Below are 72,089 nucleotides of genomic sequence, written 5' to 3'. Positions count from 1 at the left end.
CTGGGCTATTCCTGCTCAAGGCTAGTGTTCTACTTCTAGAGCCACACCTCACTTTTGACTTTTTGACACTAATCATAGACTAATCCAATGGTTCTGATTTTGAATGAGGATCTTCTGATCTGTCTCCTGAGTAACTGAGATTATAGATTTGAACCCTGGTGCCCACCTTCTTGCCATGTATTTTATTTTCATGTGTTCTTTTGGGTTTGTTCTTACTCCTTTTGCGAATAAAATCCTTTCTCTTTTTTTCCTTTTCTTCTGTTTGGATGCCATTTTGCATGATGTGTCAGTAATTACCAGGCAATACCATAGCTTCCAGGTACCATGGCAGCATTTATCTGATACTCTAGATCTCAGTCTCTAACCAGGATGTATTACCTTTCCTGAATACCTTGCTGGGGGCTGAGCCCTTGCAGAGCTGCTGGGTGCCATGCCTGTACAGAATGCTTCTGCCACTCTCTCCTGCCCTAACAACCACAACCGCGTCTCCCTGTCTAGTGTCACCCCAGGCACCTGGTACCATACAGCAGATACAGACGCACTGTTTACCTGCAGAACATTCTTTGCAGAAGTGGGAAGGAATTCTTGGCTGCCTTTTAGTGCCATTAAATTGGTTCTGAAATGGTACTGCTTGTATTAGAATGTTTTGAGAAACAGCCATTTTCATTTTTACTTATTTGATTACTTAGACTCTATTCCAAATAACCATTAAACTTGTAGATGGAGATGGAAGGGAGAAAGGGGAAAAGCAAAGGAAGGGATGACATTGTCCAAAAAAGAAATGTATTCATTACTTGACATACGAAATGGTAACACCTCTATACAACACCTCCACAATAACAAGTAAATTCTATTAAAAAATAATAATCAGACCTAAGTCCAAGGAGTTGGACCAAGAAGAAGATTTTGGAGCCAAACAAGTCCATCTCTTTTCTGAGGCACTGAATCCTAAATCTTATAAGATGCAGTCTACCTGCTCCTTTTTCTTTTAGCATCAGGTGTAGGTTTTGTGTGTGTGTGTGTGTGTGTGTGTGTGTGTGTGTGTGTGTGTGTGTGTGTGTGCGCGCATGCGTGCAGATCCTAGGGCTTGAACTCAGGGCTTGGGTGCTGTCTTGGAGTTTCTTTTGCTCAAGGCTAGTGCCCTACCTCTTGAGCCAGAGCTCCACTTTCCGCTTTTTGGTAACATATTGGAAATAAGAGTCTCAGGCTGACTAAGAATTGTGATCTTCAGATCTTAGCCTTCCGAAGAACTATGATTACAGGTAGAAGCCACTGGTGCGTGGCCTTAGATGCAACTTTTTCCTAATGTTTAAGATTCAACGTTGGCTGAGTCTAGGGATAGGGACCCAGACGGGGAGAGGATAATTGCGTTGGACGGTGAGAGTGTCCTAGGCCAGGACCCATTATTAAAGCCACTATATTTTTCTCTAAACTGCTAGAGTTTCACTGTTGAAAGTGCTAACTACAGAGTGAGATTCATGAGACAGTAATTTTTTTTCTTTTTGAGTTCTGATCTATTCTATTGAGAAACTGTGACCCAACAAAGCTTTGAAATAGCAAGCTTGTGGAAGCAAGGCAAACCCAAACCTCCATCTTTTGTCTCAGTCTATCAGTAGGTATGAATTCCCTCCTATGTGTCATATCTGCCTCATGGAGGTTGTTGGTGGAGGCCAAGGGTTTCCTCGTTCACAAGGATCCTGGAGAGAGAAAAAAAAACCTAGCCATGGAGTGATGGCAAAGTTCAATGTGTTAGAAGAGGAGAATACACCAGACTTTGAACAGAACTTGTTCTGAGTGCTTCCCTAGATCCTACAGTGGGGCCGAGTGACTCATGTGTTCTCTGTTGGGGCCAACACACTTCCTCTTCCTTTTTCGCCCCTGGGCTGCAGGTTTACTCACATCTACCAGGGCTCCTCTGCTGCCTCTGAATCACTGACCTCCACCTCCACCCAGGGGGGTTGTTACTCTGAAGCACTACATTGGGCAGACCCTACCTGATATCACCACCACGCCTGTAAAAGGCATGCTGGGTACCTGTTCATGGACCACTACCTGCTGCCAGCTCCCTTGTCACATGTACTGTCTGAGAGAAAGCACTCTTCCCTGGAACCTGGAGAGTAACACAAGAGACTTCAACCTGTTCCCAAGGAAGGCAGGGTTCCATAGAGCAGTGGGGGCAAAACTCACTCCTCCCCCAATCTGGGCACCAGGAAGGGAGCTCACCAGAGCCCTGTTTCAGCAGTGGGAACCTGTATCACCTGTATCTGTGTGGTAAGAGTGGGCTACTAAGCCCTCCTTCAGCCAGGCTGGGATGAGGCCCAGGAAGGCAAAAGGCAGTGGAAGGGTGTGGAAGAGATGGATGGAGGAGGTCTGTTTTTTATATCTATGGGTTAATTCTGAGTCCAGCACAGATATGAACATAGAGCCCTCAGAGGAGCAAGGGGAAGGGGCTAGTTGGGCACAAAGCCTGTAATGAAGTCTACTAATTCAGATAACATTTGGTCTCCAATTCATTGTGGATTCAGATGAGTCAATGGGTGACTTTGACATCCTTCCATTCCTTTCTTTCTTACATTAAACAGATTTAATAGTATTTCTGGCTATCACCCAAAAGAATATAGACAATACATAATCACTTAAGAAGTTACTGTTACATATATATATCTATATATATATATACACATATATACACATTAATAGAGGCAGAGAGAGAATTTTACAGAAGTTCAGTTATTCTAGAGCAAGACTAGGAAAAATCAGGTATGGAGAGAAAAACTACTCTTCTGGGTAAGGATTTCAAGCTCGAAGTTCTGCTTAGCAAGATGGAAAGACAGCTTTCCTTGAGGTAGCATTTAGGCAGGGCCAGGGACTCAAAGGAGAAATGAGGAACACTTCTGGGCAAACTTCCTGGATGTGGGAACTCTTTAGGTAGCCTTTCAGAAGTTGAAATGCCTCCCCACCCCCCAGCAGAAGGCAGAAATGAAGAGAAATCCAAAGAGGACAGCAAAAGAGTAATTTGAGATGCATAAAGAAGAAAGAACCAATGTCTAGGGTAGAGGGAAAATTAATGCTAAAGGAAGCCATGTGACCATCTTAAAACAGCCTTATCCTCCTGAAGAAAAGCCTTAGCTAGCTGCAGTGAATCTCAATAGATACATCAGAAGAACAGTAGTTAGAAGAACAGAATGGATACTCTCTTAATAATCATCACTGTTAATAGTATAGGGAGAGACTCATAATCACCCATATATTTAAATTATTTTCATTGTAAGTTAAAAGAACAGCTGCATCTAATCTGAGAAGTCCATCTGTACATCCCATGATTACTAAGACATGGCCCTTTGATTAACTACAAGCACGAGCTAGGCCAGCTCAGGTGTCACCAAAGACAGCCAAACCAGAGAAGTAGCATCAGACAAGTCTCTGTCTAGAGTTTACTATTGAGTCCTTTAGGCTGGAAGGACTTTCCTTTGAGCTTGGGTGTGGCTAATGTTCAGTAAATCATTAGGTCTAGTTCTTTTATGGTTGGGGTGAGCCAGTTGTTTGAGAAGTCCAATCTTACACACTGCCAGGTGTCTGTATGAAAAATCACAGTGGGTTAAAACTTGACAGGCAAAATAAATTCCTGAGCCGTAAGCTAAGCATTAAGGTAAGATGATGGGAAAGTAGTCAATATAAAGTTCTTTAACATCTGTGAGAGAGCAGAAACTTCACCACTGGAAAGAAAGGGGCAGAAGCAGTAGTCTTTCTTTTAGGGAAAATAGTCCTAGGAGAGCTATAAAACAGGAAAAGACATTAGCAACTGCCTTCTCATGTAACCCCTGGGCCAAATTCCCCCCTCCCTCCAAATTATAGAGGAGTGATTATTTCAAATCACTCTGTTCGTAAGTGATTATAAATAAGTGGCACTTGAGAGGCCGGGAAGTAAAAGCTGTAGATTTAATAGGGCTTTAAAGAGCTCGGAGTAAGCCTTATACTTGCCAAGACAAAAGACAAAAAGAAAACCCCCAAAACATGCAAACAGTTCATGATCTAGAAATCAGACCTGGATGCGTATCAGCATATCTTCTCATCTTTATCACAGTCTGCATTTCCTAGCTCTCTACTTTACCAGCTTCCTCTTACCTTGTGGACTGTATGTAGCCCTTAGAGGTCTTCCTGGAAGAGTTGGGGGTCACAATGGAGGTAGATATTGAGAACTCTCCCAAGGCTGGGCACATGCCTATAGTCCTGGCGCTTGGGACAACTAAAGCAGGAGAGCAGGAGGATCCTGAGTTTAAGGCCAGCCTGGGTTGCATAAATAAGACCTTGATTATTTTGGTTTCTTAATACCTCAAAGACTTCTCCATATACACTACCCCAACTGAAGAATGATACACCAGGTCTCTCAGTATAAGAATTCTGAGCTAGGTACTGGAGTTTCACACCTGTAAAGCCTAGCTACTCTGGAGGCTGAGATCTGAGGATCGTGGTTCAAAGCCAGCCTGGGGAAATAAAGTCCATGAGATTCTTATCTCCAATTAACCACCAGAAAACCAAAAATGGTGCTATGGCTGAGTGGTAGAGCACTAGCCTTAAGCGAAAGAGGTCAGAGACAAAGCCCAGGCCCTTTTAAAAAAAGGAATTCCTTTAAAAAAAAGGAATTCTAAGGGAAGCAAATTTTTAGGTGCAAAGGACAATAACATGAAACCTCTGTTAAGAGAGTAAATGAGTGCAGAAATATATATATATATATATATATATACATATGATATGGAACAAAGGATATGCTGTGTATGTTTGTGGGTATATGTGTATGTATCCCTTGTTCCATACCAATCATATACATATGTATATGAATAAAATTCTCATGTAATAGCTAGTGCATCTGATCATATAAAATAATATTATCAAAATGAAATCCAAGAAATGGAAACAGGAGGGTTTCTTTTCTCTGTTTCTGTTTTTGGTTGATTTTCCTTTTGTCTTGTTTATCCATCTTGGGGAGGGTAAAGGAGGCACAGAAAGGGTGGGAAAAAGGGTGAACAAATTCATCAGTGATACTGGACATGGTGTTGAAAATGAACTATACAACTTGGGGTGGGGGAGACTGGAAAAGAGTGAGGGAAAGGGTGACATTGTTCAGAAAGAAATGTACTCATTACCTGACTTATGTAACTGTAACCCCTTTTGTACATCACCTTTACAATAACAATAAAGATTTTTAAATTCTCAAATTACAACCATGATTCTCCCCCAAGCGAATTACCAGAAATTCACACCCCCTCCACATACCCAAATGTGTAAAATTAAAGGAATGGCCATATCAACTCACATGGAGGAACTCGGGCCCTCATAGCTATAGGTGAGTACATATCATGTTATAATCACTGGAAGTTAAACTAACGCCTTCGCTAGTCATTCCACTCCTATGTATTTGCACAGATGAAAGCATACTCTATCTAAAACTTGTGTATTCAAGCGTTCTTAGCAATTTCATTTATAGTAACTTCTAACTGGAAGCAACTCAGATACTCAACAAAAGACGGCTACTATGATTGCTATTATTATAGCTAGTAAATACATATTATTTTTATATCAAAACATTAGAAGAAAGGATTTCAAAGGCTTTACCATAAGAACTTGATGAACGAGGAGTTAGATGTCTATCTTTAACTTGATTTTGACACTGTGATACCACACTAATAGGTATCAAGTTTAAGGTTTTTTTTTTTTGGCAGTTCTGGGATTTGAACTCAGGGCCTTATACTTGCTAGGCAGGCATTCTACAACTAGGCCACATCTCCAGCTCTTGTTTTGCACCAGCTAGTTTTAAGATAGGTCTAGCTTTCTGCCTAGGTGTATGCCTGAACCACCATCCACTATTTTAGGCTTCCCATTGTAACTATATGACAAGTGTATTCCACCATACTTCTTTCTGTTTAGATGGAGAATAGTGTAGACTTTTCTGTACTGACTAGCCTGGAATTATGAACTTCCCAATCTTATCATCTCATGTGGGTAAGCTGACAGGTGCATATCACGTAGCCCAGCTGCAGGTTGAGGAAGTATCTCACAAACTTTGCTGCCTAGGTTGGTCTCAACCCACAATCCTCCCAATCTCAGCTTCTCAAGGAGCTGGGATTAAAGGCCTAAGCAATGGCTCCTAGATTCAAATGTTTTACATATCATGTGAATTTACACTTAACTATATGTACATATATATATATATATATATATATATATATCCTTGAAACAGCTGTTAAGTAAAATATTCTTTTCATGTCTAAATTGCAGATTTCTAATTATCCATCAAAATTCACTCTCAATGTTTCTCTGTTCTTAGGTCTTCTTCCCCACTATAAATAAGGCAAATTCATCTTATATTACTGTCCTTGCACCTTAGATCATATCTCCATTACAATTTATATCTATGTTTATGTTTGTATGCACGGCCTTCTAATCACATCTTTGTTGCCTTTTCTCTGTAGTTATAGTAGGAACCATTCCCATTGATATTTCAGTCAAAGTTAAGATGTTCAGAAAGGTTTATGATAGAAAGAACACGCTAGATTGCATGGCCAGCTCCTTGAGCACTCAAGTGGAAAGGTGTTACGGAGTCTTGCAGAGTAAATCATAGAAGCCAGTCATCCGGACATAAACTTATCCTGCCTGGGAGAAAGAAGAGGGAACCTTGGCAGTTCCATTAGCATCCTAATAAAGGGAAGGCCGAGAAGGAACGCTTGTCTTGGACTTAGTTTTTGTGTGATTAGCCTGGTTGCGAAACACTTTGTTTTCTTACCTAGGTCCAGTTTGAAAACTAAAGGCTTCTAGTTACTATCTAGGCCCTGAAGAAGGAATACTGTAATCCAAAATCTTTTCCTCCCCTGAAATGGAATCTTTTAAATCTCTCTGGAAAAGCCAATTAAATTATTTTAACCTTTCTCAATCATAACACTCACAAACTTTATAAAAGTCAAAACATAGGACAAAACCAATTTTTACTCCACAGGCAGGTCCACCTCATTGAGGTCAATTTCCTATTTTGAGGGGTAGGGTAGGACTTGAACTCAGGACCTAGGCACTGTCCTTGAGCTTTTCTGCTCAAGACCGGTACTCTACCATGTAAGCCACAGCTCCACTTTTGGCTTTTATGGTGGCTCATTGGAGATAAGAGTCTCATGGACTTTCCTGCCTGGAATGACTGAACTGGGTTCCTCAGATCTCAGCCTCCTGAGTTGCTATACGTGTGAGTCCAGGCTAGTTTCCTCATTTTTAAAATGGGAATAGCAAGATTTGCTTTCCATGAATCTCAGCATGAAAATACTTTTAAAACCCAAGGCATGACTCAGAAATTCCAGTCCTAGAGATGAAAACAGCAAGAGATGAAAACATATAACCACATAAATGCTCATATACGAATGTTCACAGATGTTTAAATCATGAGAATCAAACCCAACTGTCCATAAACTGATCGATGTGCATTTCTGTTACTAAAGATGCTGGACAGTTGGTACTCGACACAGTGGGAATCTTGTCTGGGTTTCAAAGGCATGTGGGAGATCTTGACCAACACTACAATTTCTACCAATGAAAAACACAGTGACTAAGCATACTACTTAGGAGACCGATTACAGCTCAGTGGTTGACAATGGACAAACGTGTTTTTTAACTGAGGATTTTAACTTGCGTCATTTGATGTAGCCAAATGTAGCCAAGTTTCCTGAGCAAGTCTCTGCATCCAAGAACTCCTTTATTACGGGGAAGGAGAGGTCCTTGAATGCAGGGCCTTACAATTCTGCTTAGCGTTTTTGCTAAAAGCTGTCTCTCTATCAGTTGAACCACATTTCTATTTCGTGCTTTTTGCTGGTTAATTGGAGATAAGAGTCCCATAGACTTTTCTTCCTTAGCTGTACTTGAAACTTGGTCCTCAGATCTCAGTCTGCTGAGTAGCTAGGATTGTCACTGGTACCCAACTTTGTGTGTGTGTGTGTGTGTGTGTGTGTGTGTGTGTGTGTGTGTGTGTGCGCGCGCGCGCGCCCGCACGCGCACACACACACACATGTATGTTGGTCCTGGGTTTGAACTCAGAGCCTGGGCTCTGTCCCTAAACTGTCTTGCTCAGAGCTAGCACTTTACCATTTGAGCCACAGCTCTACTTCTGGCTTTTTTTGGTGGTTAATTGGAGATAAAAGTTCTTATATGGGAATTTGATTCCAAGATACAGAGAAGCCACATTTTGAGAGGCTAAACTGGGAGTCTTTATTAGAAAGCTAGTGACTGAAAACAGACTTGTGTCCCCCCCAAAAAACTTACAGCCTCCAATGAACTTAATATTGTTAGGAAACTGAGCCATGAAGGTAGTATAGAAAGAGCAGAAAAAATCTCAGCAAACTAGATCAACTCTAATGGAGAGTTGAAGAGGGACACCGTAGTGACTGAAGGAAAGTCAGGAGACACAAGGCATGTTTCAATGGAGGCAAGGTTCAAGAGGCCTAAATAGGATCATGGTTAGGGGGCACTGTCACAGGAAGAGCTAAAAGTCACCCCAGTTCATGGTACAGATCTGGCAGGTCTGGGAAACTATTGTCTAAGTCCCCACCCCATCTGCTTCTAGCAATTCAGGTATCTATTACCTGGGGGTGAGGCGTGAGGAAGTGAAATTTCACCTCTAGAGTTTTCAGAAAATCCCCATCATCCACTAGGATGCCAAGATGGCACCACTTAGACCTACTATCTGTGTTTCAGAGTCTGACAGGCTTTCCTGCCCTGGCAGATTTAGAACCACAATCCTCAGATCTCAGCCTTTGGAATAGCTAGGTGTATAGCAGGTGTATGCCACTGGCACCCAATTTGGGTTAATTAAAAACAAAAACGACAATGTGATTTTAGCTTCCCTCAAGATCTCCGATTTTTCCAAGAATGGTATTATTAACTAACTTAACTTGAACCCTCTGAGGAGGTTTTAAGATCTGCATCTCATACCTGGGGGTCTCTGTGTGGGATTGGAGATGTCCAGTTCTTGTGGAAGGCTTAAGGAAGGCCAGTCTTACTGTCTTCGTTTCCCCCAGCCTTTCAGAAAGATATGTGTAGGGAAGATATAGCAGCCACAAATCTACCCCACTGCAGCCAGAGAAAGTTTGGTTCAGGCAGTCCCATCTCTACTCCCCCCCCCCCCACTCCGGATGCAGAGAAAATTGTCATTCTCTGCCAACATAAACACTTCCTCATCTGGGAGGCCTACTGAGTGACAAGTAGCTTTTGATGTAGACATCACTCCCCCAGAGAGCTATTTGTTTGGAAGCTGGGGACAAGGAAGAAGCTTGTCTGCCAAGATGCTGTGCTATCACATTCCTACTTCCTGCAATGTGATCTTTGGGGATCTGGGCAGAAAGCGATTACCCTGGCTCTTTCAAAGCTAACTTGCTTCAGAAACCAAATTCTTCCTGGCACAGCTCTGACATGCCTTTATTAGGCCTGATGAAACGATCTGCTTGGGGCTTAGCCTACTTTGACAAACCTACAAATCAGTAATGGCAGAGAAATCAGCCATCGGGTCTGAAATAGGCCAACCGTGTGCCCTTCATCCTGGAAAGACAGAAATTATTTTGGAAAACTGGATTTTTGCTGTAAACACAGAACAGTGGGAAGCAGCTTTAAAAGAAAGCACCCCATTGCCAAGAAATGGAAGTGGATCATTTAAACTGGATCCACATTGGGTAAACTCAGAGAACAGAATCTTTTATATATGGAACGTATCAATGGAATTGAGACAGTGGCTCCTTTAAAATCACTGACAAGGTTGAGATGGCTGACATCTGTCCAGCATGCCTTCTGCCTCCAAGTTCTATACCCTAAGCCCCATGTAGGAGGCTCTGTTGTATTGTGACAGTTGTAGTAAGGAGTGTTGGGACAGCTTCATAAGCCTGAGGTATTCCCAGGCTGACAGCTTGCCAGTGCTCAGATTTCAAAAGGAAGATCTTGCCGTGCAGAATGACAAAGAAACAACTCGGGAAACTGGAAACCTCTTGTTCTCTTTCTGCCCACATGTGAAGAAAATAAAGTTTTCTTTCCAGAGGTCTGATCAATGAATTGTATTTGCTCACTGTCTACTTGCCCTGTTTGGGGCTGGACATGTTGACAAGTCTGAGGGATGGAGGTACCTTGGGAAGGTGCCTGGTAGCATGGTGGTCTGAGTACAGACGACTGGGAGTTTGGTTTGACACCCAGAGGGGAAGAAGCCACGCCTAATTTGTAGCACAGAAGGGGCTGGGTTGGGCAGGTTCTATGAACATCTCCATTGTGTGCATCTGACAGGACCTCATGAAGGCTTCAGAACTGTGGGGCCAGCAGCTTGGCAGAGCACTGGCTTAGATGGAGCAGAGCATCTGAGAATGTTCTCACTCCAGTATGAGAGAACATTCTGGTAACTCCAGGTTACCAGAAAGGGGCCTCTACACTCTAGAAGTGCATTTAAAGAAAGTTCAACACGGGTCTAATAAAGATTAGTTACAAGTGTTACCTCTATTTACCTCATCATTACCCCATTAAAGAGAGTAGAATGCATTTTCCTGAAATGAATAAAAATGTCTGAAATGCTCTTCTAATTTTTCTGTGCTGGTACTGAGGTTTGAATTAAGGGCTTTGGTGCTGTCCCTTATCTTTGTTGATCAAGGTTGGCACTCTCTGCCACTTGATCCACACTTGCATTTCTAGCTTTTTGGTGGTTATTGGGAGAAAAGTCTCATAGATTTTCCTGCCTAGACTGGCTTTGGATAGAGATTCTCAGATCTATGTCCTGAGTAGCTGAAATTAGCCGCATGAGCCACAAGTGCCTGGCTCAAACTTAACTTTTGATGTTAACAAAAGAGCACTATGCACTGAACCTTGCAGCAGAAGTTTCTTAAGATGGGAAATACAAATGTCAGCATTATTTGTGAAGGGCAGAGAGGCCCCAATAGGGTCCATGCCTCGTTGCTTAGAAACAATGGTGAGAACATTGGGCCTGAATACAGAAAGCCTCAGTTCTAGTCTGAGTCTTGCCACTCACCAGTCACAAGGACTCTCTGGAATGTCTCTTAGTCTCTCTGAGGCATATTGTCAAGCTCTTATGAAGGTTTGTTGGACAACTTTTGAGGGCTATGGTAAAACATGTGGCCAGCCATGAAGCCTTGCATGGTTTGTGGGGTGTTATTTTTCCAAGCAGTTGTCACAGCCATCAACTGTAAACCATGAAGCATAGTCATAAATGCCATAAGTACAAAAATGATACAGAAAAGCAGTGAGTTGGGAACTGTGCTCTACACAACTTGCAGATGGCAGAATTAGCTGATAAATCCAAACCTGCCAAACTAAAAATGGAGGCAAGGGATTATAAAAGAACAAGGAAGTAAGAAGGACAAAAGAATGAGTTGTTTTTGGCATCACAATCTTACTGGAAACAGAAAGGAGACCCTGATCAGAAAGCTATTTTCAGTGACTCTAATTCTTACTATTTAACTCAAGATCCATCTCTGTAATGAGGAAGATGGCCCGAGATGGCTGAGCTAGGCTTAGGTATTGTCTTCTAATAGCCTATCTATGCCAGGTGCTGTCTTTCTTCACTGTATTTCTTCTGTACTAAAGAATTTTCTTAATTCTTCTCTTGTCAGACACAAGGACCGAGGTGAACTTTACTCACTCTAAATTTCTGGTAACATATTTGGTGCGCTGGATGGGAAATTAAAGATTAAGTATGTCTTTTCTGACAAATTCATAGAAAAGTATGAAGGAAAAACTGGGAGAGAATGAAGGAAGGAATGACATTTCCCCCAAAAGAAATATTACCTGCCTTATGAAATGTCAACTCCTGTGTACATCACCTTAATAATAACTAAAAATCTTCAATAGGAAAAAAATTAATGCTACTCTCTACAGCATAAGGGGATAAGAAATGGGGGAACCAAGTAGTTTAGGATATGATAGCTGTTTACCTGCAAGCAATCTACTTAACGAGAAAGAATTTGCTTATACAACAGAAAAAAAGGACATGCCTTCCAGGTCAAGAATGATTCAGAATGAGCAATTGCAGAAGAGGAAGCTACCTGAGTTTCCGTGAGGTAGGGTATGATTTGAGTTGACCCTGGATGGAGTGCCAAGATGTCAGTGGTTATTCAGTAAGCATTTGGTAATGCACATGGCACAGAGGCACATAGCAGTTTCTCAGAGAACAAAAGGTTTGTACCCCATATTCTAGTTTTAAATTTACCCTTCTCCAGCAATTTACCTTTCTAGATCTTCATTTTGTCTTAAATGGGAGCTTGTCTGTTTAGATTGCTGCATTTATCCAGATATGTTATAAGAAGGTAAAATGATATTTTAAATATGAAGAGTTCTGGAAAAGAGAAGCCAGGAGAACAAAGAGGTTATTTTCATCAGGTACCAACTAAAAGCTTCTGTTCATGCAACTCAGGGAATCTATGAATGGTAGATGGCCAGTATTAATGAATTCCTTTCTTGGTGCACAGATCACAAGGGTATGCTAGACACATTAACAAACGACCCGGATGTCATGCCTGTGTCTGTTTGCTAAGCCGAGTGGGGTCCATTTACAGACATGGTCAGCACCCGGAGCCCAGCTGTAGCCATTCTTTCTCTGGGCTTGCCGTATGTTCTTCACATCACTCCAGGAATATTAAGTGTCTTCACCCTCCATCCTTTCTTTCTCTTCATGGTAAGTTGAGAATTGCCACAAAGAAGAAATACCAGACCTCACAGGGCTTGTCCCCTGGAATGTGATCATTTCCCTACCCCCCCAGCAGAACAGCAACCCTAGGCCCAAACCCTGGTGAAAAGCTCTTTTATAGGAGCGCTTGTGAGGTGGGTGGTGTTTAGAAATGGTTATCCTCCTGAAAGAACACAAATGGCTGCCATCCCCACTTAACAATGCCCTTGATTTTCTTTCTTCCATTGCTGTCTCCAATGGGCCATTGCCTTTTCAAAGCTGAAACAAAGGGAACTGTCGGGTGATAAGCCAAGGCCAGGCTGGGCCTGTCAGCAGGCAGAATGAGGGCTTGTATCAAATGTGTGATTCATAGCTGTGATGCGGCTGCCAACTCCAGCTGCAGGGGCACAGTGGACACTGGCTGAGAAGCACTCTGCTCTGTTCCTTGAATATGCTCATTGCTAGGGGCACAGCTCCTGCCCCACTTCCCTCCCATAGGGAACTGTTCCACTGGCCAGCATCCAGCCAGCTCCTTCATTCTATCCACATGCAGTCAGGTTCTAGAAACAGCACATGACTCATGACAGATTCAGCCAAGACCAACAGCACCAGACTTCTTTGTTTAAGAGTTAACTCCCAGTTCCATAAATGATTTCAATGCATGGAGTTATTACTGCTTACATCGTAAATCTCTAAAGTCATAGAAAGACCATAGAGAAACCTCCAAAAACCCAGTACACAGAGTCACACAACCTCACTTGTCCTTAAACACTATCCTGGAAAACCATCTTGAAGTATTTTCCTCATAGTCACAAGGTTGAGTTGTATTGCAACAGATCAAAGCCAAGTTTATGCAGGAAGACTTGGATGTTCAAGAGCCGGCTCTAGCAATATCATTCCAGGCCTTTGCCTGAGGGTAAATTTTATCACTGAACTTAGGGGACTATGGCAGAGGCCAACTGTGGCTTACAGCAAACCTCACAATTTCCATATAAGAAGAAAGAAAATCTATCCTACAGTGGAAATAAAACGAGTTGTCCTGAGACCTAAACCAAGAGCAGTATCAGTACAGATTGGATGAGTTGGTGCTGTTTGAGCAGGACAAGAGACATCTATTTATCTGACTTAAGGCAAAAAGCAAGTCCTTTCCTCCCTTTCAAGACCATTCCTATTGAGATACTGGTAGGTGAGAAAAGCATAGTGCTCTTACCTATCTACGCTGCTAACTCTGAATGAGAGAGGAGAAATACACATTTCTCAGTATCTGTTGAGCATTGTTTTTGTCTGTCCATTAGAAAAAAATGGCAGAATATTTGCACGGCCTATGATACATCTTGCATGCTTTAACTCATCCTGAGGTTAGTTAGAATGCATGCTTTAACTCATCCTGAGGTTAGTTAGAATACCCAATACTATGTGAATGCTATGTCACAGTTGCATGGCTCTGTTTAGGGAACAATGACATGTATAAAAGACTCTACATATTCAAAATAGGTGCTGGCATTTCTTAGAATATTCATAAGTCCCGGTTGTTCGAATTTGATGATGCAGAGCCTCTTAGAGTTCACATGTACAAAAGGCTGACACTACTTATATCTGCTATTGTGGTTTTAGGCAACTCTAGCAGATGAGTAGGAGCAGGAGGAAGGAGGAGAACTAGGAACAGGATAGAAAGGAATGGGGAAGTGGTCTTACTTTTTGAATAGCTTTGTCTTTCTGTGTCACTTACATTTTGCACACTCAAAACATTATTTTTCAAACAACAGATACAAATCAACAATCCTGGTATTTTTAAAGGGAAATTGAAGCTTGTCTACATCATCATGGTCAGTGAAGAATCTAAAAGGAGGCATAGCTTTGGGCTGGGGTGTAGCTGGTGGTAGAGTGTGTGCTGAGCATATGCAAGTCTCTGAGTTCCATTCCTAGTACCCTCCCTCAACTAAGATGATGATGACGATGATATATATATATATATATATATAAATAGATAGATATGTAAATATATATATATATACATATATATATATATCTTTAAGTCTGCTACCAGTGTATCAACTAAGAACAGCATTACCATTGTATATCACAGTGTTATCTAAAGATGGTTTAAAACATACAGATTGTATCTAGGTTACAAATACTCTATTGTTTTCTATAAAGTACTTATACATCCAAGGACAGAATTTTGTAGATACTGAGGTTTTTTTTTTAATCTGCTCTTAAACTGAACTCTACACATTCTAGAAACAAACATAGTTTTCTCATTCATAGAGATCCTTGAGAATAGAAATACAACCGTGTTATCCCTATAAAGAACAGGGCTATAAGACATCAGGAGTTGGATCTAGGTAAAGCAGTGGCTTGCCTCTGAACATTGAGTTTTACATCCTGTCTCTCTTCCTTCCTTAGACCTCCACCTTCAATTTCTTTCACTTGTTTCTATGCCTGATTACTTCTGCTAAGCCAGAAAAGCAGAAGTAAAAAAGCTGAAGTCCAAAAAAAGTTTTTGACAGTTTAAACATATCTGGTGTCTGGGACAGTGTTTCTTCAGAATGACTGGAGTCCTCCCTGGAAAAGGAGCTGGAAAGCGTTGACTGCAGCATTTATCATATGTGATGAGTGTTTATGTTCAAAGCCCTAGTTGGGATAGATCAAGTTAGTCTATTGGCATGCAGAAAAATCCTGAGTCAATTTCAGTTTGCTTCTCCTTCTCCATGAAGTTGGAGGGCATATAGTACATCCTAGAAGGAAAGGCTGATACCAAAGAAGTCTGAGGACTAGTAAGGATTCAAAGTGATTATTAAGAGTTCTGGCTCAACCCCTAAATGGGCAGTAATTTCATGTTAATTTAGACTCATTTTCCAGGTCCTTGAAAACTCATCAGGCAGCCTCCTAATTCTTTTCCAGGGTTCCATTCCAGGGATATCACTTACACAAAGGCACCCATTCACCCCCATTAGCTTTGGAAAGGAGAAATAATAATTTGTCAAGACACCCCATTATCCTATGACACAACAATTCTAATCTATCTATCTATCTATCTATCTATCTATCTATCTATCTATCTATCTATCTATCTATCTATCTATCTATCTCTCTCTCATCTATAGCAATGACACCAGATGGGTTAAATTCCTGGTTTCCAATGAATCAGTTCCACTCATGTCATTCTCTATTAAAAGTATTTACATTTCACATTATTTTTAGTGAGATTTAGAAAGCTTATCTTTAAATCTCAAAGATTCTTAAATATTCAGTAGAGTGAAAAAAGCTAGCTCATTTATTGGTTGTGTCTTTAGAGCAAATTTCAAAGAAATCATTGAAGGAACATGTATCTTCTTTCTTCAAAATCACCACAATGTTTTGTGTACATCACAAAAGGGTTTTCTCCAGCCCTACGTGCTTGGAAACTAGTACATGTTATATATAAAGTGGTAACTACAGCTCCCTAGAGCCCAGTCTTTTAGAACAGAGCCATGTGTTATAATAAACAATTCCTGAAGTACCTATCTTGCTTTTGGCAAGCAAATGAACTCCTACAGGAAAGAACTTAGAAGAAGAAAAGTGATTCCTCATCTTGGTATAAAAATGGGCAAGACTTGTTAACAAGAATTACATAAAAACATGGAGAAAATTTGACTCAGAGTTGGAGAGAAGAGCCGCTGCAGATTTAAATAGTTGAACTTAAAGCCAAGAAAATGTAGGAGGGGGAGGGGAGGAACTCACACATAGAAGTATTTTTCTAAAAGCTTTTGTTCACTTTATTCATTTCGGTGATTCTGTGGATTACCCCAAAGGCCCTGTCCATGCTAAACACACCCTAGACCACTGAACCATGCCTACCTGCTACCTCAAGCAAAAATATTAAGAGGCCAGATGTGGTGTGATTATTCTCATAAAATGATCCCTGGTTACATCTGTCCATCACTCCTGAAGAAAAAAAAGTCACTTGTTTCTGGATTTCATTTATCAAATGCTGGGAGTTTTCTGTTAGTTAAAACCAGACATCCCTAACAATAAAAAACAAAACAAACAAAAAAAGATGGTGATTGTAAAAAAAAAAAACAAAAACAAAAAAACACAAACAAACCAGACATCCCAATTGAACCTCTGTATTTGGTGTGGCTAAAACAGTTTGCCAAACCTAATATCTGTAGCCACATGATTTACCATTTATGATGAAGGGTAAATGGAATGAAGGAAAGACAATCACTCCAAAGAATTGACATGATACAACTAGACTTGTGACCTATACACTCGAATTTGCCAACAGCAAATACAAGAAATTGGCTTACCAGAGCTCTGGTGGCTAATGCCTGCAATCCTGACTACTTAGCTGACTGAGATTTCAGAATTGTGATTAGATGTCAGCCCATACTGACAACTCTGTGAGGGATTCTTCTCTCTAGTTCACCAACAAAAAGTCAGAAGTGAAGGCCTGGCTCAAGTGATACAGCACAGCCATGATCAGTCAAAGCATCAGATTCTGAGTTCAAGCCCCAATACTCCTCCCTCCTTCTCCCTCCTTCTCCCTCAAACATTCAGACACAGCAGTATTTTAGAAAAATGCTTTTTCAAAACCATTTGACAAGTTTTCTTTAGAACCAGATGCAGGGCAAAGACCTGTTCTTAGGTAAACGATTCCCTTAGATTGCACAAAAAGAATTCTGCAACCCTTTGGTTTCTTTTTCTAGGCTGGTGGGCAGGCTCATAAGTAAGTTTAATTGCTCCTATTTTTTTCCCAGCAGAATTTATTGCTGTAGATTGTTCTTTTATGTCCTGTTAGTTTCATTTTGGTTTCTAAAACTGTTTGCACAGCCTCAATTATTTTCCCCCCTAAGGTGGGTGGTATTTTAAGAAGGTGCAATTATTCAGGGGTTAAAAATATGCCTTCAAGTGGCAATGCATTCCCTTGGCAGAGTTTGTTTCCTCCCTCTCTATTGTTTATTTATTTGAAGGGAAAAAGGACTAGAAAGCAAAATGACAGCAAATTGAGGGTGAAAGGTTTCTGGAAAATTCCCAGGAACAAACAATTGACAAAACAATGCCCTCTGAAGCAGATAGATCCTCCAGCGAATTATGATTTCTATGTTCAAAGATGTATGGTGGACACAGTTGAGAAGCCATGTTATAGCCAGTTCTTCTTTTAACGTTCAGGCAACAACTGAAATTACAAAAGTGTCCCCCGGTATGCTGTCGTCACCACCAGATACATGAAAATGTGGATGTGTGTAGGCAAAGTCAAGAGGCCAGAAGGTAAATTTGTCTGGAGTGGAATTAATTAATATGCAGGAGGAAACCTGGGAGATTTCTTCATTCTGGCTAGCTGCAAACATGTTCCCAGATTTCTAGGATACCTATTAAGATCTTGGCATTAAAAAAAAAATGTCCATACTCATTAACTAGGTCCTAGAAATTAATTAGTTCAGTAGTTGGAAGATTACCCTTTAGGTAGAATACAAAGGTCTTGGGCCATTTACGTTCAAAGAATCATTTGCGTGTAGAAATCATTTGGAGGAGAGAAGAGCTGCTGCCTCAGAATCATGTTCATTTTTTTTTTTTTTTTTTTTTTGCTGGTTGTGGGGCTTGAATTCTGGGCCTGGTCACTGTCCCTGAGCTCTTCAGCTCAAGGCTAGTGCTCTACCACTTGAGCCACAGCGCCACTTCTGGCTTTTTCTGCGTATGTGGTGCTGAGGAATCGAACCCAGGGCTTCATGCATGCAAGCAAGCATTCTACCATTAAGCCACCTTCCCAGCCCCTCATGTTCATTTTTAAAGGCAAGGGGATAAATATCATCAGCCTTAATAGATAACAGGGGTGTATAATGTGTTAAATGAGCTTTTAGTAACTGGCTGGGAACTGGACTCAGAGTTCCATTCTTGCATGAGGTGGCTTTATCTGGCACAGTGACAACAGTGAATGGTTCACCAAAAACCGCCAAGTTCAGTCTCTAGCATCTCCTTGCCTAGGGGCACTGCACTATCACCCAGCCTCACTTTCTTTCTAGGGTCCCATTGGTTGGGGTCTGGGGATGGAAGACCAAACAGGAACTCCTCCCACTCTTCCATCAATGAAAACACCTCCTGTGTGTGGCTGTGTCCTACAGTTCTGAGCCTTGCTTTGGACATCATCTTATGTCCTCTCAGTCCTGCCCAGGCCTTGCTAACTGGTCCTGTGTTATGTTGTCTTTTCATCTGAACCATGGGGGTTACAGAGTTAGAACAAATTGGAAATGGGTTTGAATCAGTGGGATTTAATTCCAAACCCCTGAGATCTCCCAGGCCATGTCTGGATTCTTCCCAGGAGGCTGCTGGGTGGGAAGAGAAGCAGGGGAGATTAATCAGTACCCACAGGCCTCCACTGACTGCTGTTGTATCTGAGAAGTGCAAGGTCAAGGGCATTTCAAGATCGCCTGGCTACTGCCGCAGAGTTCTCTACTAGTATCTACCAAAGACACTCATGCAGTCCACGTGGTCATAAAAGAGCTTTTCTTGTAATTCAACCAAGATTTCTGTTGCTGTTGTTGTTTATTGATGTTGTTGTTTTAAATAACAATTTGATGAGGGGGTGAGGAGATTCCATAAAGATATGGCAAGATCAAAGTCCAGGCTTCATTCTGTCAGCAGAATTTTCCTTGCACAGGGCAAAAAATATACATAAATTACAGGAGACACACGGAGGGAGATATGGGGGGTTGTGAACAAGCTGGTGTGAACAACATCCTTCGTCTTTCATATTTATATTATATATATATATGTATATGTATATGTATACATTACACCCGAACAAGATAGTCACTTGTACCATTTCCCAGGGAGACAGGATACCTCCAAGACAAGGCAAGGGGCAGGCATGGAAGGGTTCAGCCAAAGAGCCGGGCTGGCTGGCTGGGGGCTGGGGTCACAGAAGCTGCAGGAGCTTCAGCGATTGTAAGAGCGCTCCTGGTTCTGCGGCTGCCAGGTACTGGCAGCAAAGCCAGTCCTCCAGCTCCACCCCGCGCCTGCGGTCCACCGCCTTCTCGGCAAACTTCATCATCATCAGGGCCCGCTTCATGTCGATCCAGTTGTGAAGCGTGCTGCACAGCACCTCCTCCGACGTGGCCGGCTGCTCCACCAGCTCGCGCCGGGGCCCCCACAGCAGACACTGCAGCACGCGCTTGGCCTCGCCGATGCGGATGCGCTTGATGGGGTCGGCCTCCAGCAGCAGGTGCGCCAGCTGCTGCAGGCCGGGCGAGTACAGGGACAGCGTGGGCAGCGGGGGCAGGTCCTCCCGCCGGTAGTCCTGCTCGCGCAGCTGGGCCCGCACCTCGAACGGGTTGGGCTGGTGCAGCAGCTCGTAGATCAGGATGCCGGTCTGGAACTCGTCGAACTTGCGGTACTGGGAGGCAGACACGATCTCGGGGGCAAGCCGGGCCTGGCTCTTCTTCTGCTGCAGGTTGGAAGTGCCACCGGGTTTCTGCTTGGCCTTCAGGAAATTGCTGATGATGAGCCTGGGTAACTGCTTCTCACCAGGCGCTGACTGGCAGGCGGAGATGGCTGCAGGGCCAGGAGGGCCATTGGCCAGGGCCGGGGTAGGGGTGGTAGTAGGGGCGGGTGGGGCAGGGGAGGCCGAGGGCGGCCCCGGAGAGGCCTGGGGGCTGCAGTGTACCAGCAGCAGGTTCTCCAAGCACAGGTCCCGATGGATGATGCCGTGCTCCTTGAGATGCTCCAGCCCGTTGCACAGCTGTAGGAGCAGGAAGCACACGCGCCTTTCGTAGACCTCGGGCTCTGCGCTGTGGCTGGCGACCGAGTCCCGGACAAAGTCGGAGGCTGTCTGGTGGGGCACCTCTCGGGTGATCACTACCACGCAGTCCTGCTCCTGGGAAGGGAGGTGGGCGGGGAGGGCAGGCAGAGGGTCCTTGGACGCGTCAGGGGAGGTGAGCATGCTGGAGGGCACCGACGCCACAAAGTGGCCGCAGTCCTGCTGGATGTTGAAATGCACAGGCACAGAGGGGCTGCAGTAAGAGGTTGTTTTGGGCTCAGGGGTTTTGCAGATCTGTGGGGAGAAGGAGAAGAGTCAAGAGGGAGATCGATGGCTCTGTTCATGGTTTTGTTCCACAGATGTTGGGACATTTGGTATCCATGTGCAAAAAGGCAATAGAAACCCCTTACCTCACACGGTGCATATACGTTAACTCAAATGGGACCGAATAAACTTTCAGGGCAAGAACTAAAACAGACAAACTCCAGACAAAAAAAATTAGAAGAAATCTAAAATAGCTGAGGCCTAGAGTTGGGCAGTGATTTCTAAGCTATCACATTCAAAGTATGGTCTATATAAGAAAGAAATCCATAAACTTGATCTCATAACTGAAAACTTTGTGCATCAAAAGACAACTTTCAGATATTGTAAAGATAAGTAACACACTGGAACAGAAAAAAAAACAAAAAAGAACAAAACACAAAACTAAAACAACTTCTTACAACTTGGTCATGCAAAAACAGCCCAAAGGCAAACATATGAAGAGACAATACATCAAAAAAAATCTTCTAGTGGCTCTAAACAAGTGACAAGATGCTCCACACATCATCCCAGATCATGTGAAACTTAATCCATGAATGAAAGCATTCATTAAGGAAATAAAAAAAAATCAATACCACAATGGAAGAACTTCTACCAAGTAAAACAGACAGCAAGACATGCTCATAAGTATGGATGAGATTGTGGAGGAACAAGAACCCTCATACATTGCTGGTGAGTATGCAAAATGGTATAACCACTTTGTAACAATTGGACTAGTTATAAAAAGTTGAACGTAAAATGACCAATGGTCCAGGGAGGGAGGAGCCCCTGTGAACAGTAAGCAGTGTGGGTCTGTGGTATAGTAGCAAGGCAGCCCTCTGTCCATAGAGTGCATTATAGAAATTCATCATCTGTTTCTGCAAGAATTGGCCTCACTCCCCAGACCTCTCACCTGAGGCAGGGGCCACCTGACGATGAATGAGTTTCACTTCTGTGATGATCAGAACTACAGTGGGGCTGTAGACCATGTTAGTTCCCTCATCTCTTAGGCTGTCTTACTTTCTAGACCTAGGCAAATGCACCATCCCTACTGGCTGGTAATGACCTGCAAAACTACACACTTCTCCTAAGGTAAATCAGGATAGCTGCTGACTCTCTAGGGAATAGATAAACGATGGTGCCCTGGGCACCCAATGAGCCGAAGGAAGCAGTAAACAAGATAGATGATCTCAGGCTCCTCTAAGGAAAGGATGCCTGGTGAATCACACAGCTGGGTCCTCTCCATCTCTCCTGCTTGTGCTAATGACAGTGCCAGCCACCTGTGCCACACGAATCATCATCCAGCTGCTATTCAGCTGGAAAGTCTAGAGCCAGCCCTGAAGGCGCTCTCTAGGGCCCCAATTTCCCTGTAATTACACGGGTCAGGACTGAAGATGGTTAATAGTCTCTTTGTCTCTGTCTCTCCAACAGAAATTATGCAAGAGATGGACTTGGGTTTAAATATCAATTCTGTGACCTTTGGGAAGTTACAGGGGATTCTTATTGTTTAAAGTATCTCCAATCTAGTTAAGTAGCTGCAAATACAAAATTAGCATTCAGGCTTTATAGAGGCAACTGTCTGGGTATAATCTTGTAAAGAACACACCTCCCAATTTCCAGTGAACTTCCAGTCATCAGTATAAGCCCCTCCAGGCCGAGGGTTCCAGCAGTGTTTACAAAGTGCCACAATCCTAAAAGCTGGTGGTTTCACAAGTCCTGTTACACACACCTTTTCAGAAATCCATTTATATTGAACCTATTGGTGTGAAATCTGGCACCAAGAGTTTGGACTCTGAGCAAAGTGTTTGAAAACTGAATTAGGGGGAAGTAAATAGGGAACATTAATTTAGTAACCTCTCTATAGTGGAAGCAGAACAGAGATAGAAAAGGAAGCATATTTACCCCAGAAATTGCTTGCCATGACATTAGCAAACATGATCTTGGAATACATGTGGAAATGGTATTGCTAAAGGCCCTCTATGTGTATGTAGTTGTTTTTGTTGGTGGTGTTGTTTCTGAACTAGAGTTTGAACTCAGGGCCTCACATTTAGTAGGCAAGTACTACATCACTTGACTACCACCCTTTTGCTTTAGTTACTTTTCAGATAGGGTCTCAAACTTGTCTATAGGCTAACCTCAGCTCACGATCCTCCTTGAATAGCTGGGATTGCATGCCCATCTTCTTTCTTTCTTTATTATTTAGTTATTTATGCTATGAATGGCTTCCATCCTTCTATTTCCACCTCCTGTGTGGCTGGGATTGCAGAGTGTATGCTACCACACCTGCCTTGTCCTCAGTCTTCCAGAGCTATCAAACTAAAAGAAATTTGGGAGTATGCATCTTCAAAAGGAATCATATACAAATATTTACTTGCTGGCCAGCCACCATCTGTTGTGCCACCTGGAGACAGTGGAAGAACATCCCTAGGACCCTGTCACCCACACCTGCCACACTGGACTCTTGCTGTGCCACTATGCAATTTTCACAGGATGTCTCATTTAATCTCATGAAACCCAACTCTAATAGGAGAGGATCTTAGAGATGATTTACCTATGACTAGACAACTGGAAAGTGTTCCATGGGCTTCAGAATGCAAACGACTTGGCCTTCAATATCAACTCTGTAACCTTTGGCAGGTTACAGAAGATTCTTACTATTTAGAGTAGCTTTGTGCTATTAAGTATCTATAAATACTGAATTATCAAATATTGAACCAGTGCTCTTAGGGGAAATACAGAGCCAGGTTTCTGTGAATCTCTGGTCACAATACTTTCATCAAATCATTATTACATGACCTTTTATGTATGCGTCTGTTTTATTTAATATATACTGTTGACATTGAATAAACAGCCAAAATGCTATTTATTACCTATAGTTTTTTTGTAAGGCCCGCACAGCTCTGTGCCTCATGAACATAAGCACTTTAGTACTCTGCTTGGAGTTCATTTCAAATAATAAAATCCAACCAAATGCATACAAGTTATGACAAGCAGGGCACTAGGTACATCATTAAACCAGGCATTGGTGGCTCATTAGGTAATCCTAACTACTCAAGAGGCTGAGATCTGAGGATCACAGTTCAAAGCCAGCCTGGGGCAGGAAAGTCCATGAGACTCTTATGTCCAATTAACCAGTAAAAAGCCAAAAGTGCAGCTATGGCTCAAATGGTAGAGTGCTAACCTAGAGTGGAAAAAAACTAAAGGACAATGACCAAGCCCTGAATTCTTGTTCCAGTACTGACTGGCACCATAAAACAAAACAAAACAAAAAAGCAAACCAAACAAACAAAAACAGGACCCATGGTTCCAGTATGTGGCCTAAAACAAGACCCAACATCTCTCAATTCCACTGTTTCTTTCTTATCCAGCACTTGTCCCCAGAGGGCTGAAAAATGATTTGAGGGTTGTTTTGTGGGTTATAGGTGTATTTTGTGGGCAGATGACTATGCAAATTTGGAATCCATTAATAAGAAAGATCTTGGTATTTATCTTAAAGTCTATTTTCTCCTCTGTTTAACTAGGTAGTTCCTGAGGGAGCCAGTGAGGATGGAAAAAACAAGGCAGGTGGGGTGCTCTGCATCTTGTCAAGCCTCTGGTGAAGGCTTTGTGGAAGAGGTTGCTATGGAGACTGCTCTGGCTGTTTCAGCTGTAGCCATGTGGTGGTGCTGAGCGATCTAGAGATGGCTAGCAGGTATTATACAACCCCAGTGTGCAGCTGTGAGGTCCTGGGAAAGGTTTCCAAGATCTCCTTTCTTCTGGGGTATGAAAAGCCTGGGCCAGAGCTCTGCTTGAGCGCCTGGCAATTTGCACTGAGATGTAAATGAAGGAGCAAGGTAAAATGGCAACCTGGCTGGATGCATTTCAAAATCAGCAAGTGAGCAGGGCCTCTGGGAATGGCCACAGTGTCACACCAGCTTCCACTGGGGAATGCTTTGTGAGGAACATTTAAACTAGCCGGGGAGCCCTGGGAAGGGCATTCTGAGATCACCAGACAGTGTACAGTGCTGGGTGAAAGCTAGGAGGATGGAGAAAGAGAGAGGGTGGTCTCCTTTCATGTCCCTAACAACTAACACACATGATGGCTCTCATTTCTCGGGATCCCTGCCCTAGTTTTTGGCTTTAAAACTTTACACAGAACTTTGGCTCAGTTCAAATTGCAAACTTTTTGTGGAGCTAAGTTTCATTTAAACTCTAGAGCCAGGGTCTTTTTGAAGGATGAAAATCTGGGCTAAGTCATGTCTGTTACATTGAGAGAGAGAGAGAGAGAGAGAGAGAGAGAGACTTAACACAGGTCTCTAATAAAGAACTGAAGTTTTACATGGCTGGAAGATAAAACTGGCTCCCCAAATGCATACAAGCTAATGATGTTCCCCCCCTTTTTGCCTCTTGAAGTCAGGCTACAAGGAAGAGCTCTGAGCTTGCGCAAATGGCAGTTCCAGCATGACGGAAAGCAGGTGCCAGCTTGCTATTGTTCGCTGGGACTCTGCAGCAAGGCTGCCTCTGATTTCATTGCCAGCTCCCTGCTTAACATGCGCAGAAGAAATGAGCTCTGGGGCACACAGACCTCCACTGGGAAGGAGCTCCACTCCCTCTCTTGTGGGCTCCCAGGTGACTGGATTCCGTCTAGACTGGAGTGCTAATGAAGTGGAACTGTCGCAAGTGCACAATAATGCTCAGATCCTCCCCCCCTCCCAATTACCAGGCCAGGCACATTTGCAAATTGATATTGTCTTTCCTGGTAATCTCATTTCAAGATTATCATACCCTTGAGTATTTAATATGATTCTCCAAACTGCCTTTTTCACAGGGTGTAGTGAGGGTCCTGGAGCTAGTAAGTCTCTAGAAAAATTAAAATAGGAAACCCCTAGGCCTCACTTTTGTGGCGACTAAGACTTACCTTCTTGCTTCCTCATGGCTTAGGCTTCTAATGAAATAAGAAACACTGCTTGCTTCTCATGTCTCTGGGGAGGCTGAATTTCTTTGCATTGTGTATTGGGGAATATTGCTTCTTCTATGTTATTAAATGAGGCCCTGAAGTCCTACTTGCCCAGCACAATCGTTTGTGAATATTAAATCCTATGCCACATATTTAGGGTCAGGGCCAAGTATCTTGTGCCAGGTTTCCTGATTCCTTTGTTCTTATAATAGACCCATCTATTTTAACTACTGACTAGCTACTAATCACTTTGAGCCCCAAATATCCATCTGTAAAACCTACCTACTCTGTAGGACTACAGGTAACATGGCTAACACACCCAGCCAAGAATTTAATTGTATAGTGAGTGTCAGTAAATGTTAGCATTGCTTCCATTGTTCAAGGCCCATGTGTAGGTCTAATGTTCCTTCTAGTTCTAATACTTGAAGAAACACTTGCTTATCCATCTCCCTTATTAGATCAGAAGCTCTGTATAGAATCTTATGTTCACCTTTATACCTTCAGATTTTCACAAAATACCTGACATAGACCCTCAGTGAATAAATGCATCAATTATGTTTCACTGAAAGGTAGATGTTTTCCTATTGAAACTAGACCCCACAGGTTCATTCCTGGAAGCACAGAACACGTCTGATACTCATACTACAAGTCTCATCTCACCCTGTCTTGGGACAGGCAGAGAGTGAAACTGTCAAGCAGGAAGCATTAACAGCCCTCCTCGAATGGAATGTCTGGGGAAGCGCAATGATTCACTCTGGCTAGGACCAATGAGGAATGCTGCAGAATAGAGGAAGGGGTGTGTGTACTTACTTTCACAGCATAGGTGCTGCCAGGGTCCTCAGAGCAGGTGGCACAGTAATAAATAGCATCTCCTGAGTCACAACAGGGCTTGTTACAGGTCAGCTTGAAGAGTGACCAGTTGTTTTCATTGAAATGCAGTTCCTTTTTCTGGCCACCCATGAAGAGATCTTCACATTTGGCTACGAGACGGGCCAGGGACTGAGTGTAGAGTCCTCCCAGCTTGGCATAGGTGCCCTCTTTGCTGCTGATGCTGTTCAGGAGGCTGTGTAGCTGGAGCTGGGTGCTGCCAGAGGAGGCCTGGCTGGCTACACTCAGCTGGGACGATGACGTGGTCACAGCCACTGTGCATTGGAAGTTGGGATTCACACAGTCGCTTTTGCTGCTAGCCAGTCCTGAGGCTGGGACCCAGTGGCCGTTGCCTTTGAAAGCTTTCTCTAGAGGCTCAGATGAGGAGAAGACATGAGGGTGGCGGTTCCCAGAGCTCAGGGAGTAGCTAAAGGGAGCATCATCGTGGACACAGACGTTGGTTTCTGAGTGGCTTAGGTTCAGCTTGGGGCTTGCAGTTCGTGGCTTGGGGGAGCCTTGGGTCCAGAAGAAGCCATCTGGTGAAGAGGCTGCCCGGCTCACTATCTTTTTCTGGGGGAGTGGAGGAGGTTGTGCAGGGCCACTGGGGCACACATCCTCAGTGGAGCCCGAAGGGAATGGGACAGGAGCAAAAAGCTTCTTCCCACTGATTGTGGGAGAATGGGTTGGCTCATATGATGGTCCTGGAAAGGAGAAACAGAAACTGTCAGGTTAGGGGTCAAAACAACTCAGGCCTACATCCTGCATGCCTTTTATTTTTCCTGGTCAAAGCAATTCATTTTCTTTCACATGTTTTATTTCTTGAATAGGAAAATACATACACAATGGACATAGCTCAGAATGCCAAGAAGGTACACACTGACATTTAAATCTCTGTCTCTAATCATCAGAGGACACTGCCAGCTATTGTGCGTGCATCCCAACAACCCAAATAAACGTGCATATGTGTGCACTCCCCACACACATTTCCACTTGACACTCATTGTTTGCAGTATTGCTTTTCTTTTACATTCCAGAGATTTCTTTTCAAGGGTATAGATCTAGCTACTTACTTTTATCTATCATAATCATATACAATCATATGTAAGTATTATAATTTAGTTAGACACCTCCTGATGGACACTTAGGTTTTCGCTAACATTTTGCAAAGCAATGCTGTAACTGCAATAGCAAACTTACACATGTATATTAGGATGCTTTTTTTCAAAGGCAGGTTTATCTAAAGTAAGATATCCCCCTTTTCAAAGTGTAGATCTTTACTTGTTTTCACAAACATTTGCTAGCCAAAGGACTGCGCAATTCTACATACATTTAGGAGGCAAGGTTTGTGATTTTTATAAATGAAGAAATAGATCTAGTAGAAAGTGAGTCTTTCCAAGGTTCCAGATTCCCAAAGTTGGGCACAGGGGAATAGAGCTGGATTGTGAAGGAGATTCTGTCAGGGCCACAGCCTTCTGTAGATTGTGAGAATACTCAACTAATTTGTGTAGGCAGGACACAGATGTTGAGATGCAAGCCTGGTCTATAAAAGGTAAAGGCTGGTCCACTATGTACAAAATGGAGATTTCATCATGAGATGAAAGTTTAAGTTTAAAATATACATACAAAAACCTGGAGTGGTGACACATCCTTCTAGAACAAGCAACTCAGGAGGTGAAGGTAGGATAATCACAAGTTCAAGGCCAGTTGGGGCAAGGTTAGCAACATCCTACTTCAAAAAGAAAATACAAACAAGAAAAAAAAGGGCTGTTGAGTGAGCATTTGCCTTAGCATGTGAAAGGCCCTGGGTTCAAACCTCAGCACCACACATGCAAAATAATTTAAAAGAGCCAGGCACTGGTGGCTCATACCTGCAATCCTAAGCTATTTTGGAAGCTGAGCTCTGAGGACCATGGTTTGATGCTGGCCCAGGCAGGAAAGTCTGTGAGATTCCTATGTCCACAAAAAGATGGATGTGAAGCTGTGGCTCAAGTGGTAGAGAGCTAACCTTGAGCACAAAAGGTCAAGGGCAGCCATTCAGGCCTAGAGTTTAGGCTCTGGGACCAGCAATAAATAAATGAATAAATAAAATATGCATAAAAAGAGATACAGTCTACTGCTAAACCACCCTAACTATGCCTAATCTCATCTATCTCAGAAGTTAAGAAGAGTTGAGCTGATTCATACTTGGATGGAAGAAGACAGACATAGACAATTGGAGAAAGGACAAGTATTATGTGCCTCCTTTATTCTAAGAATTGACTTCGATGCCTATACTATTTTATTCTATTATTCTATTTAAGTACTTACATAAAGGAGTTGTCATTTAACAAAGCACTTTATGAATGCATACCATCTTGATCAATATCACCTCTTCAACATGCTTACCCACCCTAACCCCTTTCCTCACTCTTCTTAATTTTATAGGATATACACTGCATTGTGAACTCGCTCTACTTTTCATTTGTCTATTCTTTTCTCCTAGACCCTGGCCCACCCCCTTTCAAGTACCCATTTCCTGGTGTTTTTGTTGAACTTTGACTTGGCCTTTTTAAGGAATTGCACTATTTTAGTTCTCTCTTCAATCTACCATATCTTGAATCTACCCTTCAGTTATTTTGTAGACGTGCATACCAATGTATTTACTTACACATTTATAAGCTAACTTCCGCATATGAGGAAAAATATATCTTTGTCTCTGATTTACTTCATTTAAAATAGATTATTCCAGCATGTAGAACAATCGCTCTAGCTCCCCAGTGCCTAATCAAGATCATAGTAGTAGTCCTCTCCATCTCACTCTGCTTTGCAAACGGTAAGGTGGGTTCCCACCAGTAAGGCTGAATAAGTGATCTCTGTCCCTTCCTGGAGGGCTTGGGTTAATAATGAATCAAGCAATCTGGGCATAGTCACAAGCAGTGAGCTTTACATCCTCAAAAAAATTTCCCTTCAGAGAGGAGTGGGTGTTTACGAAACAGCCAGGTGGAGGCCAGAAGACATTGCTGGCTGCTGCCTTCTGCAGGTTCTGCAATCCGGGAGTCCAGAGCCTTGATCTCACACTCAGAAAGCTCCTCTGCTCCCAAGGGCTCAGCCAGTAATGCAGATGGTAAAAGACAGACAGGGCAGACAATTAATTTCCTCTCCTTCTAGCAAAAAAGGCTGAGAAAAGAAAGATTTGCTGCCTAGCTTCTAGCCCTGGCCTACAGAGGTGTATGAGGCTAATTTTTTTCATTACTAGAGCAGAGACTGGAGGTAGGACTGAAATGAGGAAGGGTCTGAGTGACTGGTCCATGCTTTTAAAACTTTATTGAGATTTGAATCAGGAAAGTTACATTTGGTGGGATTTACCATTTAAGCCACATCTTCAGCCTTTGTTTGTGTTGTAATTTGATTTTCAGATATGGTCTCTTTCTCTTTTGGGGAACATGGGAAGCTGGAAGTCTTGGTAGGACCTACCCTTTGCTCAAGTTTCTCTCTAACCCTGATACTCAGTTTCCACCTCCAGCCTAGTCATCGCTTTGTTTGTTTGTTTTCTTATGTTTTAAAGTCCTACCATTTGAATATTTTTTTTTCCATTGGAGAGGTGACACACAGAGGGGTTATAGTTACATACGCCAGGTAATGAGTACATTTCTTTTTGAACAGTGTCACTCCCTCCCTTATTTTCTCCTTATTTTTATTTTTTCCTTCCTGACCCTCTTCCCCTTGCCAAGTTGTATAGTTCATTTCCTACATAGTGTCTAGTGAGTATCACTATTGAATTGGTTCACCCCTTATCTGTGCTTCCCCTTCCCCTCCCCAAGTCAGATAAACTTACACATAAGACAAAAAGTACAAAAACCAAAAGTAGCAGCAAAAGAGGAAGGGGGGAACGGGAAAAAAAGAACCACAAGCAGTACAATTTTAAAAACCTTTTGTTTCCATTTCCTGGACTTCATTTCAATAAGCATCATTTTATATGATCATATGCACATGGATATTGGGCCTTTGGGATCCTCTCCTAAGAATATCTTCCTTTGGTCTCACTGTGTGAATAAATTCAACAAGATTCTGTCTAATTATTGAATCTATTTATCATGTCCAAGTGTAATTTTTTGTCTTTTACTATCCATTGGGTTTACTTGTAGATTTATAGGCATATTCTAATTATTACGAATGAGGGAAACCATGTAACCTGTTTCTTTGGGTCTGGCTTTTTAATTAGTGACTCTGGGGATGGGCAGCCTGCTTGGGGTCAGAACTCTTAACTCATTCCCAGTACATCTTGCAGGGTGGTGGTGATAGAGTGTGTTCTAACACACCATTGTCTTAGCTGGTCCCTTCTTTAAGCTTTGAGCTGATAGCCTCACTATCACTGCATTGGCCTCTTTCTCTTTAACATCTCCAGATGTTAGTAATGTGTCCCCTTCTGCTTCTACCCAGCCCAGAAAGCCAGTAGCAGAGGGATCTTTAAGTAGCCAGCCACATTGTGGAGCTGCATTTCCTCATTTACAAAAAGGATTGCATGACTGGCCTTTTCCAACACCAATAATTTCATCCATTCTCTCTGTTTACAACCTCTCTGAACATGTATTCTGTATGCAAGGTGCTCCCTACCAAAGCATATCTAGGCAGATGCCTACCTTGCTTCTACACCCACTCCCTCCATCTCTAGTTGGCCACTTCTAATCTGGAAGGATGGTGAGGACTTTCTGTATGAAATAATTCACTACAGTTCTTATTCCTTAGATCACCAAGTAGGCTATAGACCTTAGGGCAGGGCTCAATACAGGAACTGTATCCCAGCTGCTGGAGAGAAGTGATTGTTCCTTTTCTCTCTGCAGTGTCCATGTACCTCTCTGGTGGGAACTGAGTTGCTGAGTAACTTTGATTAGATCCAAAAGTCATTAGTACTTTGCTAAATCTGGCCAGGGGTACTGGGCATTAGGAAGGAGGCATGACCCAAGAATTATCCTGTATGCTAGTTAGTTTTTTCTTATGTCTTAGATGCTGAAGTGTTCCCCCCCACCCACCAAATAAAAAGATCTCTGTAAGGGTGCAGATACCAATCAGAGGAGAGCACCATATTAGAAACAACATGCCCTTATAGTAGACGTAAAAGACTGAGGTAGCAAACCTTCTCAGTGTCATTTGCTCCCTAGAAATGTGGACTAATGTGAAAAAAATAATCCTAGTTATACAATAGGTCCATTACCTTTCAGCTTTATGCATTCTTCTGGACTTCTGGATTTTTTTAAGCTCTCTAGATACAGGCTAAAACTAGTAAGAAGGTCAAAATTCACTTGGAAAGTATCAGACATCTCAGAGCAATATCTCAGGTGTTAATATTTCTAGGTTTACTTTGAAATAGATGCTAACAGGTGGCCCTTCTAGAAGAAATTGACAAGCTGAGTATCTTCGCTGGGATCAGAGGGCACTCACTCTGCCACTTTCTTGATTTTCTTGGCAAACTATGCCTCCCATAAACATGGCCTTAGGTAACACAGCAGCTGCTACTCTGCATTTAGAAAGGCCAAAAAGAAGAGCAAATATGCCCACATGCCCCAAAATAGTTCCAAAATCACAGGCAAACCACTGGTTCAGGAAAATAGTCCTTAAAAAAAACTCCTAAACAACTCTTTGCTCAATATCCAAAAGGACTCAGCAACAAAGGAACATGAAAGTGATTCAACTCTATCTTAGTTTGATGCTGATGTTTCAAGTACATCTTTGTTTTATGAAGTGTCTCAAGATACTAGCTTCCAAGTAAGTGTAAAAACAGAATGAGAATGATCACTACATCTACCTTTTAATTACATTACCTATTATAATTGTGTTTATGAACTGGACTAGAGGGTTCCAAACACCAGTGCCTAAGTTGTCCTTTCAACTTCAATTATGCATGTAAGGGAAGAATCCACCTAGAAAGAATACTCAGAATCCCTTCTGTGCCCAAATGGATAGAATCTTAAAGGGCTAGAGGATGGTACACTAGTTTGTGCTCCTTCCAATCAAGAAAGCAAAGGAGATATCAAGATTTCAATGGTTAGGGAAGACAGGTTAACTTCTATGTAGAAATGTAGGGCAAAAGTTCAAGTGTGGGACTGTGAGGGTTACCTTATGACAGGGTGCTCTCTTCTTGCTGGTTTTAATAGGTACTTTGATTGTTTCTACAGCCAGATGAAAGAGGAAGTGGTTAGTGCTGTTTTGAGCCTTTTGAATGAGTCCTGTTTAGCTCCTCTAGGCACAATGCTGCCATCCGACCACAGCTGAGCCAGAGCAAGCATGGAGGTGGTACAAAGGTAGAGAGACCTGACTAGGGAAGGCTCTTCAAGTTCTTGGCTTTTGTGTTTCAGTCTTTCAAACTTTGAGCAAGACAAAGCAAACAACGTTACTGAACTATTCTATGGATCTTTTTGTTTGTTTGTTGGTGGTGGTCATGGGGCTTCAACTCAGGGTCTGGGCACTGTCTCTGAGCTCTTTTGCTCAAGGTTAGTGTACTACCACTTTGAGTCACAGCACCACTTCCAGTTTTTGAATAGTTAATTGGAGATAAGAGTCTTTTGGGAACTTTTTTTTGCCTGGGCTGGCTTCAACTGACTTGTGAGCCTCAGATCTTAGCCTCCCGAGTTGCTAGGATTATAGAAGGGAGCCACCAGTGTTCAGCTTTTTTTTCTTTTTTCTTTTGGTGGTGTTGTTTTGGTCTTTTCTAAAATACTTTTTATTGTAAAAATACTGTACAGATGGGTTAGTAAAAATACTGTGTGGATGAGTTACAGTTACAAGAGCAAGGTAATGAGTACATTTCCTATCAAGCATTGTTATCTCCTCCTTTGTTTTTCCCCTACCATCCTTCCCTCTCACCTCTACAACTACACTCCCGCCCCCTCTCACCCCTTAATTGTAATATATACATATGACCAGATAAGATGATGTTAAGAGAAATGAACCCAAGATAGTGACACAAGTGGTGTTTTTTCTTGTTATTGTTTCTAACGTACTTATAATGTGCCATGTGATTTTTTTTTGTTTCTTTGTATGTTCCTCCCCCACGGTATAACCCCTGTTTTCACTGTATTTGATGTTGGTGCCCTGCATCTTGTATATACACTACTCTAATTTGGGGAGGGGAAGGGAAAAAACAAAATGCTTAAATAGGGTTACAGGTTGACCCATTGTAACAATGGATGCACAAGACACTATGTTGGTCTTTTTTTTTTGGTCAAGGCTAGTGCTCTACCACTTTGAGCCACAGCTTCACTTCCAGTTAGAGGCTGGTTAATTAAGAGAGAAGAGTCTTACAGACTTTCCTGCCCAGGCTGGCTTTGAATCATGATCCTTAGATCTCAGCCTCCTGAGTAGCTAGGATTAGAAGCTGGGTCAGCTAGGTCAGTTTTTAGACAAGGGCAACACACTGTCCATCAGCAAATGCCTTTATAGATTTGCCCATGCAAGGCACTGGGGACAAAGTATACAGAGAAAACCTTGCCAAGGTCCTGTGGCCTACTTCAACCCCCAATTACTAAAGGTGACAAAATATACATCCCTCAGTACAGGGCACCTTGCCAATGTCACACCACCAAGGTGGCAGCTATGCAGGCTTAAGCCTATCCACAGCAGAAGATGCAGAGGGTGGGGCCAAGGATGCTGTCAGGTCACACATCACTTTTTCCTCCAAAGGAAAAAGTGCAGCCTCTCATTTGGTTTCACCATCAGAACAGATTCTACATTAACACAGAAACGCAATAGGATTTCTTTGAAAGGAACATCTGCTTTTTAAAGGACAGGATAATGATCTGAAACTAGAAGCAGGTTAGTATTTTACAATTAGATGGCAAATGTGGCATTTCTGAGGACTCTCTAGTGATCACGTAATCATCCCAGGACACAATAATCAAGAAAAGAATGTACTTTGAATTCAAAAGAAGGGAAGCCAGTCTTAGTTTGAGAAACAGGCTAGAGAACACCATATGCCTGGCCCTTAGCTGTACTATTGCTCTGGAGTTGTAATCTCTGGTGATAACATAATCGCTAAGGGTTTTCTTCCCAAGATAGTTAAACTAAAAGTTTGTTTTTATATGCTGCTTGATAGAAAGGTAAACTGACATTTTCAGAGGATGATCTGGTCAAATCTAATAGAAATGCATACAAATTTTGATATATCAATTCTATTTTCTCTGAGAATTTATCATACAAATAGAACAAGGAGGCATGTTGAGATTTTCGTAAGAAGGGGAAATGGGATGGGTAAGAGCCATAGAAGTTGATCCAAACACACTATATACTTAATGTGGGAATGTCACAATAAAACCCTTTTGTTGTTGTTATTGTTGTTGATTGTGGGACTTGAACTCTAGGTCTAGGCACTGTCCCTCTGAGTTCTTCTGCTCAAGGCTAGCACTCTACCACTTGAGCCATAGCACCACTTCTGGTTTTCTGGTCATTAATTGGAGATAAGAGTCTCAGTCTTTCTTGCCTGGGCTGGCTTTGAGCCATGATCCTCAGATCTCAGCCTCCTGAGTACCTAGGATTACAGGTGTGAGCCACCAGCACCTAGCTAAAACCCTGTTTTCTTTTTTCTTTCTTTCTATTTTTGTCTGTCATGGGGCTTGAACTCTGCACCTGGGCACTGTCCCTTAGCTCTTCAGCTCAAGGCTAGTATTCTATTTGAGCCACTGCCCCACTTCTGGTTTTCTGGTGGTTTACTGGAGATAAGTATCTCATGGGCTTTCCTGCCTGAGCTGGCTTTGAACAGCGATCTTTAGATCTCAGCCTCCTGAGTAGCTAGGATTACAGGTGTGAGCCATGGATACCCCGCTCTAAAACCCTTCTTATACAACTAATGTAGGCTAGTATAAAGAAAAAAAATTATCCTGGAGATCAGACTCACCAAATTCTGGCTATGCATGTCATCAGTTCTTGTGACAGTTTTGTAATGAACACAATCTAAATATGCATCAGTAAGAGAGGAGTTTAACTAATTCATATGATGAAAAAAAATGTAACAATTTAATATAAGGTAGGCTTGAAGGTTCTGACTGAAACATGTCAAGGTTACATTAAGTACAAAAATATGTAGAAAAGGAATGTTATGACGTGGAATATGGATAGACATTTCTGGGACAACACAGAAAAGAGTGAATTGGCAATGGTGAGAGTTTGAATGGAACTGACTTTCATTACATACTTTCTGTATTGTTTGAATTTTTATCATATGTGTGACTTTGAGATAATAATACACAATTTAAAATTTAGCTTAAAGCCAGGTGCAGGTAGCTCAAGCCTATAATCCTAGCTACTCTGGAGGCTGAGATCTGAGGATCATGGTTCAAAGCCAGCCCAGGCAGGAAAGTCCATGAGAATCTTGTGTCTGATTAACCACAAAAATGTTGGAAGTGGAGGTGTGGCTCAAGTGATAGAATACTAGTTTTAGAAAAAAAAAAAAAAAAAAAGATTGGTGACAACCCAAGCCCTGAATTTCAGCTTAAAGAGAAGTTTAAGATGAAAGTTTACTTTGCTAATAATATAGTTTAGGGCACTGAAAAATTTAAAAATGAGTATGTTTTCCTATGGGACATACCCTTCTTCTTACAGTAATGGATTTCCCAGAACAGAACCCATGATTCAGATGTGTTGTTGGAGGTCCAGGGCTGCATACTGTGATAGAAATCACAGCAAAATCGCCAGTGTAATATATTAGACTGGATCTATGAATTTAGGATCAAGTGTGCTAACATGCCTGTTTCATAAGCAGGGAATCTACTGAATTAGGTGTCTTTCACAGGATGTCTTTCACAGGACTTCCTATATGATTTCTCCTCACAGGTGATAGTTTGAGGAGTGCAAGTGCTTGGTAGAGGAAGGTCAAGCTTTCACTCACTCTGACTGAAGTGTCTGATTTTCATGAACTTCCTGTCTCTTGTGTTGACAGTCATTCCCACCCCTTTCTGCTCCTTCTGGACTTGATCCTTCTCCAAGTCACTTACTGCTTGCTGTCTGATGCATTGGCTAGTTTCCCCCATAGAGAAAGTAAGAGGTGGGCAGTTTCAAACACTGATGAAGTTCAGCATCTAGAATTGTACCCAATATATACTTTGCATACAACAAATTTCTATCAAATGAATAATTTCCTTCCTTCCTTCCTTCCTTCCTTCCTTCCTTCCTTCCTTCTTTCCTTCTTACCTTCTTTCCTTTCTTCCTTACCTTCCCTCTTCTTCTTCCCCTCCTCTCACTCTTCTTTCTCCCCTCTCTCCCCTTCCCTTCCTCTCCCCCTCCTTTTTCATTTCATTTTTTTTTGTAGTAGTTAGGACTGAGTCCAGGGCCCAGTGCTTATGAGGTTAAGCTATGCCCTCAGACCTCTTTCTGGCTTCAAAACCTTGTTCTGGTAGAGAGACACTCGAAAGAACGGAGAATAGAAAAGGTTAGCTCACAGGAGTCAGTCTAGTAACAGAGTACTTTTGTTGATCTAGGAACACAAATTTTGGGGTACTTTTCCACTGAATAACCAATTTGTTAAGAAGAAATGACTGTGAAAATGCCCTCATTTTAATTCATGTTATTCAGAAACTAATGTGAGAAAATGTCCTAATTAGGCATCATTGTTGTCTCCACAAACCTCTAACAGTTACCTGTGTCCTACCTCCACGTATGGGCTCTGAGAGTCTTTGATGTATACCCTCGTACCCATTTCCTGTCACTATGTGCACTGCTGTGCATCAGGCTGGCCTCCCATCCCCATATGCATTCTCCCTGTGCTCTTGACTCCTCTTTACTGTTGCTTAACTTGGAAAGCCCTCTGTAACTCATCCTCACCTCAGTTCCAGCTACACTGCAGACATAAGCTCAAGTCTCACCCCCTCAAAAGGCCCTCACTTGACATTTAAGTCTCTTTCTTCTGGAAACCTTAATAACAGCCTTCATTTCTCTGAACAGACCAATGTCCTATCTTATCCTATCCACTCATCTGTTCTTTACTCTTCCTAATGAGTCTTTAGGAGTATGAGACTAGACATCATTTACTGGTAAGAAAGTGGTGAAGCAATTAAGTCCAGTTCTCATCAGTGCAAGTGGGCTAGTGGCTGGCAGAGGAGTGTGCTGTATATCAGCCTCTTAGATGAGCCAATCAGAATTAGAGCTAATGGTTCTGATGCCAGCCTTCTATGGAACAATCTACTTCACTGAGGTTTCCACAACTGGAGGGGAAAAGGAAGATGATAGGAGTCTGGAAAAATCTGCAAAAAATGAAAATCCTGTTGCTACATCCTTCCCAAATCAAGGCTAAGATACTTCCTGTTTTTAAGCAAGAGCTAGCAAAGATTTCCCATCCAACACACCACAGTCAGACTTACATGCTTCAGTCTTAGCCAGGATCTATCTTTTAGATAAAAAATATTGTTGACAATGAATTTATAGTAGAGCCCTCTACTCCAAAATTGCCTATTCACCAAAAATGCTTTTGTAGGAATGAGGAAAAGAGGCATGTGAGCATGGGTCTAGAGTAACATGCTAAGAAAGGCCATGGGAAGCCCAAGAGAGGACACACACATGAAGAAAGTTGAAAGGTAAGAGGTCTTAAATACTACCCGCCCAGGGCACAAATGCAGAACATCAGAGCTCCAAACAGGACATATCCTGCTTTAGAGTGCGGTATTAAATGTGAGATGGACAGTGACCTGATGAATCCTTCATGTTCTATTTAAAAAACACTTATGTAAACACCTGCCCTGTATGTACGTGCGTGTATGCATGCAGATGTGACAGAGAGAGAAAGGCACCGAAGGCTAATGTGTGTGGAATGCCCTTTGAACTGATCTCTTATGCCTGGTACCGTGGCTCATGCCTATGATCTCAGCTATTCAGGAAACTGAGATTAGGAGGCTGAGTTTGAGGCCAGCCTTAGGGAAAAAGTTAGCAAGACCCATTTCAACCAATCGTTAGGCATGGTGGCATGTGTCTGTCATCCCAGCTATGCAAGTAGCTAAATAAGATGATCATAGTCCAGGACAGTGTGGACAAAAACGTGTGACCTATTATAAAGCTAAGAGGGATGGGGAGTGTGGTTTGAGTAGCAGAGTGCCAGCCTAGCAAGCATGAGACCCTGAGTTGAAAGTCCAGCCAAAATAAGAACTAATCTTGAGAACAGAACTAATCTTGAGCTCATGCATATTTGTGTATACATACATACGCATATACATATGTATATACATATACATGGGTAATATGTGTGTAGATAGATAGATAGATAGATAGATAGATAGATAGATAGATAGATAGATAGATGGCTTCCAATATGCTTTCAATAGTTTTCCAATATGCTTTTCAACTGCAACCATGCCCCATCTTGTTACCACACCAAGACACTTTATAATTACACAGTATAATATGGATAAGGCTTCTGTTACATATTCATGAGGGAACAAACTTTAACTGTTCCTTGGTGGGGTAAACTTCACGGAGAAATCAGGACCAAGAAACAGGCCTTGTTCAACCCTTCGAAACTCTGGCAATTAACCCAGGCTGGCCTGCAGCCCCAGGAAAACCAAAGCCTATCTGTCATGGGTCAATCTGTTACCTCCATCGCTGCAGGTCCTGGAGTCCGAGGCCAGGCTGTCTGTGGAGCCAGAGGTGAAGCTGACGTGGACACCCCTGAAGGATGGGCTGAGGCTTTCTGCAGAGCCCTGGCTCACTTTTTCCAAATCAGAACTGCTCTTGTTCATTTTTAAAAGGTGCCTGGAAAAAGGTAGAAACACACAATGAAGGTGATTCAGCTGGTTTCCATTCAGAGCCCAGGCCAATGGGTCATGAATCTACTATGTTCTTGAGCCCTGATCAGTGCCAGCAAGTTAAAAAAGAAAAAAGATTTGGGAGGGAGAAAGAACAGGGGTTCTTCAGAAACCTTATGCACATAAATGGCAGGAGATTTCTTGAATTGGGTTAGAGCAAGAGAGTTTATAAAAATCAAACAAGTGCCAAATTCAAGACTTAGAGCTGCCTTCACATTCTAATCCAACTGCTGAAATATTTATACCATCTATTATATCCCTTAAAACATCTCTAAAAATAAGAATTGAAACATCATATAAGCCAATATTCAGAGATCTATAAAGATTGAATTGTGTTTAAAAGATCGCAAACGAACTATAAACTAGTATTAAAAATGTAGGGGTTCCTTTCCTGGTACTCTCTTGCCATGGCTTTGAAAAGTCTATGTTGTTTCTTGAAATTAAGGAAAAATTTACCTAAATTTTAACCAGATTTCTAGTGAAATGCCTGATAGAGCCAACTTAACCTTTATTCTTGAGTCATGGAATCTGCTGTTTGATTATCTGTGAAATATTTTCATGAATCTTGAAGACAGCATTATCATCTTAGGAGAGATGGGAATACCAACTTCAAACAAAGAGAATTTGCCCTAGAGAAAACATCCCATTATTAGGTAGAATCTTAGTTTACTGCTTTCTCCCCTTTTCCAAGAATCACATGAATCTTCACAGCTGGCCTCTTGAAAGACAGACAGCCATCAGTCCAGCTCTTCCTCATCAGTGATAACGCACATTTAGCTAAATTGATATTTCCTGATGACTCACTTGTTCAACTGTAGCAGGCTACATCTCAATATCTGCTATAAGAAACATACAAACAGTATTGATCTGCATCAGAGCTTTTCTTCATGCACATGATCTTACAGTCAAGAGTCCATTGATTGTTCTTTGTCAGGCCCTGCCTGGTCTGTTTTCATAGTCCCTGAATCCCTTGTTTTTAACAGAATTATCTACAGAATGTTTGTTTGCTATCATGAGATGATCTTCAGAAAATATGCTACAACCCTTGGAACTACATTAGGTAGCCTGTTCACAACTACATAATTAAGGATCAGTACTCAGAATATAAAAAGAATGCCTGCTGTGACCACAAGAAACCGATGAATGACACCAATTGCAAAGAGCAATGGAGTCTAGTGCTGGTAGCTCATGCCTATAATCCTACCTATTTAGGAGGCTGAAATCTGGAAGATGGTGGTTTAAAGCTAGCCAGGGCAGAAAAATCCACAAGAAAAGTCTGGCAAAAATAGCCAGCAAAAAGCAAGGTTGAAGGTGGATCCGAGTTGTATGGTAGCCAAGCAAGCAAGTTATGTAAACAAGCTGAGTGAGTTTGAGGCAATGAGTTCAATACCATAATAAATCAAAAAACAAAAATGAAGACAACCACTACAAAAAGGACAATGAACATGAACAAGACACATGCATGCAGAAAAGGCACACATAAAAGATGATAAACATTACTAGTAACCAGATTATACCTAAAACAAGATCACACTGGCAGTATCAGGTACTGCTAAGGATATGGAAAATGAACTTTCTTACATCATTTGTGAAACCACAGATTGAAGTACACACACACACACACACACACACACACACACACACACACACACACACACACGCACGCTGAAAATGTAATGAATCCTGGAAGATGAATGTACAGTTCTTATAACCCAGTTACTCTATTTTTGGTTATCCTTAAGCAATGTCATTTAAATAACTAACAGTGAATGAATGATTTAATTACTTTTAAAGGGTCACAACAGTTACTGACAAGCAGTTTATTTCAACAAGATAAAAAGAAATATATATCATTAGTAAAAACTTGTAGATATGCAGAAGTGTATTTGCTCAAGATAGCAAGTGTATTTTCTACTGTTTAAGAAAATATTTAAGGATTATTACTCTACAATAGAGATCTTTTCTTTAGATAGACAAATGGTAAATACTTGAGCCTCACAGAATGTACAGACTGTTGCAACTACTCATTTCTGCTGGTGTATCAGGAAAGCAGCCACAGATATTAGATAAATGGTCATGTTTGTCTATAAAACTTTATTTTAAAAAAGATAACTGGCCTGTAGGGAACAGTTTGCTGACTTCTGCTATGGGAGATGATCTTGAATAAAAATATAATGTAAGCTATACATACAACTTAAAGTTTTCTAGTAATTATACTTAGAAATGTAGAAGGACACAGGTGACCTTAATTTTAATAATGTATTTTAACATAATACATCAAAAAGTGATTTAAACGTATAATCAGCATAAAATTTTAATGAGATTTTTATAGCCTTTCCTTTGCTCCTGCTCCTTAAAATTTGGTATGCTTCACAGTTAGAGCACATATATTACAATTTGGGCTAACTTGACTTTAAGCTAGTATCTACTGTGCTATGTAGGGCAAATCTAGAAAAACTCTCAGATATGGACATAGACATTCACATTTACTGTGTTATAAGCAGCAAAACCTATCCACCAATAATGGAACAGATAACTTGTAGCACAGTATTACAGTGAAAAAGAATGTAGCAGTTAACAACATGTAAACCAAAGTAAGTGCGTGTGCGCGCGCGCACACGCGCACACACACACACACACACACACACACACACACACAAAACAAGCGTCAAGGATGAAAAGTTTACAAAAGGCTCAAGGACAAGAGGAGAACCAATGCAGCAGTGAAATTCACAAGACAGTATGTTAGAAATAATCTGTACAACTTGGGAGGGGTTGGGGGGAAGGGAAAGTGGGAGAAAAATGAGGAAGGGGGCCAGATGTCAGTGGCTTATGCCTGTAATCCTAGCTACTCCAGAGGCTGAGATCTGAGGATCAAGGTTTAAAGCCAGCCTGAGGAGGAAAGTCTGTGAGACTTGTCTCCAACAAAACCATCAGAAAACTGGAAGTGTCACTCAGTGGTAGAGCACTTGCCTTGAGTTGAAGAACTACGGGACAGTGCCCAGCGCCCCAGGCCCAGAGTTCAAGCTCCACAACTGACCAAAAAAAAAAAAAAAAATTAGGAAGAGGTAACAAGTTTGACAAGATAGGTACTCATTACTTTTTATTTATGTAACTGTTACCCCTCTGTATATCATCTTGACAATAAATTAAATAAAATTTTATAAAAGGCTCAAGCACAGTGTGACACATTATTTAAGCACATAATAAATGAACTTTGGTAGGTTAAATAAAATGTAATGATGCTCTCTGAGACAGCAATTACTCTGGGTAGCAATGGAAAGTTGAGATGAGAAGGGAATAGAGACTACTATATTATGAGTATTTTACTTTTTTTGAAAAATCAAAGTCTGGGGTGTAAAAGTGAAATAATGAAGCTTGTGGACACAGGTTTGGAAAGTAGGTAAGAGAAGAGAGTGACTATACATATAAAAACACTTGAAATAACCTCCCTTGTACAACTATTTGATGCAATATATAAATAAACAGATAAATAAACACACTAATGATTTTTTAAAAATCTAGAGGCTAGAAGTGGCAGGGTGTTGTTTAGCATGCTCAAGCCCCATCAATCCCCAGTACCATGAAAACACAAAACATAGTAACAGAGAGAGAGAGAGAGAGAGAGAGAGAGAGAGAGAGAGAGAGAGAGAGAGAGAGAGAGAGAGAGAGAGAAAGAGAGAGAGAAAACTTAAAAGAGGCAAAATGTTAATGTTTGAAAAATCTTGTGAAAAAATCATTGAAATTTAATTATTGAACATCTCTGTATGCTTAACATATTTGATAAATTAAACATTTTTAGTAGGAAAAAAATCATTAATAGTCTGAATGACCCTCCCCCCCGATGGCCACTCCCCAAGCATCTGAGCCAGAAGGGACACAGAAAGACCCATAGGGACTTCCATGAGGCCCCAGGAGGGAACAGGCAGACACAGGAGAGCTAGTTTCCCCTTCTAATAGCCGTGTGAGCTTGCTAGTGATGAGGTTTGGGGTTAAACCCTTTCAATCTAGGTCTTACAAGGGAGAGGTCAGAGTTCTACAGAGTTTTACCAATTGGACACAGGGGGAAAAAAATCAGTCTATGTTTGTGATACAGACTCAGTTCTATGAGCTATGCGTGAGTTTGGGGAAGTCAGAAAGCACCCAATGGAAGACTGAGAAATAAAACTGCTGTTTCCTTCCTGTAAAACCTCACCAAGTTCAGGATCTCCCCAGTGGGTAACAAAAGCAGGTGCAGGGAATGCTCAAATGCAGATGTGGAGGGAAGGCACTAACACACACTGGGGTGCTCTTTTCCTTGACATTAACATATTAGGAAGAGTTGAATGCTTGCCTAGGTAGCCTGTGAAGCACCCTGGTTTTTACCCCAACACTGTGAAACAAGACAACAAAACAAACCCAAGAAATAAAACCTCAAATTTCACAGGAACTCTATTGAAAAGCTTCTACCCTGGAAACCTGTGATAACTGTACTTTTCAAGGATTGCCACTTTAATTAGTCAATGAGTAAAACCACATCAAGTTTAAAATAAAAGGCTGGCTTGCCATCGAAGCAGACACCTATCATCAAGATGTCTTTGATTCATCACTCTGTGTGTGCAATAGATTTCTTATGAATCCCTGAAAAAGGCCTAATATATCAAATATGACTTTTTCTGAGCCCTAATAGAGTGGTCTCGGATGGAAAGCCAGGTATTATGAAGACTACACTCAACAAGATATAGCAAGTCGATACTCTGTGTGTGTGTGTGTGTGTGTGTGTGTGTGTGTGTGTGTGTGTGCGTGCAGGTACAGAACTCAGGACTTCTGTACTTTCACTTGGTTTTTCTCTCAATGCTGGTATACTACCACTTGAACCACACCTCTACTTCTAGCTTTTTGCTAGTTAATTTGAAATAAGAGTCACACAGACTTTTCTGACCAAATTCGCTTTAAACCTCCATCCTTAGATCTCAGCCTCCTCAGTAGCTAGGATTACAGGTGTGAGCCACCAGCACTCAGTTTTAAAATGTCATGAATGATCATCTATCTTTCACCAAATTGATGCAAAGCCTCTACCATAAAGTGTGATACCATTTAATTTATGGAATTGGCTTCTGTGAATAAAAGGAATACACGCTATTGTCTTCTCTCTGCTGGGAGAACGGCTCTCTTATCAGCTCCAGCAAGTATGGCCTCCACAGATGTCGTTAGTCCCCATGTGATAAATGACTTGTTCTTGTTCCAACTTCCTTTCCTGCCTCCCACTGCTGATTGCGGACAGGGTTACAGGAGAGCTCTGTGAAATACAACTTGGTGGCACAACGTCTTTCCAGACAGCCCCTGCAGCTGCTGCCACTGCTGTTTGAATGGCTTTTCCCCCCATTGTCCTTGGAAACCAAAGCTTTACACAAGAGTAGGCTCCATCCGACATTGGTAGAAAGCTGGAAAAAAAATCCAAACGGAAGAGCCATCTGCCAGACTTCCTCATTCATAGGAACAAGCCTCATCTAAAAATACCCCAGAGCTTCCAGAACGAGAGCTTTCAGAATGTCCACAATCCTTAAGGGACACGAGGGTCCCGGTGTGTGGCAGAGCCCCTAGCTCAAACTTCACATGGCTTCTAGAAATTTAGTGGCCCTGAGACAAAGCTTCCCTCACAGATTGATTGATTGTAGAGTTCACGTATACTTGAGGCATTCTGCCTCTAGAACTCAAGATCTGAAAATGCAAATACTGACAGCTTGCAGTTTGAGTCTAACTCTTTAAATTCTAGGAAACACTCAGAGCACGGAATCTGGGGAGAGGTCACATTCGTTATTAAGCTTAGTAATGACAAGAAGATCTAAAAAAGAAAAAGGGCAAAGAATCGCATTAACATGCGGAAAGTATATAGTTAAAATCTACTGTGCATCTTTTAAAGCACTAAGAGGAAGTGAAAAGTTGCCTTCGATGTCTCGATCAAAGAATGTAGATGCTTACCATCCTACAGCCCAGCCCGAAGTGTCGTCCTCAACTGAGTCCGTGATTGGCTGGCCGGCCAGCAACTTCTGGGTCTCATGGAGCAGCCCTTGAGGGTAAAGGATCAGCAGCCCACAGTGGCTTGTTGGGCCACTGTCAGCTCTCCAGCTCTGGGCGCTCCGTTCCCCCAGTTCCTCTCTGACTTTTCTATAAAATGCACTTCCTGTAGAAACACAGGAAAACAGGGCCGGCTCTGCCTCTCGGACCTGCAGCTTCTAATCTCCAATTGTCTTACTTGGCTCCCTGGTTAGAAGAAAGTCACACATACACTGAACCACATCAAGTTTCTCTCCATCTGTTTTCTACTATTCAGCCACATTCTAAATGTATCAAGTGATTCAAATTCAGTTGGTGAATATGAATACCCCATTTATAACTTCCTCTTGTAACTATATTAGCTGCTATGTGTCCCCTTCCTGTCTGTCCTGAATACCCTTATGAGGTTGTCCCACAGATAGGGCTCACTACCTGTTCAGTGCCAAGTGCTGTATTAGTGACTGAAGGATGATACATTAAGTAGAGCTGACAAGGCTGTTATGCTTCAACCAACATGCAAACTGGGAGAGAAATCTTTATTAAGCTCCTCTAGACATAAAGCCACATCTTCAAACAGATGGGAGCTCACCCCTATAATCCTAGCTACTCAGGAGGACTGCAGTTCAAAGCTATCCTAGGCAGGATAGCCTGTTGAAACTCATATTTCTAATTAACTACCAAAAGGCCAGAAGAGGCAAAACCCAAGTGATAGAGCACCACCTCTGAGCGAAAAAGCAAAGACCCTGAGTTAAGTCCCAGAACCAGCGCACACACGCACACACACACGCACACACACACACACACACACACACACACACACACACACAAGATTTAGAGCAGCCTTAGAGAAGAACATCTGAGTTAAAATATCACTCTCATCACAATAGTTGACACTGCATAGCCCTGTACAAGTTCCTATGAAGAGCTTCTCCCTTGGCCACCATCTTGGATCACCTGACAACTTCCATGTAACAGAAATACTTGAACAATCTCATTTCCTAATAATTCCCTTTCTATCTATACATTAGAAAAGAAATCTAGATTCCTCTGTGTGTGTGTGTGTATGTGTGTGTGTGTTTGTGTGTATGCATGTGAGTGTGTTTAAGGAAAAGAGCTCTATTTTGAGAGCTCTACATATATCCATTATTCAAATCAAGTTTATCTTCTGGTTGTTCTCCAAACACCCACTGAATCCTTCTCCTTTCTCTACCTGAGAACAGATGAACTGCTCCCCTCTCCTCTTCAAACCTATCCTTAAGCTCCAGTACCAATTTCACTTATAAGCCATTTCAGTCTTCTTTGACCAGACCCTCACCTTTGTATCAAACACTGAACTGAGTCTGAATCACCTGATTAAACATTTAGTTATAATCCTGGATACATTTTTCTAATTTTTTCATGTGAAATAGACTTGATATCACCCCCAAAATTACAAACAAGTTGAGGAGCTGTTTCACAGGCAGGATGTGCTAAAACAGAAAGTAATTATTAAATACTCCTTGATTATGTTTATCTTCTTGTTTCATTACTTCAGTGGCATCTGTGAGAATAAATGCTTTCTTTAAGAAAGAATTATGGTTGTCTGGGGGGAAAAAGAGCAAAGTACAGGAACATTCAGCAACTTACAAGGATCAAGAATATGATTTAATAGGAAACTTTTCTCCTACCTAGAAAATACAACAATCCTACAATATCCTGAATTTGGACAAATCTTATAGTTGAAAAAAAATTTTTCAGATGGGTCTAGAAAGACAGCTAACAGAATCGGAAAGCTCATTAGTATTTTTGTCTTAGGTGCTTATTGATAAAGATGCTAGGAAAGTTATTTTTTGCAAGTGAGCAAAGGCCACCTGCCAGAACTGAGTGGGCCATTCTGCTTCCGCTTGATTGGTTTGCATGTATAAATATAGAAAATTGGTGCTTTTATGGTTAGATGGCCTGTAAAGTTCCCATGGGCAGGTCCTTTCATTTGCATTTGCAGTTTGTGGCCTAGCCATTCTGCTGGGGCACTATAGGCTTTTACATTCAGTGGAAATCATTTAAAAATGGGAATACATCCAGTTATTTTAAAAGATAGGGAAACTGTGATGTCATGAAATATATATATTTGGGTTTTACTCCAGTTTCCTTGGCATTAAGACGCTTGAGATTCTTGGAATCTCTCAAGTGGTATTTTTTCATATGGTAATGAGCTGACTGATGCCTGGCAGCCCTGAGGAAGCTTGGGAATGGGAGCTGGAAAAACCAAGGAGGACTGGAGGACTGGAATTTTCAACCACCCTTCCCAACCTTCCAAGGGAGGGGAAAGGCTGAAGGTTAGGTTGATCACCAATGGTGAATCCTTTAGGCAGTCATCCCTATGTAATGGAGCCTCTATAAACCCCGAAAGGGCAGAGATTAGAAGCTCCTAGAGAGCTGAACGTGTAGAGATTCCTGGAGAGTGGTGTCTAAGAATGGACAAGGAGGTCTATATCCTTAACGACAGGTCTTGAAGGGTACCTCTCACCATCTGGTATTCATGACTATCCTTTGTGATACCTTTCATAATAAACCCTCAAATAGAAGCAAGTGTTTCCTGAAGTTCTTTGAGCTGCTCTAACACATTCATCAAACCAGAGGAATGGGTTATGGGAAGCTAGATTTTTAACTGGTTGGACAGAAGCACAAGTAACACTGGCAATTGCGAATGACACCTGAAGGTGGAGTACAGTCTATTTTCCTGGCACTTTCTCTCTCTTTCCTACTTCCTGGTGAGTAGGAGGTGAGCAGCCACATGTTCCAATGTCATGATTTCTACCTTACCTCAAATGCAAAGCACACAGCTGAAAACACAATGATACTCTTGAAACCATGAACCAAAGTAAATCTTTCCTCATTTGAAGTTGCTTTCTCAGGTATTTTTGTCAAAGAGGTAGACAGCTGACTAATACATGTGTAACTCCAGGGAAATACACATATACAGTGTGTAGGTTACTGGTTTTAGTCAAGGATCAAAATGCTTAAGCTGGTCAACGGAAATTTGCAGGCATTTTCCCTGACTATATCAAGATACACCTTATCACTGAAAGATATAAACATCTGTTGAAGATTGTTCACTTGGTCTTTTATTTGTGGCCCCATTCTGCATGTTTATGTACTTCCCCAAAGAGGCACTGGGCTGCTGGGTACAAGAATAAGGAAGGCAGGTGACTGGGGGTTCCTAAGTAGGGAAGTTCCATTTGAGTCTGGAGATGGAGATGAAGCAGTGGGGTGCAAAGAAGAAGGCTGACCCATTCCCCGCTACACTTATCTCCAATGCACTTCCCTATGAAAAACATGTCCAAAGTCCACAGCATGGATGCAGAGGGAGGAAGCTCTTACAACTGTTCACATCAGAGTGGCATGGGGAAGAGAAGATGAACAGAGAATAACAAATGCAAGCTAAAGACCAAACAACTGTAATCCCCAGAAGGATACTTCTCACTAGCTGCCCTGTCTATGGGCAGGCACGGGAACAGGACCTCAGAAGCCATCTAGGCAGAGTCATCTAAGACTTCATCAGTGAGGCAGAACTGCCCTTTCCAGCTGGCTGTGTGTCTTGAGAAAGGAGACTCAATTTCTCTGTGTTTCAGCTTTCCATTTATCATATGAAGATAGCAAAAATGCTTATCTCTTAGGAATGTTACAAAGATTCAAGAAGTTAACATTTACAAAAATGCTATAAATAACATTATGTAGATAGAAAGTACGTTACACTTAAAAGTATGGATGAGTAGATGGGTAAACAGAGAGATGTCTTTAACAGCCTCTGGTAAATGCTTCAGTATACACTAACAGCATACGGGGGTCTCACTGTGAAAATACCATAGACATGTACAGTGCACTTTGAACAAGTTCACCTCCTCACCATCAGTAAATTGAGCTATCTTTTTTGTTACTAAGAGAGACACAGATCAGATAAACTAAACAGTTCACTCCATCTTGATGCCTACTCTTTGATTATGGCATTTCAAGGAATCTCAAGGAAGAAAGCTAGTCAAGAAAATGTTCTAGGAATATACATTTTTCCCTAAAATAATCAGAAATCACTGATATGTCTATAACGGTCCAAACTTGACTTGAATAATCTATGGTTGAGAGCTGGATCAGCTATACTATAGCCCCAGACCCAGGAGCCAGTCAATCAGGTTGTTCAACCCCATCTCCAGCCAATCAGATTTCTAAGTTCTATTACCCCCTTTTCATTACAAGAAAAAAAAAACTGTACCATATTAGCTTGACTTCTCTTGCAATAACAGAATCTCCTTTAAGCATTACTAGCCTTTTAGGATTCTTTTCATCTTCATACTACCTCCTTACCCCCAGATCACACCTCTGGTGGTTGATGAAATCAAACCAATAGCAATCTTCCAGGAACTTAGGAGTCACTATGGTTCGGTCCATCCTACAAGACTCCATCCACCAACAGCACCTATGCCTGATGGGAATTTTTTCTGTCTCTAGACAATTAGTTTTGTCAAGTCTGCTTTCAGAACTTTCAAGCCCTCTTTGATTGGCAACTATTTCAAGTCCACTCTGCTAACCCAGCACCTTAGCCCAAAATTCATATCCTACCCGCAACAGACACAGTCAACTGAGTGAAAATGAACTCCCTGAGGATGGAAAAATATATCTGCAAATTCTGCCTCTGATAAGAGCCTAATATCAAAAACAAACAAACAAAAACCCAGAAAAAAACAAGTGTGGAGAGAATATAGAGAAACTGGAACTCTTACACGCTATTAGTGGGAATACAAAATGGCGCAACAGTAATGGAAAACAGTGTGGCTATTTCTAAAAATATTAAAATAAAGAGTTACAAGATGATCCAACAATGCCATTCTGGGTATATTCCCCTTCAAAAAAAATCAAAAGCAGAGTCTTAAAGAGAAACTAGTACATCCATAGTTAGAGCAGTATTATTCGCGATAACTAAAAATTGAAAGCAACCCAAGTGTCCACTAACGGATAACTGGAGAAGCAAAATGTGGTTATACCATGTAGCAGAATATTATTCAGCTCTAAAAAGGAAGGAATTTTAACACATGCTATAACATCAATGAGACTTGAAGATGTGTACTAAGTGAAATGAATAGTCACAAAGATGTGTAATTCCAAACATATGAAGTATCTGGAGTGATCAAATTCAAAGAGACATGAAAAATAGTGGCGTCTGTAAGAGGTCATGGTAAAGGGAAAAGTAGTTTTCTTTAATGGGTATAGAATTTTAGTTTTGCAAAATGAATTCTGGAGCTTGGCTGTACAACATAATGAATTTACCCTCAGTTCTTCCTATTCACAGGTTCACAGGAACCTACAGATTCAACTAACCATAGATATATAATATTTGGAAACAAGCTGGGTGCTGGTAAGCTAGATAATCCTAGCTACTATAATCCTAACTACTTGAAAACTATTTACACAGCAATTTAGGCTTGAAGGCAGATTTAGCAAATAACCAGCACATGTCTTTTTACCCCAACTTCTGTAGTCTGAAGACAGTATTAATCAATTGCAGCAAACTTCCAGCACAGTGAGTTTTCATGCAGAGCTCCAGAGCTGTACTCCAACTGGTCAGAACTGAAATAGAAGGAACCAATGTTCCTTTTGGTTCATGACTCTATAGCCATGAAAACTTACCTTCCTTTTGACCTTTACCTATTAGTAAGAATTATTTTAAGTGATGATTGATTTTTAAATTTCAGATTCTCAGCTGGAATCTGATGGCTCATGCCTATAAACCCAGCTATTCAGGAGGCTTCGATCTGAGGTTCAAAACCAACCCTGGCAGTGAAGCCCATGAGACTCTTGTGTCCAATTAACCAGCAAAAAAACTGGAAGTGCAGGTATGGCTCAATTGGTTGAGCACCAGCCTTGAGCAAAAAAAGCTAAGAGACAGCATCAGCCCTGAGTTCAAGTCCCAGTACTGGCACAAATAAAATTTTCAGACACTCCTTCACTTTCTTCCTGATCTTTAAGCTCGTTTTACTAATATATATATTTATCCAGTATATTTTTGGCCCTATTAATTGCTACTATATGGAGTTTTCAAAGAGCAAGGGCCATTCTGAATGGTTTTTCAGTACCTCATAAACATACAATGGTATCACCATTATAGACGTTATAGACTTCAGAAGAGTTTTAAAGCACAGATATAAAGAGACATGAAACGGCTAAATACCAAACTCTAAGGAAGTCAAAGCCACTATTTGATGGTAAGAGACATTGTAATTAATAGATTAACACACTATCTGAGTAAAAAGGGGAAGGATTTTTTTAAAGCAATCTTCAACGTAGAAGTTGCACTTGTCACCCAACAAAGAACAATTGTTTATATAAGTCAGTTTGCCAGGGAAATAGAAAGAACAAGCAAGCCATAAAAGCAGGGAATTTTATAAATGTAAAATTTGTGTGGGAGCAGCATGAGAACTCTAAATACCCAGCACTTTGGGGGATTTCCCGAAAGTCAATACAAAGAAATCCTGGCCAGGTGCTGGTGGCTCACACCTAGGATCCGAGTCAATCGGAAATCTGAGATCTAAAGATCCAAGGAACAAGAGTCTGTAAGATTCTTACTTTGAATTAGTGAGCAAAAAGCCAGGAGTGGCTCAGTATATGGCTCAGTGGTAGAGATTCAAACTTGAGCAGAAAAGAAAGTGAGAGCAAGAGGCTCTGAGTTCAAAAGTACAAGCGCACACATGTACGTACACACACACACACACACACACACACACACACACACACACACACACACACACACACACACACACACACACAATCTTGAGCAATGAAGATGTTTAAACTTGGAAATGTATTAGCTGGAAAGAAGGCACCAAGTGCTCTCTATAGTTGACCTATTAACCTGATAGGAGTATACAGTTAGTAAGACATTAATCTCCAAACAACCAAACACCCCTTGCACCACTAGTAAGGAAAATTTCTCACCAATTGGTGACTGCCATGCCCACAAAGCAGAAGCCATTCTCGAACAAAGTCTCTCTGATGGCTTGATGGACAAAGGAGACCTGATCATCCAGCCTAAGTTTGTGTTTTCCAGCCCCACTCCCAGGAAGCATGAAAACTCTGTTCTCAGAGAAGTAAAACCACACCCTAGAATTCCTTGCAACTTACCAGTGGGAAAAAAAATTAGATAATTACTACCAGAAAGAAACATTTTGTGGAAAGAGGGCAGGCTCCACACACCTGCTTAGCCTTTTTAAAAAAGGCAGCATGATAGAGGCCAGTGGCAGAAGGAAAATGTAAAATGTACAATCACTGGAGAGTAATTAATCCAGAAAAGGATGCACTATGCCCTCAGGGTGTTTGCCTACCTTGAAGCATTAACCATGATTAACCTCAGCTTCCACAGGATTACAATGGGTATCATTCTGTATTGAATACCTACCAAGAATCTGGTTCTGTGCTATGGGTTGCTATGGAGACATGCAGGAAGAATGCATGAGACTTAGTTCCTAAACTCCTAGGAGTTTACTCTTTCTTCTTCCCTCCCTACCTACCCTCCTTCTTGGTTTATTTATTTATTTATTTATTTATTTATTTATTCATTTATTTATTTATTTATTTTGTGATATTAGGAGGTTGAGCTCAAGGGTGCTAACTACTTGAGCCACTGCCCCAGTTCTTTGTTTTCCTTTATTCTGGTTAAAATAGGTTCTTACGCTTTTGGAGGACAGCCTCAATGGTGATTTTCCTATCTCTATCATTTGCAGAGTTGGGATACAGGGGTGTGTACTCATGCCCAACATGTTTTTCAAGATGAGCAGTCTCATTCTTTTCCCAGTCTAACCTTGAACCACAATTCTATTTCTATGTCACAAGTAGCTGGAATAACAAGCATAAGTGATCGTACTTTATTTAAGAGATATAAACATGGATTTCTTTGAAAGCAATACACACTATGAGAAGCATGAAAAGAATACAAAGGCTACCAGGAGGCCTGAGTGCAGAATGTTTCATATTCCAAGCTACTAGCTTCCTTTAAAAGCCTTTCTTGTTCACCCATGTGCCAGGCATGAAGGTATAGGTGCTGCTTTGAAAGACAAATAAACAGGGCCTGGTTTCAACCTGTAACTATCCTAACTATCCATTTAACTTGATTCTTGAGCATCTACTAAGTGCCAGCCACTAAACTAGATGATCTGGATGATCTGGAATTATAGAAGCTAAGTTTGCTTTCATCTGCAAGGAATAAATGGGACACATACATACATACACACACACACACACACACACACACACACACACACACACACACACACACACACACACACACACACACACACACACACTTGCTTGCCTACAAACCTGTGCTAATCCTGACAAAGGAGAGGGCTATAACTAGTTTCTTCTACACATGGAAAGGATTGTACCTTTGTGTTAAAGAACATAACCCAGAGTGTAGTAAGAATGCAGACTCTGTGAGAACCAGTCTCATCAATGTAGGAGCAAGCCTTTGGAGTTCATTTGTGTACCTGCTGATTCAAGTCATGCCAACTCAGTTCTTAAGAAACAGAATCCCTGTCCCTGACCATGTTTTACCACCTTGCACAGTCCAATAAAAGAGAGGCAATTTATAACTACCCAATGAACTAAAGAATTTTCCTAGTCGTAGTCAAAATGCATGCTAAAACTTAGACCTAAAAGTTGTGTATATGCTACTTGCAAGCCACTATTATTTAAAGTATTAGAACAGGAGGGCAGGAATCAGTTTCAATACTCTGTTTATAAGAGGTCTTGTGTTTGCAGGTTCCATCCACAAACTCATGGAGAGAGGCCAACTATTAATTTGCCTTTGGCATGAGCACACTATAAACTTGCATTGTTGATACATTTGCTTTGTTCCATTTGCCAAACTCTGTGTGTTTGGGGTAGGGGAATAGTTTCTCCCACTGAAGTCTGCCCAGTATTCATTCACCCTCACCAACTCTACCTCTAGACTCCTTATTCAAATTAGTTACAGAAGAGTCCCTAAATAAAATGCAAACTGACTTTCAAAATGCCATATAGACAAGCCCATGGCAAGACTGTGGGATTTTCTAGTATCCTTGCAATTTGCTACAGTAGGAAAGGTGTCCAGAACTTAAGCTTTAATTAGATTGGACAAAGAGGCTGGACACAAATAGCATCTTACTCTCTTCTCATCCTTGAGCGTGGGCTGAGAGGACCATGTTACAGAACAGAATATACTATACATTATTTTGGTTCATCCAGTTATCAAAGTGATCACTTCTATGGACAAAAAAGAGAACTCTATTTATGATGCTATTTCTTTCTTTACTGAGAATCAATGCAGAAGGGCACTTAAGAAAGACCAAAACCCCAGAACAGACTCAACCTCCTCTGCCCAGCATGCCAAGAAAGAAGGGGAAATTTTACCAAGAGGTGGGTTAAAATTAAAGTTTTCCAACGACAACTTTAAAAAGAAAACCATCTCTCACTTTCTGGGGGAAATCTTTTTTGTTTTGAATAGTCTCACCTGGAAACAGACTATGTAGAAACTGAAGCCACAAATCTGTCTTATTTCTCATTCACCTGTCATCTTCAGTTCCACAGTGTCTCAGGCCTACTTGGAGTTTCTTTGTAAAATGTTTGTCTGTCCTAACCAGATGATTCTCCTTCCACTGACCTGTCACTCACAAGTTACAAGTCAATTCAACATAGTCTTGCATCTGAGGAGGAAATAAAAGGCAAAAAACCTGAGATTTTGTTTTTTGCATCTTAATTTTTTCCCCCAGGAACTATGGCTTCTCTTTAAACTGCCTCAAGTCTTAAAGGTGATATTAAAATTAACAGCTGATACTTCTTGCCTGCAGTTTCTTGGGGGGTTTTGGTTTGTTTGTTTGTTTCTCAGCCAACAGTACTTTTTTCAGTCCTTACCTATTTACCCTGTTTTAAATTAGGGCAGGGCAATGACCCAGAGATTTGGTGCCTCAATCATTACAAATCTGTGTGAATTTGCAGATATAGGTAGGTAGTTACCTCAGCAACAGAGCGCAAGGAAGGGCCCAGACTTTTCCTTACCTGCCCAGGAAGAGGGTGCACAACTACACTTCGGCATATGACATGGCTGTGGAGCCTCTTGGTCTTACAGAATGTTTATGTCAAGAGGTTTCACCGGAACATAAGTGATATATTTCAGAGGACACAATCTCAGATGGCTACTCCCAGGAATAATTGTAACAAGACGACAGGAAAGACAAAGTCATTCTGAACATGTATCGTTGTCACAGCTACTTTCACAAAACAACCTAAAAATAAGTGTCATTTGTTGTAGAAATGATGGCCGAAGAAGGGCATCAGATGGTCTGGCTGTCTCTCCACACAGGGTAAGGAGGAAGAAACATCTCTGTGACACAAATTCTTTCTCTAGGGTTCTGAGCACACATCACACACATGAACAAATTCATCATTAGAAACAGGCCCCACTGAACAGATGAGTCCATGGGAAGTAAACAACTTAACCTCTTTCATCGTTTAAAGAGGCTACACATTTTTCCATCTTGGAATACTGCCTGCCATAATTCCTAGTGTTGCTCATACTGGTACCGAATCAACTCTGGTCTTTATTCACAATAATGTTCTGGTTTGCCTATACCTTGAGTCCTGTCAGATTGGAGCACTTTGGGATTCTAGGTAACCTCCCCGGAAGAACTCAGGAAGTACTGTATTCAAGCCTGCCCACATAGCCCCTCACAAGGGAAACACAATGATTCAAAAGATAATGTCAGCAACCCTTGGAAAACTCTGCTCTAAAGGGACAATTTTGTTTTATTTAAAATAGCAAGATTTCCCCCCCCCATGTTCCCTTAAGTTCATTTTAGTTATTAAATTTTTCTACCAAAAGATCTGAAAACAATGTTATCTTTATGTTTCGATCGTAAAGAGTTGGAAACTAGAACTTTTAATGTTCCTACCTGATTTGAGCTATACATAATCTAAGTTTTAGCATAGCACACTGGACCAAAAAACTCAGATCTCACCCTAGCTGATAATTAAAACACTTTCTGAGTCGTGTTACCATGGTTACTAGGATTTCTCAGAACCCTGTGATGCTTGAGTGAGAAAGTTTTTCTCTAAGGCTCAGACAGTGTTTCCAGGTCTGGGCAAGGCTGAGCCCTGCGGGGTATGGATGCCACTGACACGCCTATTATATAGGTTTCTGCTACATAATAACTAGCCTCCCCATTGGTCTCTGTTGCGCATCTCATTTCAATAAGGAAGTCTTCTCATCCCATTTTTAGAGAAGAGTAAGTTTGGGACTCAGACACAGTGAATAGCTTGCTCAAGGTTACTCGGCCAGAGAGTAAGAAAGATTAGATATGAACTAGGTTTTCTGATATTAAAGCTACCCAAAACTGGGGTGCACATACAATACCAATGCTTAAGTCCCACACTCTGCTTGGTTTCTATGCCTCTTGCATGTTCAAGAGCACAGACTTAGGGCTGGGTTGATAAAAGATTTGTAACATCCTTAGGCAGATTATTTCAGCTCTTGAGCTCTGTTTTGTTGTCTGTGGGCTGGGCTGATAATTCTTCCTTCATCAGGTTGTTCTAAGGATTAAATAAGTTATTAAGTCTAACATCTTAAAGTATACACTTGGCCCATACGAAGCACTATATAAATGGGAGCTCATCTTAGCTGCTGAATTGCTCATTCATTCAATGAAATACAATTATAGCCAAAGAACCAGAGAGTCTGCAGTCATCTGAGGCGATGGGAGATGTCTATTCTGCAAGGTGGGCGGCCAAGGCAATCCCAGAACAAAGATAGCACTGGTCATGAGAACAAGCCCCTGTTAGATCAGATCACAGCCTAGGAGGCCTTGATGTTCAAAGTCAAATGTGGCAGTCTCTTCTCTCTGTGGTCAATTCCCCTGTCCCTGACATCAATCTAGAAGACATCTGCTCTGGCAGAACACGGGCAATGACACAGATAGAGAAAGTCTCTGTTCAGAAAGGCTGCCATTTTTTCCCCTTTTTTTAAACAGCAGGTTTCTCCTTTCTCTGATAAAAATCAGTTTTGCTTTCACTGAGGGAAATTTTTTCTCTTCCAGAATTTAAATTCCATGCACAGCTCACTAGCTTCAAAAAGGCATTTACTTTTTGGAGCTTTTCAAAGGTACTTTAAACTGGTAGGACGTCAGAGAGGCAGTGGAGAAAGCTGTGAGTTCCAGCATACTAGCATGAAACTCTATTCTTTTCCTCTAATAACCCACAAGTGCAAAGATTCCTCTTTTCTAATTTTGGCACCAAAGCCTACTCACCATCACAGTAAGAGTTGGAGCACACACTTAGCTTAGCTTATTTTACCTCTCTCCAAATCTTGTAGCCTAACCTCCTTTGGCCCTCTTTTGCCTGCTTAAACAAATTGAAGTGTCCGTTTCCTTAAAAAGGCTTGCAGAAGACACTTCTGAGAGATGTGGGCAAAAAGAGCACCCGATTCTAAAATCATGGGCAAGAGCTCATTTGGGTTTTGGGGGGTTGGGGCCGGGAAGGAAGGGGCTAGGGCTAGGCCCATACTTTCTAAGCATCAGCTCTACCACTGAGTTACAATACCAGCCCCCCATGTTTCTTATTTCAGATAGCCAATCCAAGCAGGGCACTGCTGGTAGGTTTGTTTACAGAGCCTGAAATCTACAATGAGAAATTAACATAAAAGCACCAGGGCCTTCACAGAGACACTGGTGCCTGGAAGGCAGGATTTAAGACTGGGCCTTAAGTTAGATACAGCAAAAACAAAGGTTTCTAATAAAGGCCCTAACCCTACAGATGAGTAGCTTCCTTTACAGCCAGACTGTATCTTCCCACATAGGCACTGGTACTCACCTTGACTTGGGAGGGGGAGGGGGCGGGGAGAATGTCTCCAGCCCACTTCTGTCCTTGGGAAACTCAAAGGCAAAAGAGGCTGATTTGCTCATCCCAGTCCCAACTTTGCCATTCTGCCCAGAGGAGCCATCACTGGGATGGAGTCGATGCCAGGTAGAAGAGTTTGAAAGGTCTGCAGTGCCATTTTCTGTCTTTCTTCCCCAGCTTTGATTCAACAATTCCTGCTCCACCTCTTCCTCTTCCTCTATCCGACTCCAGGCGCCAGTCTGGTACTTGGGCCGCCTCGGGTCCACGGCCGAAGAGGAGACTGCAGGAGGACACCTGGCAGGCTCACTGACAGTGGCACTGTTGGTTCGGCAGGAAGCAGTGAGCTCAGCAGGGCCTCGAGAAGAAGGCTGTGTCCCAGAGCCACTGCCATTGGAGCTCCCATCACCGACATCGGCCAGGGTCAAGGCCGATGGTGATGCTGGAGATCCTCCAGGGCTACTCTTAGACAACTTGGGGGGAATGGCAGGCCTCCCCCTGGGGGTGGTCTCAGTCAGACCATGAGCCTGGCTTTCCCTGGAGCTGGGTCCCTGCCGGGCTGGTGTCTCCTCTGTACCAGCCTCTAAGTCTTGGTTCACAGGTCCATGTGGCCACTGCACCCCCACTGCAGAGTCAGGGCTGCTCAGATAGATGGTCCTATGGTCCTCTTCTGGGTGTGCTGCTATAACTGTAATGGTGGCTGCCACCTGTGGACCTTTATCTGGGCCTTCCTTGTCCCGGCTCCAACCAGATGGTACTTTCTGAGCCCAAGTATCCCCTGCCCATGCTTGGTGGCCATGGGTTTGGCCTGGAACAGCTGCTGCCTGCTCTGCCTTGGCCTGTGGCCTCGAAGGCACTGGAACTGCCTTCTTCCTTTTAGTGCTCTCAGCATAGATGGGTTCAGGCTGTACTGCTTCCCTGGGCTGGGCTGGAGATTGGGGTTCCACAGCCAGTCCCAGGCATTTGCTAGAGGTCATTACATGACAGCCAGAGTCCTGCTGCTTCCCCGGGACAGGTTCCTTCATGAGAGAGCAGTAATCGCTCTCCAGGTGTGGGGTAAAGGGACTGCTGGTGCCACTGCTGCTGCCACAGGACAGGCCATCAGAACTGGCAGCTTCTGAGGTCAGCTTCTTAGAGACCAGATGGGGTGGGTTCGTTGTGGGACCCTGGCCACAAAACTCCCTGGGGAAGTTTAGAACACGCTTCTCCTCTTGTCCCGGCTGGGCACACATTCCCTGCTCCCAGCATGTGGGTGAGCAGTCCCCTCCACCATGTCTGCCCAGGGAGCCCTCAGCATTCATGGCGTCCTTGGCAACTGGGCTTCCTGGGCAACAGTCCAGGATGGAGCAGTATTCTCCGCCTTCACTGTCCCCTGAGGGTGAGCACCTTTGATCACTGTCATCTTCTGAGGGCAGGGACGCCCGTAGGGGCTGTGGAGATGGGCAGGGCCTAGGGCCCTTGTGACAGCCAGATGTCATCCCGGAAAAGGCAGCCAGTTTCTGGCGGAAGCTTTCTTGAGCAGAGGGCAGCTCCTGGTAGGGAAATGAAGGTTTCTCTTCTCGCCGGGCCTTCTCCTCTGGGTAGCTCGCTGGGTGGAAGGCAATGCTCCTTTCCCCTTGGTCTAGGCTGTGCAAGCCAACCATGGCATAGGCAGGCGGGCAGTGGGAGCTGCCCTCTGTGCAGGCAACGGGACCAGCAGGCTTCTGAACTCCTCGGAAGCTGCCTAGGTAGACTATGGGCACTTCATCCTGCTTCGGGAGGGGCAGCTTGCTCGGGGCTCGTCTCCAGATGACCTACACAGGCCCAAAGGTCAAAAGATTTACATTAAAATTTAGCAGAGTGTGTATTGGGACATTGTCACCCATAGTGTCTGGGGAAACTTGGGAGGTGTGGACTCTGGGCAAGCTATACACCTGCCCACCTTCTGATCTCTTCACAGATTATATTCATTGTTGTAGCTCCCTAGCCACTTATCTTTCCAGACACTGACTGTGCTACCTTCTCAGGGTCTGTAATGTTTTTCACTTAAGTTTATGAGTTAAGAAAATAAAAACAACAAAACAAAAACAAAAACTTTGGAAAAAAAATAGAACATTTTGTCTTCTCCCTCACAATTGCTAGGTGAATTAGTTTCTTCTCCAGGCTTGGAAAATACAATTTTGGGCTTTGGGGCTTTATATTTGCTGCTGACTTTTTTCCTTTTTTTTTTTTAAACAACTCTGCCCCAGCACATTCTGAAGAAATAAAATCAAAATGATTTCTAAAACACCTAGTGATCAGGGCTTTGGGATGGGTCCAGGCTTTTCTTGGTAAGTCATGCCAAACATCTGTTCTCTCTTCCAGTTAACAATGGTGCCCTCAGCCCCAACCTGATTAAGTGGTTGGGCTACAAGAAGTGGACCAGTCATTCCCACTCTTCTTTCCCTTTCAAAGCCCCTCACTTCCTCTGTTAAGACTGTTAGATGCAGTCTTGAAGTATGGCCTGCATCTGGATCCTTTCCCAAGACGCTGAACCTCACCCCTGGCTTATATAGGTGAAAGTTGAAGGGGTCCCAGAGTGGCTTGGTGAATGGGTGTAACCAGCTAAAAGGAAACAGAGCAGCACTGAGAGGGACATCTACTTCACTGCAACCACAGGAAATGCCAGTCTTCATTAAGAATCTCCTGACTTCAAACTGACCTTTGTTTGTACATACGCTTACCACTTATCTTGACTACTTTAGCTAATAAAATCTAGAGCATACAAAGAAGTCAATCTGAAGCAAGACATTGTTGGAATGTCTTAAAGCATATAACCTCTGAGATGTGTCCAGCTGCCTAAGTCTACAAACCCTCAATAATTACAGCTTTGTAAGGGTTACCAGTGAGATGAACAGATGGGCCTAACCTCTAAGGTGTAACTGCTTTAATTATCATAGATCAAAGCTAGCAAAACAACCTTCTAACCTGGAAGTATGAATATTGGCTGGGTACTAGATAATCATAAGCCATGGTGGTAATATTTTAACTGTGATAATGGCATTGTGATCATATATATTATTAAGTTCAAAATTTCTGAAAACATTTACATCTAATATAAATACTATATATAACATATTAAGTTCAAAATTTCTGAAAACATTTACATCTAATATAAATACTATATATAACATTTATATATCATATATAAATACATATAAATATATAAATATATAAACATGTATATATAATAGAAATATTATATATAATTATATGATATATATGATTGGCTAGTGGTTGATAATTTCTGAAAATATTCTTAAAGCTATATATATATACATATACATAAATATATTTATATGTGTTACATATATATAGAGAGAGAGACAGAGAGAGAGAGAGAATATGAGTGTGAGAGAGATCTATCCAGTACTAGGGCTAAAACTTAGGGCCTTACCTCCACTTCTGTTTTTTTGCTGGTTAATTGGAGATAAGGCATTTCTTCCTGGGCTGGCTTCAAACCACAATCCTCAGATCTCAGTTTCCTGAGTATGTAGGATTACAGGACTGAGCCACCAGCACCTGGCTTAAGGAGCTTTTTGTTGTCTGCCTTTACACGTCTCCAAATCATTGGAGGAAATTGGATGAATAGTTATTAGCTTAAAGGGACAGAGCAAAAGGAGGGTAGAAAGAGCCTAACAGCAAGAAGCCAGGGAAAAACAATCTCAGGGCAAGCCCATGGGCAGCCATCCTGCAGGATTCTTGCTCCAACAGCCCTCTCTGGCTGCCATCCAGCCACCTCATGTTAGAAGAGGAGCAGCTCCTGTAAAAATTCCACAGGGGTTAGTCAGCCTCACCTGTGGGACTTCAGCACTCAGACTGGCCTCTGTCCACACATCAGAGGCCTCGGAGCTCATCATGGTGGGCTTCACAGCAATGGTAGGCTTCGAGTAGGGTGAGCCGTCATCATCCAGGCGACAGTTCTCAGGCCTGGGGGGCAGGCGAGGGGGAGGGGGCAGGCTGCCTGCTCTGGACTGGGGATGGCCAATGGCCAGCTGGTGGTCACTCCGCAGGCAGAAGCAGTTCTTGCAGGACCCGGGCTTCCAAATGTGCTCCACAAAGTCATTGCACGCAGACATTTTTGGGCTCTCAGGATTCAGTCGGATGGTCTGGAGCATTGTGAGCCAATAGTGTGTTGGTTCATTTTGTGCCCAGTTCTCTGGTGTAGACTTGTAGCAGGCAGAAGTGGATCCCAGAGCAACCTCCTGGAAAGGCAGAATGCTGGATTGATTAGGATCTTCCCCTCCAGAAGATGGGTGCCCTAGCAATTACAGTCTGATTAGCAGACTGGGAGGAAAAACGGGCAGGAAGAAGGCAAGCAGAAGAAAGGTAAGATGAGTATTTCATTCATTCTGGGACCCTTACTCACTTGTCACATGCTCTGCCATACTTGATAGTGGAGTGGCCTTAAGAATTGGGTGGGGGGGGAGGGAGGGAAGATGGGAAGGGATGGGAAGGGTAAACAAAGGAAGAGGTTACAATGCTTGATAAGAAATGTACTCACTATCTTGCCCATGTAATCGTAACCCTTCTGTACAGTATTTTCACAATAAAAAAGAAAAAAAACTATTAAAAAAAAAAAGAATCTGTGAAAGCTAAACCCAGCTCTGTTACATGAACAGGAAGCACAAAAGACTTTTGTAAAATGTTGGAAGTTTGGGGAAGTTACAAGGAAACACAACAACCACTACCACCACCAACAGCAAAGTTAAGTTTGAGGTGACTGTAAGTCATATATTTTGTGAGACATTGAGGATGAGGGGGAGTATGAGCTCCTCAGAGCAACAAGAACCACAAAGTAGTGTGGTAAATAAAAGCAATAGCCATCAGATGATAACACTCCATTTTTGTGTCTGTTTTTTAAAAAGAAATTATTAAGGGTTGGGAAGGTGGCTCAGAGGTAGAGTGCTTGCCTCGCATGCATGGGTTCAATTCCTCAGTACCACATAAGCAGAAAAAAGCCAGAAGTGGTGCTGTGGCTCAAGTGGTAGAGCGCTAGCTTTGTGCTGAAGAGCTGAGGGACAGCGCCCAGGCCGAGAGTTCAGGCCCCACGACCGACAAAAAAAAAAAAAAAAGAAAGAAAGAAAAAGAAAAGGAATTATTAAGTAGTTGTACAAATAAGTTTCAATTCCATAAATCAGGAACAATGCACAATTTTTTTAAAATCAAGAACTGTATAAGAAGAAAAGTATCCCTGGGCCCACACAATGCCTGAAATTGGCCCCTGTAATATATACTGCTGAATAGGTAGATTGTTGTGGTCTTGGCTTGACCCCCAGGGAAACGCTGTCAGGAGGTCTGGCATCTTGGGAATTCTATCCCCTCCCCTTGCTTAATATACTTCATTCAACCCCCAAGCTGACAAAGCTAGGTGCTGTCAGCTTAGGAGGAAAACAGGCAAGAAATGCATGGACATTACAGTTTTCCTCTAGGCACTGTGGGAGAGAATGTGAGAGGAGGTTATCAGATAGGTATTTGACAATAACATAGACCTGAAGACAAGGGGATCAACTTTCCAGAGTCTATTGCTTCTGAGAATAAAGTTGAAAGCCCAGTTTGCCCCACAATCCCTGGTGGATTCACTCTTAAAGAGTAGCTCAGTGGAAGCAAACATTAAGCAGTTCACCTGAATAACACCCCATCAGGAGGCTGGGATCCCCATTCTGCATACAAATGGTAAAACTACAACAAAGGCCAAAACTGAGACTTGTCCGCTGATACTGAATGTGTTGGTTTGGGAAAGAGAAGCCAACTTTGCTGGGTCACCTCAGCAACCCCTAAGGATGCTGAGCAGCACTCACTGCTCACCTTCTCCTATGGGGAATGGACTGCCATCCCATCAGGACAATGTTTCCAGAAAGGAAATCTTCTTGAGACCCTGAGATAAAAAAATTCTCATGGAGTGGGGAAGGTTTTGCTCTAGGGGTTTTACTCCACTTTGTACTATGAGAGTTTGCATGAAGTTGATGTTCTTCAAACAAGACTAACAAGGTGGACTGTGCCAGGAATTTCAAAGATCTTCCAGAGGCCTTGTGGGAAGCCCTCTCTTTCTTGTCTCCCACACTTACTCACTGCTTTAGTCAATGAGTGCTGAAACTGAGTGTTTTTGGTATGTTTTTTTCCCTTCCAAAGTTAACAAGGATGCATGCGTGCCAATGACATCTTTAAGATACAGGGTTTTCCTTATAAATCTCTTTCTTGAAGAATTGGTTAGGTTCTCCTCCAAATAACACCAAGTAGCAGTTTCTTCCCCACCCAAATTCTCCAGAGGAGTCACTGGTCTTCAATAAGACAGGTTTTTCTTTTTCCTGCAGTGTCAGGCCATAGAGAACTGCAAGTTTGCTGCTAATTCTAAAAGAAGAGGAGGAGCAGGAGGAGGAGGGGGAGGAGGAGGAGGAAGAGGAGGAGGAAGAGGAGAAGGAGGAGGAGGAAGAGGAGGAAAAAGAGGAGGAGGAGGGAAAAGAGGAGGAGGAGGAGGAGGAACAGGGGGAGGAGGAGGAAGAGGAGGAGGAGGAGGAAAAGGAGGAAGAAGAGGAGGAAAAGGAGGAGAAGGAGAAGGAGAAGAAGAGGAAGAAGAAATAATAATTTTGGTCCCCAAGGGTGAGAAGAATGGTCACTCTTGAGAAGCTAGAGTGTAAAGGCAGGCTAAACCTTCCTAGCCATTCGAAAGCTACTGTCAGGCCCATCCACAGGCTATGTACAGGCCAGGCTTCCCCTGCCTCTAAACGAGTATTGGAAGACAGCAGACTGCAGCTGTGTGGGTTCCTTAATTTCCTCCTTGCTGAGGACACTCATATCTAACCACTTCCTGGGGGGACTAACACCAATTTACAAAGAAGCAATTTTGGGTGGCCACATCTTATTTTCTCCTCAGCAAGCAGCTCAGAACACAGTGTTTTCATAGGGTGACAAACTCCCCACTTTCAGAGGTCCCTCTCTCTTTTTGGCCTTGCAACCCTGAGGGTTCGGGAGGCTCTGGATTACTGTCATGCTGGAAGTTTCCTTGAGACCCCTTGCTTCATTTGTGATCATTCCCTTGGTTCCCCCCACCTACTCTGAAAGTCTGGGCAGATTGGAGGAAACTTTCACCACATAAACTGCCCACACACAAAGACTTTAATCAGACATCATTAAATCAGGGGAAACAAATGCAGTCCTGAGCTTCCCAGCATGGTTGACTCTGTGTCCTGTTGACACTGGTTTCTCAGTCCCAGCAAAATGAATTTACCACGGTGTCGGGAGAGCCAGTTGAAAGTCTTCGCCAATGCTCCCCTGTGCCTGGAATCTTCTCCTATTTGTTTTCAGTAAATGACAGTGAAACATACAGTGACACTCACAGAGCAGGAGCAGAGCTGGCACCAGAGCTGGCTTGCCCAGGCAGTGCCAGCTCTCCACATTCAGCCTGGGAATGGCACCTTCCCAGCCCACATTCCTTCCCTGGAGGGGAGGAGAGGGAAGGCAGCCCTCAGAATTATGCAAATTCCCCCATTTTAGTGGGTGGCTGCAGTGTAAGATTAGAAAAAAAAAATCTCAGCATTCTTTCTGATCCAAATCATGATAAAATAGGTTTGCCTCTGCAAACTTCTGCACTGGATTTGTAGCTACAACTCACAAGACCCAAGCTGTCAGATAACTCCTACCCCATCTCAAAAAGAATCAGAAGAATCAGGGTAGCTAGACCCACAACTAAATATTTAGAGCCCAACGCAGCTGACCCTAGCTACTACAATTCAATTTGTGCAATGCATGGAATAGGAACTATGTATGGAAAGTGTCTGGATTTCAATACATTCCGGTTGACCAGACAGAAAGAAGGACGTGGCAACCTTAACAATCCCCCTTCCCCCATATCTACACCCAGAAGGTAAATTACAATATTTATACAGTTTTCTATTTTCCTTCTTTAACGCTGTGTAATCTGATCTCAGCAGGAGAAATGTGCTTTGCACCCACTACGGTCTAAAGGACTCCTGGCTAGCAAACTAACTGCAGAATTCTCTCGGACTTCCTGTCAAAAATGCCTTCTCACAAAAGCGATTGTTGAATCAGAGTTCATTCAGACAGGCGCTCCGTCAAGCCTGGCAACCCGGAGTCTGGACTCAACCTTACCCCCTTAGACCTCTGGGCTAGGCAAGAGACTCCTTCAAAACCCTGGGCTGCCTTGAGCTTTAACCTGGGAGAAACACAGAGCGAGAGTCTGGAGGCTGCGTTCCGCCTGCATTCGCACTCACAGCTCTCTCACAAGTAGTGAGGGTTCTATTTCCAAGTGTGCGTGCGCGTGTGCGTCCTTGGCTAAGGGTGCTGGGCAAGCAAATGTTAAGACCCATGCATGCTCACACGATGCATTTCTCGGGTTCACCACGTTCAGAGGGGCATCACCTCCTTGCCCTCTGGAGACCTGCTGCCACCCGAGAGGTGGCCAGCCCGGATCCCCCAAGCCATCACCCTGGTGGGGAGGAGGGCGCGAGGCTGGCCGGAGCGGCCTGGGCCGGCCTCCACCTCTCAGCGCCTTTGACAATACAGTTCTCAAACGCACCCCGCAAACACAGCAGCCAGACCAGCAAGACCAGTCAAACCATCCCAACGGTTCCCCCCCCCCCGCGCCCCTGCACTCCCGAAACTCCCAGGAAAGTTTCCCCGTTTGGAAAGCGCACGTTTTTGCCGAATGAATCGAAAACACCCCCCAGGGGCTCCTCAGCCTTCCCCGGCCCCGCGCCCGCCTCCACCCCGGACACCACCCGGGCGGGCGCACGCGGTCGGGACTCTCCACCCGCCGCGCCTGGCCGCCTGTCACCCCGCGGGGCGCGGACAGGGGCTCTCCGCGCTCCCGCAAAGCCCCCCGCTGCGGCCACGTTTGCCAGACAAAAAGAAGCCGAATGTGAAGCGTGCGTCACGGACTCACCTCCCGACTGCGCTCCTCCGGCCTCGCCGTCTAGGGCCCAGCCGTCCCCTGCCCGGCCGGGCGCCGGGGAGCATTGTTTGGAGAGTGTCTGCGCGCGGTGTGTGCCCCGCCGCGGGCGGGTGTCGTCTGCCCGGAGCCCGGCAGCCGGGTGGCAGCTGCGAACGCGGCTCCGCCCCCTTCGCCTCCGGTTACGCCGCCCGCCCGCCCGCCCGGGCTCCCGCCGCACCTCCGCAGTCCCCCGCCACCGCCCCCACGCGCCCCAGGCCCGCGCGCCCCGCGGCTCAGCACGCGCGCGCGCCTCCTGCGCCCTCCTCTGCCGGCCCCGACCGCTCCCCTCCGCCCCCTGCGCACCACCACCGGGCTCTCTCGGAACTCCGCGCCGCACCCGCCTTCCCGCTGGCCGCAGCGAGGCTCCGCCCCCAGCTCGAAGCTTGGAGCCCGCTGACCCCCCAACCCAGCTCGGTTATTGCACCCAGTCCTCCACCGTGCGCTCGTCTGCAGGGGCGAATGTCTGTGCCTGCAAGCCTCCCTAATCACAGTGCGTGCATAGGTGTAGGGAGTGGGGTGCTTGCATGCCTGCATCCAGCCCGCCCTGCAAGTTAAGCAGGGAGGAGAGGGGAGGACATGAGGTAGAGAGGGGGTCCCGAGTGGACTAACTAGATCAAGGTCTGGAAAGGGCTCTGAAAGGCGGCTGGGGCAGGAGGAATGTCACCATTACCCTGGGGCGAGAGCTGATTGCAGGTCCTGCCCTGTCCCTCTTGTCTGGCCGGTGACTTAACCTCTCTGAACTTTAGTGTTCTGCAGTTAGAATGCAAGGCGGTGTTGGACTGAAGAGATGGCCTTCTACCACGCTGGGACGGCCAGGTCGTCCACAGGCCAACATTACACCTGTGTTTACGCCCTGTCTGCTTTGTGACTCATTCCGCCGGGACAGAATGAGTTTGAGAAGTAGTTCCTCTGGCGAAAAATCTTTTTAACTCAAGATTATGACAGCTTCGGACCCAATCAAGTCCCTCCCTTCCTCTTGCTTCTTTAGGTTAGAGTTGCACCTTGATCTGGGTGTTTCCCCAGTCAATCTGCTGAGATCTCCTTCCAATGCCAGGAAAAGATCCCCCTAACACCCACGTGCTTTTCTCTGCCCTTTATTTCCTCCAGAGACACAGTTGATTATAACTCTAGTTAAGAGTCTGGCACCAGGATGGGCCTGGAGAACCAAGGGGAGTCTCCCATATTCCTTTCCTCTTCCCCCTTTATGTGATAGTGACAACGTAGTTGACGTTTCAGTTCAGTGTGAAGGGGTGAAGGGGATGTAGGCCAACCAGTAACGTTGGGACATACTATGAGAGAGTAAGGAGTGGTGGGGTGGTACTAACATTTGCATATTATTTATCCTGTGCCAAGCAGTGAGCCCATTTTCCAGAGCAGAAAATTCAAGGTCCCTTGGCCAAAAAGTGGTGGTATTGGGATTGAAATCAAGAGCTTTCTGGTTCCATTGATAGGCAAAGGTCTGCCAGGAGCCCCTCCCCCAAGATTGCTAATTTAGCCCTATTTCTCTTCCTAACATGAGGGGAGGTCATTTGAGCAAATGGATGAGGGCAACTTGGGCAAGGCTCCAACAACATCCAACTCATCAGGAAGGGACAGTGTTGATAGGCAGGTACAAAGTGGTCTGCACTGGAGAACTGCGAAAGTGACATGGAAAGGGTGTGCAATCACAGACCTCTCCCAGGGCTTTGAAATATACATGCTTCCTATTCTTCATCCTAGATATGTCAGTTTTTCCTCTGTAAAGTCTACTTAGCAATTACTTCACAAAACAAAGCCATAATGAATACATAGGAGACACCTTCATACTTTATTTTCTTCCCTTTACTTGATTATATGTATGTATGTATATATATATATATATATATATATATATATATATTGCTATACTGAGGTTTAAACTTAGGGCTTTGCACTCTACTATATGAATCCAGCACATTTTGTTATAGTTATTCATTTTTTTAATTGTCAAGATGATGTACAGAGGGGTTACAGTTACATAAGTAACGTAATAAGTACATTTCTTGTCAAACTTGTTACCCCTTCTCATTTTTCTCCTACTTTCCCTCCCTCCACTGCCCCACAAGTTATACAAGTCATTTCCAACATATTATCTTGTGTATAGCACTGTTGCATTGGTTCCTCTCTTGTCCTTTGTCCCATCATTCTGTTGTTCTCCTTCCCTTCCCTAATTCAAATAAATGTATATACGATACCAGGGTACCAAAATCAAATACAGTGACAACAGGAGATATACCATAGGGGGAAGAACATACAAAAGAAACAAAAAGCAATCACATAGTGCAACAACAGCAAAGAAAAACCTCTTGTTCCCATATCTTGGAGTTTATTTTGCTTATTATCATCTTATATGGTCATATGTACATGGTTATTGAGCTATTCTGCTCATCTGCTAAGATTATCCTAGATGTATACTAATTATTGTAAATAAGGGAAAGCATGGGACCTGCTTTTTTGGGTCTGGCTTACTTCACTTAATATGATTGTTTCCAAGTCTTTCCATTTCCTTACAGATGGGGTGGTATCATTCTTTCTGATGGAAACATAGAATTCAAACACACACACACACACACACACACACACACACACACACACACACACACACACACACACACACACACACCACATTTTCTTGATCCATTCATCTACTAAGGGACATCTGGGTTGGTTCCATATTTTAGCTATGGTGGATAATGCTGCTGGTAGATTTAGCATGGCCTTGCTTGTGATCATTTGGGTAAATGCCCAGAAGTGTTATTGTTGGTCATACAGGAGCTCTATATGTAGTCTTTCAAGGAATCTCCATACTGCTTTCCAGAATGGATGCACAAGTTTATACTCCCACCAATAGTGTGGCCAATAGGGAAAGCTATGGTTATTCTTGAGATAGGTCTTTTTCTTATGCTAGGGTCAAGCAGGACCTTGATGCTCCTATTTAGACTTCCTACTAAAGCTAGGTAGTTTGCAGTGTTCACATGAAATAAACTCATTGTGTTGCATTTGCTGATATACCATGTGCATCTTTTTATGCTACCAACATGACCAGGGAGATGGCTTTATCTTGCCTAGTGCAAAGAACCCAGGAATTATTCAGGTATCCACTAAATGTCCATCCTCTTACACAGTGCTCTGCAGTAGCCTTAGTGAAGGTATGAGGAATCCCATTCATATCATGAACAATACTGTACCTGCAGTGAAGCACAACTTGTGTACACACAGAATTCTGTGTCTAGCTAATTATTAGTCCACTTCCATGACATTTCGTATTGCCAGGCTCAGGCTCCTTGGTACAACCCAGACCCTGAAGAACAGCTATGCTCTTCTATGTTTTAGTCCATAGATGCCATTCCATACTAGACAATGGTTCAGAGATTAAGACAAACAGTTGTGACAGGAAGTGTTTTGGGATCAGATAATGGGAGAGAAAGGGGAACTGTTACATCGGGATGAAAAGTAGTAGACATAGCATGTGTTCTATAATAACACTTCTTGTTCCCATAGTGTCCCAAGCTTCTGCTCAAATGCCTCTTTCCATAATGCTATGCGCTCCTGTTCAAATGCCTCCTTTTTCCACAATGCCCCGGTGTCCACTCAACCAATGAAAATGATCGGGAGGTGCATGCACATGCACAAGCCACCAAGTAATTAACACAAAACCCAAGGGAGGAGCCCTTGCACTATAATAACCACATCTGAGAGGACCCCATTGGACTCCTCTGTGGGACCTCGCTCTGGATAGTCTGCCTACTTTCTTTGAGGGCTTTCCATTCACTTTCAAATGAATTTATTCTGCTTACACACTTTTCTGCCTTTTATTCTTTGATGTAAAAAGAGACGTGAATCAGTCAATCCAGACAGCATCAATATGATGGTTTGGAATTAGAAAGGCAGAATTAGGAAGTTCAGACCATTAACTTATCCTGCACAGACACTAACTGAGTATGTAAGAATGACCCAGAGCATGACAATGTGGCCAAAGAAAGTCATCTAGGCTATTTCCCCAGCACAATGACAGACCTCTAAATGGCGAGATATCTCTCGGTTTTAACCAATGGGTACTTACTGAATACCTTCTACTTTGAAGCACTAGGTGAGTTTTATAGGGAAAAAAAAGTCAGTAAGAGGCAAAAATCTTAGCTCCATGAGATAAAGGTGAGCCGTTCCAGGAAACAGAAAATGAGAAGAAAAACAAGAGGTCCTTTAATGGAGGAAAAGGGTTTTTTTCAGAATGAGAAAGGTTGTTATTTTGGGACAATGGGGACTTTCCAGACTTGGGAGAACAATGTCCACAAAGGAGGGACACACTTCTTTCGAGATGTTCTATTGCAGTCTTGCTGGAGCATGGCTAAGGGAGACACACCTGGTAATGTAAGGTGGTACTGAGAGGAAGGGTTTGGCTTGCAGGTGAACGAACAAGCACACGTTAACATTTCTGAGCGACAGGATGACATCATCCCAGTTGGTTCTTGTTAGTCCTGTCTCGCTCTTGTATCCCAGATAAACTAGGAGGTATGAACACAGATTGGAAACAAGAAGACCAGCTGAAAGTTTCTGTCTCTGGTCCAGAAGACAGGCAATGGGCTTTGACAAAGGGGGTGGCCAGAAATAACTGTGAGGGTAGCTGGAGTAAGGGCAGTTTTAAGAGATAAAGAGGGAGACTTGGAAACTAGCGACTTCAGTGGTTCACTGTGAGCCATAATAGGTTAAGTAGCTGACATAATGAAATGTTTCATGTGTGGCAAGCCAAAGTGCTAAATGATTCACATGGTAGCTCTCACTTAAACTTCCCAGAAACCCTGAGTTCCATACAAAGGAACTCAAGATGCCCAGCAAAATTCTGTCCCCTGAAGACTGAGAGAACAATGGTATCCTTGGTACAAATGATAATTAGGAAAGTT

At 42.8% G+C, this 72,089-nt stretch overlaps 1 protein-coding gene across 1 annotated transcript; it reads right to left on the bottom strand.

Annotated features, from left to right (window-relative positions):
• Window positions 1-16,777: 16,777 nt before the first annotated feature.
• On the bottom strand, window positions 16,778-67,271 carry Prag1 (PEAK1 related, kinase-activating pseudokinase 1). Its single transcript, XM_070016276.1, has 6 exons — window positions 67,126-67,271; window positions 62,021-62,428; window positions 58,182-59,998; window positions 39,071-39,228; window positions 26,467-27,224; window positions 16,778-20,714 (listed from the first exon to the last, which is right to left on the bottom strand). Exons 2-6 carry the CDS (start codon window positions 62,339-62,341, stop codon window positions 19,581-19,583), a joined length of 4,188 nt encoding a protein of 1,395 aa, XP_069872377.1. The 5' UTR covers window positions 62,342-62,428; window positions 67,126-67,271; the 3' UTR covers window positions 16,778-19,580.
• Between the last annotated feature and the right edge of the window lie 4,818 nt (window positions 67,272-72,089).

This window comes from Dipodomys merriami, unplaced genomic scaffold (assembly GCF_024711535.1).
Source record: "Dipodomys merriami isolate MVZ:Mamm:240054 unplaced genomic scaffold, mDipMer1.0.p SCAF_12, whole genome shotgun sequence".
Lineage (NCBI taxonomy): Eukaryota > Metazoa > Chordata > Mammalia > Rodentia > Heteromyidae > Dipodomys > Dipodomys merriami.
This window is presented reverse-complemented; position numbering and strand designations above follow the sequence as displayed.

Coding starts and splice junctions, on each gene's coding strand:
- Prag1 (XM_070016276.1), bottom strand. CDS start 62,341: ATGCTCCAGACCATCCGACTGAATCCTGAGAGCCCAAAAATGTCTGCG. Junction 39,229..58,181: donor CCTCCCCCTCCCAAGTCAAG/GTGAGTACCAGT, acceptor ACCTTTTTCCAG/GCACCTTTTAAAAATGAACA. Junction 27,225..39,070: donor CAGGACCTGCAGCGATGGAG/GTAACAGATTGA, acceptor TCTCCTTTCCAG/GACCATCATATGAGCCAACC.